The 70996-nt window shown below is 42.0% G+C and overlaps 4 protein-coding genes across 12 annotated transcripts; 1 reads left to right on the top strand and 3 right to left on the bottom strand.

The window, feature by feature from the left end:
* Positions 1-21561: 21561 nt before the first annotated feature.
* On the bottom strand, positions 21562-24681 carry LOC146386547 (potassium channel subfamily K member 9-like). The gene is given in 3 exon segments (XM_084927211.1): positions 21562-21896; positions 22216-22497; positions 24408-24681. Coding segments are annotated over 3 exon segments (891 nt in total).
* A 4840-nt stretch (positions 24682-29521) lies between these two features.
* LOC146386546 (uncharacterized) lies at positions 29522-33759 on the top strand. Its single transcript, XM_084927686.1, has 9 exons — positions 29522-29911; positions 30093-30311; positions 30864-30926; positions 31015-31053; positions 31144-31198; positions 31519-31597; positions 31671-31737; positions 31820-31968; positions 32065-33759. The coding sequence occupies exons 1-9, from the start codon at positions 29555-29557 to the stop codon at positions 32513-32515; spliced, it is 1479 nt and encodes a 492-aa protein (XP_084783812.1). The 5' UTR covers positions 29522-29554; the 3' UTR covers positions 32516-33759.
* Positions 33760-34109: 350 nt separating this feature from the next.
* Positions 34110-53737, bottom strand: dido1 (death inducer-obliterator 1). 5 transcript variants are annotated; one of them, XM_084927675.1, is made up of 17 exons: positions 53608-53737; positions 52069-52162; positions 51106-51220; positions 49784-50858; positions 49208-49625; positions 47955-48323; positions 45333-45549; positions 42022-42583; positions 41741-41900; positions 41488-41604; positions 41176-41337; positions 40754-40916; positions 40127-40640; positions 39734-39881; positions 39328-39417; positions 39042-39237; positions 34110-38126 (listed from the first exon to the last, which is right to left on the bottom strand). In XM_084927675.1, the coding sequence occupies exons 3-17, from the start codon at positions 51185-51187 to the stop codon at positions 34687-34689; spliced, it is 7713 nt and encodes a 2570-aa protein (XP_084783801.1). In that variant the 5' UTR covers positions 51188-51220; positions 52069-52162; positions 53608-53737; the 3' UTR covers positions 34110-34686. The 5 variants fall into 5 exon arrangements, with proteins under 5 accessions (XP_084783801.1, XP_084783804.1, XP_084783803.1 ...); XM_084927678.1 differs by having other exon boundaries at positions 41224-41337; XM_084927677.1 differs by lacking the exon at positions 53608-53737 and adding an exon at positions 52424-52740.
* A 555-nt stretch (positions 53738-54292) lies between these two features.
* Positions 54293-69635, bottom strand: zmynd8 (zinc finger, MYND-type containing 8). Of its 5 annotated transcripts, none has more exons than XM_084927680.1 (21): positions 69530-69635; positions 65365-65441; positions 64919-65070; positions 61009-61230; positions 60706-60819; positions 60248-60313; positions 59912-60004; positions 59730-59817; positions 59430-59485; positions 59251-59328; positions 59024-59139; positions 58429-58928; positions 58020-58154; positions 57707-57862; positions 57004-57525; positions 56362-56859; positions 55957-56153; positions 55664-55744; positions 55493-55571; positions 55149-55388; positions 54293-54999 (listed from the first exon to the last, which is right to left on the bottom strand). In XM_084927680.1, the coding sequence occupies exons 1-21, from the start codon at positions 69541-69543 to the stop codon at positions 54821-54823; spliced, it is 3663 nt and encodes a 1220-aa protein (XP_084783806.1). In that variant the 5' UTR covers positions 69544-69635; the 3' UTR covers positions 54293-54820. The 5 variants fall into 5 exon arrangements, with proteins under 5 accessions (XP_084783806.1, XP_084783811.1, XP_084783809.1 ...); XM_084927685.1 differs by having other exon boundaries at positions 61009-61152; XM_084927683.1 differs by lacking the exon at positions 69530-69635 and adding an exon at positions 68607-68727.
* Positions 69636-70996: the final 1361 nt, after the last annotated feature.

The raw sequence follows: 70996 nt of genomic DNA, 5'->3' as shown, positions 1-70996 counted from the left end.
TGCTATGTACCTGGCTGTGACTGTCTGTGTCTATATTCTTGTGTGGCTATTCGCATGTCTCCAGTGGATATCTGACTGTCACATGTGAGCTTGATTATCTTGTCACCAGCCCGTATGATCTTGTTGTGGTAGAAACTTTCATATTTCCTTCTAGTTTCAGGTTTTGTCGTGATTTCCTGTGTTACAACCGAGTTCCTTTCGCCACTTTTCCTCAAATGCAGTTCTTCCTGGATTCCTCTTGACAATTAGTCCACATTTCAGCTGGTGTGAGTACAGATAATCATGAGCTGAAATTGGCTTTGTTTCTGTAAAAAAGACAGTCACAGTGGTAGAATCAGTGTGCAGCATATGAAACGATTGCTGAACTGCATTCAAAAGTCTCTCCAATGCTTATGCCAGTTTTACCTGGTAAAAATTCATGGAACTGGCTCTAGATTGGAAACCATCTCTGGCACTGGCGTCCATGGAAAAGGGGTATTAGTGCTTCAGAATCCTCATTTGTCAAGACACTTACCTGCCTGCCCTGGTCCCCAGTTCCCCCCATATCCCCCACAATCCTCCTTGATCATTGCTCATCATTTCACGTTTCCTTCTGTTCTTATAAATAAATCTTTTGAACTCTGTTCCTTTGTCCATCATTCAGCTTTTATATATGCCAGGTCATGCATGAACAGAGTAAAGTAAAAGAAAGAAAAGTATCATGCCATGACATGAGATACTCTTTAATATTCAATAGATAATACAATAAGTATTTTTACATACAAGACCAAATGTTGTGTGGAAAATGAAAATTTTCTAATTACCTCAAATAGTGCACTGATGGTTGTCATAGCTTAGATAATTATGCGCATTAATAATTGTCCTGCTTTTGTCCTGCTTTTGCTAAACCTATAAGAAAAAATCCAATGACAGTTTTTCTAAAGGCTTCAGCTCGGGGCTCAGCTGGCACTGGTGCACAGGAAACATTTGATCAGAAGCCATAAGTGGATTTTAGCATCTCTTTCCATTAAAAGGGCTCCTTTTATCCAGATGTCCAGAAAAAAAACACAGATATATATCCCTAATGAAAAACAGCCAGAATGGAGAAGAGCCATTAAACCCCCTTTAAAAAAACTTTTTATGCAAGTTATCTGTCTAATTGGTTCCTTTAAGTTTTATTTAACCCAAAATATAAAAAGTATGCAATACATTGTTATAAATGTGCTGGTAAAGCTGGAGTCTTGCGGATTGGGACGGTATTCCAGCTCAAGGTCTCAAAGGTCATTTTTTGGGCATTCAGTAGCCTATCATTTGGTACCATGTTTACATATCCATAATTTACTTGAAATTAACGTTTTTTTCTTCCGCAATCCGGAGATCCAATTCCTTATTGAATTTTCACATTAACTTCATAACTTGCATTTATTAATTTATTAAAGCTTTCCAGTGGTCTACTTATATTTGAGGTTTTCTTTGGATTTCTGTGTCTTTGATTGATTTCTGTGTGAGTCAGTACATCATTTTGCCCATTCTATAGTAGCTGTTGTTATTCCTTTGTGTTCTTAGGTGTTGTTTATCTTCAGTTTTGTATGGATTATTTATGGTTTATTTTCTGAGTCTTTTGTTCACAGTAGTCTAAGGAGCTTGGGAAAAAAGCATCTAGACTTCTTCGAGTTTCTTCTTTAAGTTTCTTGAAGCTGTTTCACCGTGTTTCACGTTTCATCTTCATTAAGTCATAGTGGCATATTTGAAGAAGCTTCTCATGAAAGCTTCTGCTCATCTTTATTTCTGAGAAACTCTAACATGATCTTAATATACCCAATGAAGTAACTGACATGATGCTGCCAGTTAACCTAATTAGTTGCAAAATGTTCAATTCAATTCAATTCAATTCAATTTTATTTATATAGCGCCAAATCACAACAAAAGTCGCCTCAAGGCGCTTCATAGATACAGAGAAAAACCCAACAATCATATGACCCCCTATGAGCAAGCACTTTGGCGACAGTGGGAAGGAAAAACTCCCTTTTAACAGGAAGAAACCTCCGGCAGAACCAGGCTCAGGGAGGGGCGGCCATCTGCTGCGACCGGTTGGGGTGAGAGAAGGAAGACAGGATAAAAGACATGCTGTGGAAGAGAGACAGAGGTTAATAACAGATATGATTCAATGCAGAGAGGTCTATTAATACATAGTGAGTGAGAAAGGTGACTGGAAAGGAAAAACTCAATGCATCTTGGGAATCCCCCGGCAGCCTACGTCTATTGTAGCATAACTAAGGGAGGATTCAGGGTCACCTGGTCCAGCCCTAACTATATGCTTTAGCAAAAAGGAATGTTTTAAGCCTAATCTTAAAAGTAGAGATAGTTTCTGTCTCCCGAATCCAAACTGGAAGCTGGTTCCACAGAAGAGGGGCCTGAAAACTGAAGGCTCTGCCTCCCATTCTACTTTTAAATACTCTAATGTTCCTCCAGCTATTAGTCTTAGTTTTACTTACTCGCTTTTCCAGCCTTTGGTTGACCCTGTCCCAACTTTTTTGAGGCGTGTTGCTGCCATCAAATTCAAAATGAGTTAATATTTTCTTTTCTTGGACTCTTCTTTCTTTAAACATTTGATACATTGTGGTGGACCACTAGAGGGCTCCACTCACACCCAGTGTATAGGAAGTGTGTTCCTGTGTTTTGTGGCGCGAGATGCACAGTTGATGTTGGAGACGAATAAAGAAGGAGTGAGAACTGAGAGCTCTGTGTCGTTGATGCTTACCTCCACATTGGTGACCCCTGACTCGAGCATGCAACGGGCTGCAGATAACGCAGACTCCGCTATGGATGCATCAGCGGCCGCCGGACCTCCGCCTCCTGTTGCAGCTATGTTCGCTGTGGCGCTGAAACTGCCGGACTTTTGGCTTCATGACCCCCCGTCATGGTTTGTACACGTGGAGGCTCAGTTCGCCCTTCGCGGCATCTCGGCTGACGACACGAAGTATCACCATGTGGTGGCCTCACTCGACCCGCTGGCCACCCGTTGCGCGATGACGCTCCTCCGGGACCCACCCGCCCAAGGGAAATACGCTGCCCTCAAGGAGCTGCTTCTTCGGCGCTATGCCCTCTCCGACGCTGAACGAGCCGAAAAGCTCCTCAACCTGTCAGGCTTGGGTGGCGGTACCGCGCTCGAGCTCATGGAGAACATGCTATCGTTGCTCGGGCCGGATGACGGTGGTTTCCTCTTCGCCCACCTCTTCCTCCGCCAACTACCGGCCGCCGTGAGAGCTGTCCTCGCAAACTCCCCGCTTCTGCCTGCGAAGGATTATCGCTCCCTGGCTGAAGAAGCGGATCGCATTCTCCTGGCTAGCCGCACTTTCGACGTTCACGCCCTGGCTACGGACTCGCCGGCGGCACCTTCCACGCCTCCACCTGCCTCCCCCGGAGCATCCGCCCCCTTGCTGACGGCAGGGATTGCTACACGCCGGCACCGCGGAAAGAGCATCTGATTCTACCATCAGCGTTTTGGCGACAGAGCGCGTCGCTGCCTGCCGCCTTGCGCTTTCACGGCCCAGGGAAACGGACCCGCCAGCGCGCCGTAGCAGCCGCGACCGCTGGCAATACAGAAAGGCTGCTCTTCATAGAGGACTCGCGCTCCGGGAGACGTTTTCTCGTGGACTCCGGCTCCCAGAAGAGCCTCCTTCCCCCTACCGCTGCCGACGGACTAGCAGCGAACTGTGGGCCGCAGCTCATTGCAGCTAATGGCTCTCCCATCAAAACGTTTGGGGAATGGTTGGTGACTGTTTGTTTTCATGGCCGGGATTTCCAGTGGAACTTTGTTGTTGCCGCTAGCTCTGTACCTATTTTAGGTGCTGATTTCCTGTGTGCTCATGGACTTCTTGTCGATGTTGCTAACAGACGTTTAATCGATGCTCTCTCGTTTTCTTCGCTACCCTGTTTTACTCGGGCCGCCGAGCCCCTGATTCGGGCTAATGTAGTGACCTCCGGGGATGCTTTTCAGCGTTTGCTTTTAGAGTTTCCATCGCTGTCTGTCCCTAATTTCTCTAGCACGGTAACGAAGCATGGGGTTGAGCATTATATTCCAACGGTCGGGCCCCCGGTGTTCGCACGCGTGCGCCGCCTCGACCCCACGAAACTGTCCGTCGCTCGGGAAGAGTTTGCAGCCATGGAGCACCTTGGCATTGTACAGCGTTCGAACAGTGCATGGGCCTCTCCGCTTCACATGGTGCCCAAATCGGACGGTCGGTGGCGGCCATGCGGAGATTTCCGCCGTTTAAATAATGCCACGGAGAATGACCGTTACCCCATCCCCCACATTCAGGATTTTTCTGCCAATCTCACCGGAACGTCGATTTTTTCTAAAATTGACTTGGTGCAGGGGTATCACCAAGTTCCCGTGCGCGCCGAAGACGTTCCTAAAACCGCTGTCATTACCCCCTTCGGCTTGTTCGAGTTTTTGCGCATGCCGTTTGGCCTGAAAGGTGCCGCCCAGACCTTTCAGCGGCTGATGGACTCCGTTTTGCGTGGGCTGCCGTTCGTTTTTGTTTATCTGGACGATATATTGGTGGCCAGCTGCTCAGCGAGCCAGCACGAGTCCCATCTGCGCCAGGTTTTCCAGCGTTTGGCAGCGCACGGCCTGATCATCAACCCTTCCAAGTGCCAGTTTGGGTTGCCTGTTCTGGATTTCCTCGGGCACCGCATTTCCGCTGAAGGTGTGGTTCCGTTGCCCGACAGAGTCCAGGCCGTTTCGGCTTTTCCGCGTCCCACATCGGTTAAAGCGTTGCAGGAGTTCTTGGGGATGATAAATTTTTACAACCGCTTTCTCCCCAGAGCTGCCCACCTGCTACATCCACTCTATGCTGCCTTAAAAGGTAAAACGGCCAAAGATCCGGTTGACTGGCTGCCGGAACACGTCCATGCGTTTTCCGCAGCCAAGTCTGCGCTGGTTGACGCCGCCCTGCTGGCCCACCCGCTTCCGTTGGCAGAGATCGCGTTGACCACCGACGCGTCCGACGTGGCAGTGGGTGGGGTGTTGGAACAGCGGGTTTCAGGTCTCTGGCAACCGCTCGCCTTTTTCAGTCGTACGCTCCGGGATGCTGAACGCAAGTACAGTGTTTTTGACAGGGAGTTGCTGGCCCTGCACCTCGCGACACGACATTTTCGTTTTTTCCTCGAGGGTCGCAACTTTACTGCATACGTTGACCACAAACCTTTGACGTTTGCGATGTCCAAGGTCTCTGACCCATGGAGCGCACGCCAGCAGCGCCAGTTGGCAGCCGTTTCAGAGTTTACCACAGACATTCAGCATGTGGCTGGTAAGTCCAATCACGTCGCTGACTGTCTCTCACGTGTGTTGGTTTCTCCGGTGTATGTCGGCGTCGACTACGCTGCCATGGCCGCCGAGCAACGTGCTGACCCAGACGTCCTTGCCCTTCGGTCAACAAAAACGGGCCTCGTGCTGGGTGACACCCCGGTGTGGGACGGCGGTCCGCACCTTCTTTGTGACGTTTCCACCGGCCGCCCCCGCCCGGTGGTTCCCCTTTCGTGGCGTCGTCGTGTTTTTGACTTGGTGCATGCCCTCTCTCATCCCGGCGTCCGGGCCTCGGTCAAGCTGGTCAGCGCCAGGTTTGTTTGGCCGGGCATTCGCAAGGCGGTGAAAGAATGGGCGGCGGTTTGTATCCCATGCCAACGCTCGAAAATCCACCGGCACACACAGGCACCCCTCGAACCTTTCCGTGTCCCGGGTAGGCGTTTCGATCACGTTCATGTGGACCTGGTTGGTCCCTTGCCGCAGTCACAGGGTTTCACGCACCTTTTGACTGTGGTGGACCGCACGACCAGGTGGCCGGAGGCGGTACCCCTGGCGTCCACGACAGCGGTGACGGTGGCCAGGGCATTTTTGTCAACGTGGGTTTCACGTTTCGGTCCCCCTGCTGACATTACCTCGGACAGGGGCCCCCAGTTTGTTTCTGAGCTTTGGTCTGCTATGGCTGACGGCCTGGGGGTCAAGGTCCACCGCACCACAGCATACCACCCGCAAGCTAATGGGATGTGCGAACGGTTTCACCGGTCACTTAAGGCCGCGCTCCGGGCTTCCTTAACAAGTGGCGACTGGGTCGACCGTCTTCTGTGGGTTTTGCTGGGATTGCGTAGCGCGGTTAAAGAAGACCTCGGGGTTTCCCCGGCTGAACTGGTCCTCGGCCAGCCTCTCCGGGTCCCCGGGGAATTCTTACCTGAGAGCCCTCCCCCATGTTTCGATACCTCTTTGTTGCCTTTTCGCCCCCCAAGAGACTCATTTCCTGTTCCTGGTCCTGTGCACCACTGCCTGCCTGACACTTTTGTTCCGAGTTTGTTGGACTCTGCTCGTTTCGTTTTCGTCAGGCACGATGCCCATAGGACTCCGCTGCGTCCACCATATGACGGGCCATACAGGGTTCTTAAACCAGGCGACAAACATTTCATTTTGGACTTTGGCGGTTGGCAGGAGGTTGTCTCTGTTGACAGACTTAAGCCTGCACATGATATGCAGGAGGATCAGGTGGTCCCGGCCCAGGCCCCTCGCCGCGGCCGCCCACCTGCCACCGGGCTGATGGATTCTGTTTTTTCCCCCAGGAGCAACCCAAAATCAACGGAGTCCGAGTCGTCTGCAGCTTTTTCTGACCGCCAGTGCCAGCCTCGCTCCCGGGCTGGGTTGCCCTCTGTCAGTTCCCCACCCCCCCGGTTCAGCCGTTCCGGCCGTTTGCTTAAGCCCCGGGTCCTGGACTAGTTCTGCTGGGTGTTCGGGGGGGGCATGTGTGGTGGACCACTAGAGGGCTCCACTCACACCCAGTGTATAGGAAGTGTGTTCCTGTGTTTTGTGGCGCGAGATGCACAGTTGATGTTGGAGACGAATAAAGAAGGAGTGAGAACTGAGAGCTCTGTGTCGTTGATGCTTACCTCCACAACATTTTCTATGTTCAGCTGTAAATAAAACATGGGTTTATGAGATTTGCAAATCTTTATATTCTGTCTTATTTACATTTCCCACATCGTACAAACTTTTTGGGAATGTTTTTTGTAACATTGTGCATTTTTGTTACTATGAGCATTGGCTTTTTTTATTTGTAAGTCCTGTTCGAAGGCATCCAATGGCCCAAATGCATGCGAAAAATCAACCAATTTACAGCTAGGTGAAATGGTACGATAGTCTAAGCCAGGGGTCGGCAACCTGCAGCTCTTTTGTCCTTATACTGCGGCTCCGGGTGGTTTGGGAAAATAAATTAGAAGTATTTAGCTGAAGGGTATTTTATTTGTGTTTAGTTCTTCTTTTAACTTGTAGTTCTAAATTGGAAGATTATTGTGATTTTGAAATATAAAAATAAAATTATATCTTATTATTTTTTCATCGCTCAAAATAAGCATCACACTCGCGGAAGTTGTTATACCCGCCAAAACGCCGTGCATTTATCGAGACTTTCGACCCCAGGTAGGCCAGTTATGGATCTTCGGATCCACATTATGTCGGCAGCTGTTCTCCACCGTGAACTATGTTAAAAACAAACACCGCTCACGCCTCACAGATGACAGCTTACAGTCCTGCGTAAAGATGAAAGTGACTTAGTACAGCCCCGATTTTCAGACGCTGTGCGCAGAGGTTCGGGACCATAAGTCTTATTATAAACATATCACGGCAGACTCGACGATGTTTCCATCAACATGCTTTTCAGCATCTCTTTATTGACCACTTTTCACACACGGTTGCTGTACGCATACAGCCGGCTGTAGCTTTTCAGCTCACAGCCCGACAACACAACAGCATAGATAGCACAGACTTTAAGGCGGCGAGGCGTAATTGCGGGTCCCGCTCAGGTGCATCCGACTCCCCTGCAGCGGCGCTGCAGACCACGCCCCGCCACACACATTAACCAGGTAAAATACATATTTAGGCAGAATTTTGCAAATATCTATTTTTTTTAGCAGCATAGTGCTTCTTTTTCCAGTTGTTTTTTAAAAGTCAGGTCAAGGCTTCAAAAGCCCAAAGGTGACATAAAGGTGGCGGCTCACAACAGTTTTTGTTTGCTACATGGATCATTTTAGTTCAGCTGGGTGTCTTTCCTTTTGTTATATTTCTTTAAGAGTTCAAAATGTGTTAATTACATAAATAAAATGTAATTTTCTCTGTAGCACTTCATGGATTTCATAAGCAACAAACCTTAGTTGCTCTGTAGATTCTTTTAAAAAGCAGTTAAAAACTTTTCTGTTCAAACAAGCCTTTTGTTGATCTACGTATTTTATATTCTTTACATTATTTACATTTGATCTTTTACATTGTGTATAATGTCTATTGATTGTATTATTTATTTTAATATTTGTGTACAGCGCTTTGTGACTACCTGTCTGTGAAAAGCGCTTAATAAATAAACTTAACTTACTTACTTTAGTTGTTCACACAAAGCATAAAGGTAAAAAAAACAATATATACAGTGTTATCTTCATTTTAGATTTCAAAAAGTATTTGCGGCTCCCAGTGTTTTCTTTTGCGTGGAAACCGGGTCCAAATGGCTCTTTGGGTGTTAAAGGTTGCTGACCCCTGCTCTAAGCAGAATGGAATATAAGTACGAGCGGCCCGCTTCTGAGATGGAGCCGATTATATTTGTGCTGCTGCTAATGAACATGGTATTTTAGCACACAAAGTGAGCCTGCATGTAGGACGTGTGGCTGATATTAATCACAACAGTGACATACGTATTCTGGTGGATTCTAACAGAGGGAGACCTCTGGCTCTCAGCTCTTTGTTTAATCACCTCTCCAAGGGATACACAGCTCTGAGTCAGGTTGGCTACTGGCATCACACACATGCACACACACTCACACAAACAAAGCAACTGCAGAAACAAACTCAGTTTACCTTTGATTTGTACGTTGTCTTTTACAGATTTGGTGTACCTGTGCTATGTTCCAAGTGCCTTTCTGTAATAGTGGAATTGATTACTACAAATTAAAGTGAAAGTCTTATAAGACTACTGCATGATAAACCAAACGTACTGGCAATGCAAAATGTTGTTTAACCCAGTGCTAGAGTTTTAAACAGTTATGTGTTTATTGGCTGAACAAAAACCATCACAATATAATTTGATCCCAAGTTGAGGCGGTAACATAGGAGACCGATTACTCACTGTAAATATGATTTATCTCTGTCCATTTACGTTTACTGTAAAATGTGTGCCAAGCCTCTACTGATGTCACATTACTATGGGAGGCTAATAAAAGTCACATAGCCAATACTTGTAATGCTCCCTATTAACACACGGCTGTGATTCCACAGGAGCTTTGGTACACTAGCAGCTATACACGGCTGATGTCATCTCGATGTGTAGAAGGAAACATGTTAAAGAAATGACACAGTGGTCAACAATAAGATTGACTGTACTGTTACACTCCCAAAATTAACTTTTTGTAGTTGTTGTTTCCAAGTGTAGAAATCAATATACAACCAACCATCAGAACTGATAAAAAAAAGTGACTTTGAACATGGCATAGTTGTTGGTCCCAGATGGACTGGTCTGAGGATTTCAGAAAATGCTGATCAGCTGGGATTTTCTCACACAAGCATCTCCGTGGTTTACAGTGACAACAAAAACAACAAAAATAGTCTGGCAAGACTATTTTTCAGAAATGCCTTTGTGATGCCAGAGGTCAGAAAAGAATGAGCAGACTTCTTTAAACTGATGGGAATTAACACAAATAATCACTCATTACCACCAAGGAATCACTGAAAGCACAACACGCCAAACACTGAGGAGCAGAAGACCACACTGGATGCCACTCCTGTCAGCCTGTCCTGTCAAGAACAGGAAACTGTGCCTACAATTCACACGGGCTCACCAATATTGGACAATGGAATAATGGAAAAATGATATCTGGCCTGATGATATACAGATGGTAGGTTAGAATTTGGAGAAAAAACATTGCATGATACATTCAGTTCCAAAGGCAAAAGGAGGCCCACTCGATACTAGCAAGGCATACCTAATAAAGTGGACGTATAAGGCTGAAAAGATTTGCATGGCTCATAGGTATGTTTTCTCATGAGTCCACAGTCTTATAAGAAACTATGCGTACAACATGGGATATCACTAATAAGCTGCTCCTGGTGAACAATTAAAACAGTTATTATGTCAAAGGAGGAATTTTATAATTGGGATTTTCCCATCCCTGTCAAGGTTTGTTTACTGTGTTCCCCTGACATGTGCGCTCTCACCACTGTGCTCAAGATCAAGTTTTTATTCTAACTCTGACCTTCTACAGTAGACTGCATGATTAACTATTAAATTCTAGTCACATAACCACAAATCTTTAAAAAAAAAACCACCAAGTCAGCACTCCTCTGCTGCAATTGCCAGAACTCCTGTCTTGCGCTTCCTGTGTGTTCGTCCATATTTTTGTCAGGTAGAGTGAACGAGTTAGAGTGTCTCTGCAGGTGGCAAAGCTGTTTAAGGATGATGAGAGATGGTGTGTCTTAAGCCCATCTTTAATTCAGATGCCTCATCCTTCTCCGATCGAGAGAAAACAAGAGACTTCAGATTTGAGATTGATGCTCGAGTGGGAGGCGTGCACAGCCAGCGTGAGTCACACGCCTCAGACGTGATGCAAGAAAACAAGCAGTAGATTTGCAGTTCATATGTCATGACATATCTATTGATTGGACTGCCTGATTTTACACATTAATCATAGCCATTGCTGTCATTTTATGCACTGAATTATTGCTGAGATATTTACAGATATTGTGTCTGAAATCAATATTTAAAAATAGTTTGAAGGATGTATTCAATATTGATTCAAACATAGCAGGAAAGTTCCACTTTGGGACCAAGGGTGATAATGAACTGTGGGCCCTGGCTAACACTCTTCTTCAGTGCACTCTATCACCTTTAAAGAGTTGGCCGAAAAAACTAGAGTTAACACATCATATTAGAGCTTCTGATGAGACAGCCAGTACTTCTTTGGTGGAAATGCATTTTTTTCCTGTCAGCTTGAGAAAATGTAACAAAAAGTGTCTTTTTTAAGTACAGCGCTCATATCCTGATAAAAGCCCACCTTGATTTTACACTACAACACTCTACTTAGTTGAAAATGTGCAAATAAAATCAATCAGCCAAAGCACAGCATCATACCTGTATAAAAATAGCATCCATGGTTAAAGAGGTGTGTAATGAAGGGTAGAAGTTAGTGGTATTAATATGAAGGAATTTTTAGGCACCTGACACTAAGCTCTTACCCTCCTCTTAACACCTCCATAAAACAAAGCAAGCATGTGTCTCAGGAGAGCTTTTAGGGTAAAATAACAACTTAGTGAGTAATGCACGTATTATTAACTTGCTGCTGCCCTCGGTACAATATAAAGGTCAGGGAAACACATGTTTGTCCTTGTACTGCAGGGACAAACATGAATGATATTGAATTATTGGTGCTTGAGAAAAAAATGGGTTATTTAACCCACAAAAAATCATCTCCCGAGTACTTTGAACATCTATTAGAAATATCCTAGCTGCTAACAGAGCATTATTCCCATTACTGAATGTGTGCAGGCCTTTAAGAAAAACCTTTATATTTACATTGTAATCATTTAAATGCTGTTAGGATAAAGCAGTACAGGGCTGCAACCATAAGCTTTGTTTTCTTGCATTTTTTCATGCCATGAGCGGCACCTCTGTAGCTCATAGAAATTCAATGTCTTGCTCAAGGACAGTTTTTGAGAAGTTACAAACAAGTAAGGCTGTCATGTGGTATTCCCCCCTTATATAAACAGCGAGAACGACTGCATCCCGGAGAGGATAGAGGGAAGAGTAAGCAGCGGTATGAAGAGAATGAGACTACAGGTGTTTGAATTAACTGAACGCGCAGCAGTAGCCATGCTACCCCAGAGAGAGCTCACCTCTGAAAATCAAAGGCAAAGGAAGCGCATTTGCAACACATGTCAGTACTAAATCAGTGTCATTTAGTACTGATGTGCTCGCCTGTTGCATTTCTGGTTTCATCAGATTACAAATCATATCTATTCCACCATTGGCAATCACCTGCAAGCAATTTGCAAGCAAATCAATAGTAAAATATTTTGGAAATGGATTTTAGGACTTTAGAAACACCAGCCTACCTGCTTTAATTGCTGTTTGCGGCTGATTGGTATTTTCTTGCACCCTACTTTCCCCACAGACAGCTTGGTTATCACTGATATTGCAAAAGGCTTTTGATTAAATTAAATTTTCTTTTTTTAGTGCTCTTTTCTTTGTGCAGTCTCCATATCAACCCTTCTCTATTCTTGTATTTGTATTCTGTGGAAAAACCTTACATTTCTTATACACCTTATACACCGCTCTCTGACTTTCATATGATACGCACAGTAACTACACACAACTATAAACAGATGGACATAGCTATCGTGGCATAACCCACTGGTGTCTGAAGTCTCATTTTGAAGCCTAGTGAGAGTTTCAGCTGTCACCATCATGGTTGCAAAACAAAACAAGAAAGAAAAAAAAACAGATGTGACAATAAAGGGAAGGGCTGTTAGCCAATTAAAAAACACTTTCATTAGACAACAACTTATCAGTCACAAGCCATTGCCCAATGAGTGTGTGGTTTCATAACACAGACCATGCTCCATTTAAAACATGGTATGACGGAGGTTTTAAAAATAAACCCTACATTTTTTCAACATGACCCTAAATGAGTGACATGAACTCATCATGAAAGTGATTACAGGGGTGAAGACAGAAAGTCATTTTCCCATAAGCTTTTTCACAACCGGAAGTCTTTATGCAACCTCAGCTATCGCCATCTGGTGGCCTTCGTATAGACGGCAGGTTTAACGCACTTCCACCCCGGCTCTGTTTGTCTGCCTCAGAAGCTAGATTTTATTCTATGAAAACAACATGTCCATATGTGAAGACAACTGCAGTAAAAAGCCGTTTAGTGTCAAGTGTTAAGCTGTTATAGCAGGATGCTGTAAAGTCATATAATCCGTCTTAAGTACGGATGTAAGTAAGTGGGGATGTTTATTGAAGACATTACAGGGAGTGCAGAATTATTAGGCAAATGAGTATTTTGTCCACATCATCCTCTTCATGCATGTTGTCTTACTCCAAGCTGTATAGGCTCGAAAGCCTACTACCAATTAAGCATATTAGGTGATGTGCATCTCTGTAATGAGAAGGGGTGTGGTCTAATGACATCAACACCCTATATCAGGTGTGCATAATTATTAGGCAACTTCCTTTCCTTTGGCAAAATGGGTCAAAAGAAGGACTTGACAGGCTCAGAAAAGTCAAAAATAGTGAGATATCTTGCAGAGGGATGCAGCAATCTCAAAATTGCAAAGCTTCTGAAGCGTGATCATCGAACAATCAAGCATTTCATTCAAAATAGTCAACAGGGTCGCAAGAAGCGTGTGGAAAAACCAAGGCGCAAAATAACTGCCCATGAACTGAGAAAAGTCAAGCGTGCAGCTGCCAAGATGCCACTTGCCACCAGTTTGGCCATATTTCAGAGCTGCAACATCACTGGAGTGCCCAAAAGCACAAGGTGTGCAATACTCAGAGACATGGCCAAGGTAAGAAAGGCTGAAAGACGACCACCACTGAACAAGACACACAAGCTGAAACGTCAAGACTGGGCCAAGAAATATCTCAAGACTGATTTTTCTAAGGTTTTATGGACTGATGACATGAGAGTGAGTCTTGATGAGCCAGATGGATGGGCCCGTGGCTGGATTGGTAAAGGGCAGAGAGCTCCAGTCCAACTCAGACGCCAGCAAGGTGGAGGTGGAGTACTGGTTTGGGCTGGTATCATCAAAGATGAGCTTGTGGGGCCTTTTCGGGTTGAGGATGGAGTCAAGCTCAACTCCCAGTCCTACTGCCAGTTTCTGGAAGACACCTTCTTCAAGCAGTGGTACAGGAAGAAGTCTGCATCCTTCAAGAAAAACATGATTTTCATGCAGGACAATGCTCCATCACACGCGTCCAAGTACTCCACAGCGTGGCTGGCAAGAAAGGGTATAAAAGAAGAAAAACTAATGACATGGCCTCCTTGTTCACCTGATCTGAACCCCATTGAGAACCTGTGGTCCATCATCAAATGTGAGATTTACAAGGAGGGAAAACAGTACACCTCTCTGAACAGTGTCTGGGAGGCTGTGGTTGCTGCTGCACGCAATGTTGATGGTGAACAGATCAAAACACTGACAGAATCCATGGATGGCAGGCTTTTGAGTGTCCTTGCAAAGAAAGGTGGCTATATTGGTCGCTGATTTGTTTTTGTTTTGTTTTTGAATGTCAGAAATGTATATTTGTGAATGTGGAGATGTTATATTGGTTTCACTGGTAAAAATAAATAATTGAAATGGGTATATATTTGTTTTTTGTTAAGTTGCCTAATAATTATGCACAGTAATAGTCACCTGCACACACAGATATCCCCCTAAAATAGCTAAAACTAAAAACAAACTACAAACTACTTCCAAAAACATTCAGCTTTGATATTAATGAGTTTTTTGGGTTCATTGAGAACATGGTTGTTGTTCAATAATAAAATTATTCCTCAAAAATAAAACTTGCCTAATAATTCTGCACTCCCTGTATGTTATTTCCTCGATAGCTGGTGAAGAAGTGGATTGTCATAAGCAGTGAAATCCCCCTGTGTTTGTCTTTATGTGCGTTTGCCTGCCTTATTTTGTTAAGCTAAACTGCTCTGTCCTGAGTGCACGCCCTTATCACATTCCATATGTTTGGATCAGCTGTGACGGACAACAATTGCTGCCCCATATTCGGCTCGTGCCGTCGCAATACAACTTCTGCTGCCAAACTAATTTACTCCTGCCGCCAGCACTTTTCATAGTTGCCTTGGAAACAAAACTTGTCGTAGCCTTTCTGTTTAGTGAAAGTGAAGTAATTGATGCATTATATGCTAATCAGAAATAACAGTGTGGGTAGGATGATGTGGATGTTCACCCGGTTGGCATACCAAGCAGATGCAGATGAGTATAGAGCTGTCTTTTTCCTGGGCAGACCTTTGATGATGAATGCCAGGCGCAGCTCTGCTGATGGAAACGTCTGCTTCCTGCTCAGCAGACCAGCAAAGACACAGTCAATGGAATATTAAAATCATTATATCTGGGAATGGAAAAAAAATGTGAGCATTGGAAGCAGGAAATAGTGTTGCGATAAACAGCAGCCATAGTTCAAAAGAAACCATTTCACCTGACGGCTGCTGCTGTCGTCATCATTCACATTCCCAGAGCAGGTAAACTGTCTGTATGATGGACAATGAAATGGCCCGCAGAGTTAGATGATGACTTTAATTGGCTAAGAGGCTTAAAAAGGTCTTAAAAGAAGAATGAATGTGTGCTATACTGCACTGGTAGCTATTACTGCTAAATGCATTACTTTTAATGCACCATTTAGACAATGGCCTAAATGGCAAAACAAAACTTCCTTTTTCTTATTGTTTCTATTTGTTTTGCTGTTTTGTTTTGTTTTCTTCATCCCCCCAAACTGCCACTTTTTTAATGAGCATTCCTCTATATGATGGAAAATACAGAAGTGTCTCCTGATACAGTAACAGTGATATGGGCTTCTCACAGCTGACAGTAGGAAAAGAAGAGGAAAATGGAATAAAGCTGAAGTGCAGTGTTGTAAATTATTTAGTGCAGGGGCCGTAGCAAAGATCTGACAACTTGCTCATTTAGGAAGATTAACAGATGTGGCAAATCACTCTGTTGTCAATCTGCTGAACTAAAGAACTATGAATAAATTGGCTTTCATATCTCCACTGGGAACTATTCTTTATGAGGGACCTCTTTTCCTTTCTCTCCCTTCACAGTGTGACTAAAAATAAAAAAATAAAAAAGGATACATTTGTTATCTAACGGCACTGAGGGCCATTGTGTTGCATTTTCCTCTGTTGCCTTATCTCATTCATTCAAATTCTGCTCCGACTGCAACTTCTGAATCAGTCTTAGTTACAGGAGGGAGCACATTTGTGCAAGTTTTATGTAGAGCTGCACGTAATGAGAATAACACAGCCCTGCTGGACAGGAGATAAGTGTGACCCGCACAATACAGAGAGACCACCAGCCATAGATTTTCGTAGAACAGACAAACGTCCTTGTATCAGAGCAGCTATGCTGTTATAAACTGCTGAGAATCTCTCGCTCCCTTTATGAGATGCTTTTGAATTCACGTCTGACGTATTCACTTCTATAAGCCGTCCTCCAGCAGAATAGCACTCAAACATAGTGAAGATGCTTATATGTAGGCATTAATCTGCCAGTGGCCAGAGCCTTGTTTCATGGCTGCAGACGTATTGTCCAAGAAGAATAAGAGCTCCTCTTTACCATTTATTACTTTCTCTATCTCCCATCTCTCTCCAAGCCACTGTTTAGGCAGGAAGCCTCGTGCTTAGAGAAGATGTTGTCTTGTTAAATGGTACGAGTGAGCAGGAAATGGATAACGGCCAACCTTGATAATTTTACATGCTGTTCTTCAAACAAAAGAGTGAATCACTGGAAATTTCTTTTACTGGCAACACAAAATGAGCAAGTCTCATTTTATGTTGCCAGGCCTCTTATGCAATAACCATTACACAAGTTATGTTAGAAACAAAACTCAGAGTCTACAGATGTGCTCTAAAGCCCTGATGGTGCTTTGAGCTAAATGCTAGGTATTTGCTGATGAAGGCCGATGATGGTCATGGCACAGGACTTAAAGTTGGATAATCAAAGTCTTGGAACCTTAACTCTTTACCACTTGAAAGTAACCTTCGAATCTCTTTTCTGAAGCTGTCGTGTTTCAGGCCTGCTCATATACCACAATGACTGGGTTAGCATCAGAGGTTAGCGAGAGTGGTCACTGCTTTTGACTCACCAAGGTTTGACACACGTATCTGTGACAATGTTATGGGTTCTCTTGCAGCGGCACACAAGGACGGGGCCCACTTTACGTCAAAGCAGGAAGAAGAGCTTGACAGCTTGTTGCCTCACAAGTGAAACACTCACAATGCAACAATGTGGCTACTTATAATGGCCGTTTAGCCTTTGCACAGCAAACACAGACTGATGCTCTTCAATTCAACTTCCTTCCTATGAATTCATGAATTTAGATGCCATTATTGCAGATATGCATCCCTGATAATTAAGGGGTGACTCAAACTCTCCTTTAAGGCCTAAATTAAACTGCAATTAATCAAGCAGTGTGATCCCTTTGACACAAAATGTCAAAGAGACACAGTGTGTCAAACATAGCATCTGATTGGAGGAGACAACCACTGAGTAAAAACAGCCTTTTCACCCTGTTCGACACAAGCAGTAAATTGGCTGGAAATTAAAACTAATGAGCAATTACCCTACCAATGAACTTCTATTATGTCTGTTTTCTCAGTGCTCTCCAACTGAATCCCAATTTCTACTTATTTAATTAATCTGAATAAATATGACACTTGTCTTTACTTCCTTAATCTTTCATTGTGCTCACTGTGAGAATGCAGAGAGAATACATTTTCCATTCAGATGCACATCCGAGAAAATAACTCATAATCTCCCAGCTCCTCCTGAAAGACTGTGAATGTGGGGCGCAGCAGCCACTATTGGTTCAGTCTATTTGTATATTCATAAATACTTTATTTGCATATTGCTTCTATTATGAACCTACAGCCAATATTTCTGCCATATTAAAGCCATATTTACCCTTTCGAAAAGGTCGGCTTGCACTCTGCTTGAACCGACGGCTCGTTTCTGATTTAATCTTGTATCTCCTACCATGCAACTACACATGAAAGACCTTACAGCATGATACAGAAATGACTTAAATATCTAACAATCTAATGAATAATTCACCCACTCGATCAGGCCTGAGCCAAAACAGTACGACCGAGTACAGCTTTGATGGTAGAATTCAACACTGTAGTCAATCGATGGTGATGTTAACAGGAAGTTAATACCCTTTTGTGACAGAGGTTTTTTTTAATCAACTTTAGTATTACTGTGCAAACACTTCAGATGTAGGCAGAGCTCATAGGAGAATCGCTGTCATTACACAAAGCATAAAACCCAAATGACTGGACTTCCTACAGAACTCCATTATAAATGTAAACAGCATATGGGCAAGCATGCTTGAATGTACATTGAAACTGGACTCACAAAGAAAAGGGTCTTTTAAAAGGATCACTACCACCACCTTCAGCTCACTATTTGTAAAACCCATTATGTATACACAAGGAGCAAAATCATATTTCTTAGCAGTGCCATGTACAAACAGCTCAACTGAACCACAAAAGGAGACTAGGAAAAAAACTCTACCCACAACTCTATCGTGTTGTTATGCAGTCACGCACGAGGTAACATAAAAGGAAATCGTCATACAAACGCTGCTGTTTTTGAAAGAAGCTTCTTATTCTGTGTGTCTGAGTCATTGTGCGCCGTCATTTGCCTCTTTTTTTCTTTTTTCTCTTGTCTGCGTGGACACTTTTGAGCACTTTTAGGTTCTAATTGTTGGGACAGCCATAGATGCATCGTAAAAGGAATAAAGTGAAACACCATTTGTGGAGTAATTATGCAAATTAAATACCAGTTTTCATCACTCACGACATGGTGAGCTTTCTGCCACAAAGCCCATTGTTCAGGCTTCTCCTTTCTGCTGGTTCACAAATATCTTTCTAAATCAGAGGTGATACTGCTGGCTGCTGATACATGTCTGCCCGCTTGACCGAAAAGCCTGTGCTCACTTATCAAGAGCCCGAGCGTCTATTCCCACAACAGCAATCTGTGTCATAGTTCATGCTGGCAGATGAAAACAAATCTCTGCTGTCATGCTTTAATTCCCTATAAAATGGTGATAGCACGCAGAAGTAGTGTTTTGTTTCTGAGCTGTTTTACTCGCTGGAAGGTGTAACACAGACAACATGGTTTTAACAGCAAGCAGTGTCGTTGTTGGACTCACAATTTATAAAATAAAATGTTTATATGTAACCATCTGAGCAAACAGAACTATCAGTGTTGGAGAGCTGTGAGGACTCAGCCTTTGTTATACGTAGACCAATGCTGCTCTCTAGTGTAGGTAATGGCAACAAGGGAAAGAAATATGCCGTGTGTGGATTAAATGCAAGTTACTGCTGGTGGGCCCTTGTGAATGGGCTCTTGTCAGGCAGCCTAAAAGTCTGTAAGGAGTTGACAAGGTTTCCCTGTGCCTTAGTGGGTGCCACAGGCCAAACACGGGCACTTTAGACTGATTTATTCGTTCTAAATTACATGCTTAAAATGTGCCTTGTAGTCTGAAGCAATATGAGTGGTCAGTAAGACTACAAAGGTGTGATATAAATGCTAGTCTATTTCAATTTCCTGAAATTATGCAGTGCCAGACTTGAGTGATCCACATGGAGGTCAGAGCACAGGCCAGTTACAGATTAGTGATTTAAAATGACACCGTACTGATTCAAAAATCAGCTACAAGGCAGCATGTGGGCCTCAGTGTCTTTTTTCAGGCTTATTTAACAAGACAGATGTTTGCCATCGTTGGTATGGATCCCACACATTCACCAGCCACTCAGTTAGGTACACCTTACCATGGGTTCAACAAGGCGTTGGAAACACTCCTCAGAGATTTTTCATATCCAAATATGCTCTACTGGATTGAGATCATGTGACTGTTGAGGCCATTTTAGTACAATGAGCTCACTGTCGTGTTCAGGAAACGCCCAGCTCTCCAATCAGAGCTTCTGTTTTGCAGATTGTGGTTACGGGTATGTGGAAAATGGATTTAACATGTTTCTACTAACTGTTCGAACACATTTACTGACTGTCTTTCTGTTGTAGTCTGAATTGGTTTTTTCCCTTGGTGAATGCGTCTGGCTGCCCTGACAGTGGTGAGTTGGATCACAGCATGAAGTCTCTAGACTGGACTACAGTAGTATGAACACTGGATGATAAACATTTTTCTCTCTTTATAAATTTCTCCTGCTGCTGTTTTATTTATGCCTTTTCATTGTATTTCAGCTTGATTGTCTAATCTAATGTATTAACCATATGTTTTTTTTATTTTAATAAAAACTCTTTAGAGTTATTAATAAGTTTTTGTTTTATTTTGGCTTTTGTTGCAATGAGACACACTTAGTGAGTAGTTGGAGGTGCTCTTTAGCGTAGATTGCCTCTCCAAGTGGCCAAAGTTAGTTGCAATGATTTGTAAGTTTAGTGGCAAATAGATAATAATAAACTAATTTATCTAATTCTATGGACTTTATGTTGGTTAACAGTTCTTCTATTTGTTACATAAACTACTGAAATTAATCTCCGACACCTCTGACTTTCCAGTAACAAGGCTCTGTTCCTTTACAACCAATTTGTAATACAATTAAGGTTTATTACGCTAATATTTCCTTGGGTACAATGCCCCTCAGCTGGTGTTGGGTTTGTTTGTGACTACCCCCTTCCACATTCACATAAATGGAAATTATTCTAGTAAAAAATAGATAGATAGGTAGATAGATAGATAGATAGATAGATAGATAGATAGATAGATAGATAGATAGATAGATAGATAGATAGATAGATAATCTTTATTTGTGCAGTATTTCATTAAATGTACCTGTGTATTCTACCCCTACCTATAATCCAACTAATAGCACTGTGTTGCTTAACCCCTTCTTTAAGGTACATGCCCACCTTTGTCCACCTCCATCACAGCCTGACATCAGTGAGTTTTTCTCAGGGTGGAAAGCTCATTCAGATCCACTGAAGATATTACATAACGTTTTTAATGACCTCACTCTAAATAATCAGTGGAGTTAATAATCTTAATAAACACCTTAACTTTTTCCATTAAATCTTTTTTTTCCCAGATAAATAAGATGAGATTGAAGGTTTCAGTGGTTTGTATTAAAAATCTAATCTGCAATGTGTCATTCAACCACACATCTGAGACAACAGCTTGTACTTGGAGGCCACTTCTGTGCCACGGCTCATTTTCTGTTCTTTGACAGAGATGATATGGTTGGTTTTTACCTGGCTACTGCCGTCATTCAGTCATCTTTTACCATGTGTCCGTCTCCAGGTCCCCCAAAACTGAGCAATAAAGATGAACATTTTTACCTGGGGAACTAGCCAGAGCAATGAAGTGAACACTACTGACAGGAAACAGCAAAGTTTACTGACTGGAAATAACTGTCAGATAAAAGGTCACATGAGACAGTGCTGCAGCGAGAAGACAATTTATTCATACTCAAGTTGTGTGGGTGTTTGGTTTTTGTTTGTTTCTTTTGTTTTTTAATTTGTTGGTTTGTTTTTTGCAGGTGATATAGTGAAGGAAAACCATAAAGTTGCATAAACTATACTTTATTGATATACTTCAAATGTTAGATCATTGGTAATGTTCAGTGTAAATACAATATAAACTGCATATTTAGTTTTAATATGTTACATTTTATCAGACAAGCTTCATAACAAAGAAAGCACGAGGCAGTTTATTCCACCAAAAAGAAAATCAGATGGTTTTATGGGCTCTGTGTGTACAAAGATCCAAAACAAAGGCTATTTCAACTTCAAGTCTTCAAAGATCTCAGTCAGAGTGATTTCCGCCTGCTGTGAGAATTGTTCTTGCCCAGACAGAGTGCCACGCTGCTGGGGGAGGTTTGTGATGACACGGTGTAGAAGCTGCAAGGGGCCTGGTCCACTCTGTAGGAGATGGTACTGTAAAAGACAGGGTTGCTATGGCCGCTTGTCTGGTCACAGTGGGACTGAGAGGCGCTATTGTAAACGTCCATGCAACAGCACATGCAAAGGAACAAAGCCTGGAGTCTGCTGGGTTCAGGCAGGCTTGCATTCTTGGGTATAATAGGTCTGTGCTCCTCTGGAGGAGAAGAGAGGAGGCTGACAAAGCTGTTGCAGCCCTCCATGGGAAAGGTAAGCCTGCTAAGTTCATCTTCATCATCCTTACATAGGTCCTCAGCAGTTCCTTCTCCAGTGTCCACGATCTCCCTGTACTCCTGCTCTTCTTCCCCTGCTGTGGAGGCTCCCATCAAGCTCACCTGAGCTTACAGTGAGAAACCTCAACACCACCAGGTTAAGAAATGCTCCGATGACCGTCAGCCCAACTAGAATGTACATGAAGCTAAATGCCACATAGGTAGGTTGCTTCTAGAGGGCATCTTTTGTCTGCAAGGCTACAAAATCTCCAAACCCAATGGTAGTAAGTGTGACAAAGCAGTAATAAGAGGCATTAAAAAAGCTCCAGCCCTCAAAACAGGAAAAGGCTGCAGCTCCTACAAACAAAGTGCTTACCCAAGACAGTAAACCCACCAGGACCATGTTTCCCATTGACACCTCTGTCTTCTGTAAGCCCAGGCCCTGCTTGACTCTGCTCAGGAGGTATCTCACAAAAGTGTTGATCCTCTCACCCAGGCACTGGAACATGACCAGCGTCAGAGGGATGCCCAAGAGCGCATAAAACATGCAGAAGGCCTTTCCAGCATTGGTGCACGGAACAGCATGGCCATAACCTGCAAAGTCAAAGAATAATACAGGTCAAAGGTTGAGTACTACTGTTTCATAGTCATAAAGCTCCATAGACATCAAACTAGTATATTGCTGCTTTAAACACTGCAAGGCAGGGATACTCACACATAACTCAGTGCAGGTTAAAGTCAAGTCTTCAAACTAATGTGAGCAAACTTGGTTAAACCACAGATAAGTCTCACTAAAACTGCTTGCTGATGCTGTGCCAGGAAACATTTGGCTATCTCTCTATAACTGCAGCTTAACTGGTTTGGTCCAATCATGCTGTCCTCGTTAACCTCATTTCCAGAAGCAGCTGCTAGCGGTGTACATGTGTAAAAGCTCTGTTAATACCAGTATCGTCACCTCCACAGCACTTAATAGCAAACTGAGAAACTTGGGAGGTGCAACTAAAGAGAAGGTTGGTGACAGAGCAGGCTGAACACACAGTGATAAGTGAACACTGTTTATTTGGGAATGCTTAACACTAGAGGCGGGCGGATTGATCTAAATATCGATACCAATGCTGGTATTGGTATCAGATCAGTACTAGCGCCTCAGTATTGATACTTTGTTTCTATCCTCTATGTTCAGTATGTGGTCCATGGAATTGTGTTAAATAAATAAGTATAATAGAAATGAAAAAATACAAGTCAAACACGGGCTATGAAAAATATCGGAACTTTTTTTATGTTGACTGTCACATAATTTTATTTATAGCCTCTAGCACATTGAAACAACAGAAGCTGACTGAAAGTCCTTTAGTGATAAGCACATTTACATTCCAGGTCTCCAAAAAAAACCCCACAAAAAGCTGGAAAATGTGTTCATGTGCAAACTGATGATTAATCTCATTCATCTCACTGCCCTCTCTGACATAAGCCATCTTTATCGTTAAAAGTATCTGTATCAGTATTGGTATCACCAATACTGGCCCTGTATTTACATGGTATTGGCTTGATACCAATATTTTTCAATCCTGCACACCACAACTTAACATAAAAAGTGTTTACTGGACATTAACAGCAGGTTCTCTAACTTTAAGCCTGATCAGCTTTTTAACCTGTTTATATTTCTGCAATTAGTTCAGCTTTTTGGGAAATGGTAAGGACATAGGTGATTAACAAAAGGCAACTGTTTCTACATAATATATGAAGCTACCAAGCTGTAAGAAAACATAGTGACACTTTAGCTTCTTAACATTACAGGGCGTGCACTCTTACAAGGGTGGTTTCACTCAGACCTTTGTTCCTCAGTCTGAGGTTGGGCAGGAAGGCTGGAGCTTATATCAGACCAATAAGACAGCACGTGAGAAATTGTAACTGAAAAGTGTTATTGTTTCATTGCTTTAGGTCTGTTCAGGCCAACCTTGGACTGCTAACCTATCCAGTGTGTACTCACCTCTTGCCTACTGCCAACTGGGATAGGCCCCAAGGTGGCTATAAGAGATTAAGGCTTCTGATCTGTACTTTTTTGTCACATAGAAGTAGTTTAAGTATTTTAAGAAAGGGTTGGGGGTTTTTTTACCATTAAAAAATAAAAAATAAAAACTTTCAAAAACTTTGCACACTTCTTTACTACATATGCAGCTGCCTACATAATCACTTTACCGATATTTTGCTGAAAATGCCAAACTACATCTATCTTAATCCAAGAATTTGGACCTAGAACAACAACAGCAGGTGTTTCTGGACAGCTTTGCTTTCTGTAAATAGGCTAATTTAAAACAAAACAAAACTTTAGCTACATCCCAGCATTACAAGGAGTAATAATTCACAATCAAAAAATCATTTAGGTAGGCCTAGTTTATGTGTCTATTTTCAATGAGTTGCTGTTCAGGGTCCAAACTGTCAAAAAAAATTACTGCAAAAATCACACAATACCGTGAAGTCAAGCCACAACATTATATACTTGCCAATTGTAGTGATAACGGTGATGGCAAAGTAAAAAGAGCCGACGAACTTCCACTGCCTCTCAGCGCGATGCGGCTCTGTCTGATGGACCACTCACTAGATCTCGTTGAAATCGTCCTCGTACTTTTCTTCAGCTCGCTCAGCTTCTGCCCCAGCGCCTTTTTTTCTTGAACTCTCGCTTTCTGACTCTAGTGCGTCAAAAACTGCGGCTCCTACAAGCAGGTAGAAAATACTTGAGAGGATGAGAGAGAGGGTCCTGATGTTCTGCGTCCTCATCCTCAAATCCAGAGTGCCCGGAGGAGGCGGGGAGGGTGCTGCTGCTCCTGCTGCTGCTGCTCAGAGGCACAGATGCACAGGATCAGAGCCATCCTGCACATGGGTTTCACTGGTCTTCACGGTGTAAAGAGGCCATGGGCCTGTTAGGAGTACAGCATAGGTCTAAATGGCTTGAAAGTGTATCCTATAGTATTAGCGTGTGGTCAGGTGAAGCGGCCCCAAACTTGTCTGCACAGGTTTAGTCGTCCATCCTAGCATGCTCACATAACCTCGTTTACTGAACTTTAAGAGGACTATGAGGACTTTTAACAAGTGCTAATGTGCTCAGTTCGGTTTCTTGAAACAGTTACAGTTATATTCGCTTTGATGTTGCAAGATTTCGGCATAGGCTGTTTAGTTTGTTTCACGTTTTGTGCTAGAGTATACATTTCATTTCTTACTTTAAATTTAGTTTCAGGACAGACTGGAAGTTAGAAACTCACGCATGATACAATATGTCTAAATTAGAGCAGGACTATATTAAACCTTTTCTATGGGAAAAGCACAATAAAAAATCATTAAATGTTCTACTAATGTAATACATGTGCATCACTGTATAGAAAATATGGCTGTAGTCGCTAACACCTTTTCTCTAGCGAATTTGAGCATATTGGCTATCTTTCGTCTTTTTTTCCTTAAACCGGTGGTCATCAGGAGGGATGGTTCTGAATATTCCTGCAGAAGCTCCATGTCAGTGATGTCTTAAAGCACATCCTGCTTTAACCTCCATTTTACTTAAACTGCATTTGACTGATTTATGAAAATGGTTATCACACTGTATCAAAGAAGACCTAAAATTAAACAATAGACACCTCGAGGTCCTTTATATTTTAAGGTAAAGACCCTACAATAATACAGAGTAAACCCCAACAATCACATGACTCCCTATGAACAAGCACTTGGCAACAGTTGGAAGGAAAAAGTCCATTTTGACAGGAAGGAAACATCTGGTAGACCCAAGCTCAGGGAGTGGAAGTTATCTGCAGCGACTGGTTGCGGGAGAGGGCAGAGACAGGATGAAGGATGTACTGTGGAAGAGAGCGAGAGATTAATAACAAGTAACAAGTAGAAAATGCATTTTCAAATCGCTGAATGTTTTGAGCTGAAATGAAATAATTGCTAAAGTTAAGCTAAAAATGTTAAATGAGCTGAAAAATACAGAATTTTTCATCTGAAAAAAAGTGCAGAACTGTTGAAAGCTGAAGTTCACACAGAAGAAGAGGTTGAAAAGTAGCTGAGCATGTTTAAAATGTGCATTTGAAAAAGCTGAGTAATGACAAAAGAAAATTTAAAGTCAGGAAACTTCTGAATGAATATTAAAAGTTTGTATCTGTTTGTTTTGAGAGATGCCTCAAAACAAACAGGTTTTCGCTTCTCTCCTGGATCAGCTGGAGCTTTCTTTTGGCACCTGACAAAAGTCCCAGCTGGACTTTTGTCAAAGCTGGGAAACCTGTAGTGATCCCGTATGTGTCAGGAGTATGGGAACAGTTGAGACAGATTTTTTCTAAACACCATGTCTCTTGTGGCTTTTAAACCCCAAAACACGCTGAGCCAAAAATTGGTCCACCCCAAGGATCGCGTCACCAGACACAAACAGAGTAACATCGTGTACGCTGTTAAGTGCCAGGAGGATTGCCAGGACTTATACATGGGGGAAACCAATTACGTAGCTCCACCTGTACGTTCAAGTAGTATTTGTTACAAACAAATACAGAAGCTTAATCAGCATCCACACTAATTAAATGTAAAGTTGTGTATTCTGTAACTCACATACGTGGCAGCCTTTTAAAGAAACACAGCATCACCAGCTACCCTTTCTGGACTCTCATCCCTGTATTATTTTGCCCTATGAAGTACTCCTGTCTGGAGTAATCACACTACCTGCAGCTATAGTATTACTCTCAGCAGTGAGGCATTAGCTGGTGGCAGCGTTGACCTTTATCAAGCGTACATAGCTGCTGAGCCAACTACCACCCTAGCTGTCGTCATTAACTACATTCTGCGCGCTTGCCGAGTGAGGCCGACTGTAGAGGTGGTTTGTGTGTACGTATCAGTGCAACTGTGCAGGGCCCTCGTCTGAGGGGCCTTCACTGAGATTTCCTGTGGCATCTGTTGGATTTTCGCACGTGCTAATCGGGTTCACGGCAGCGCGATCAGAAAACAGGCCAACTGCCTTAGCTCCATGCTGCAACTTATTTCACTTTCACAAAGTTCCCATCTATTTTAGGAGGGCAATCCAATTTGTGGAAACTATTCTTGCACTGAAGCGGGCCATAAAGAGCCTAAGATCTGTCATTAAAATCCACAGTTACTACCTCCATTCCCCGCAGAACATATGACTATCACTATGCTGTGTTTTCATCTTCTACAGCCAATACAGGACCTTAGCCTGCTCTGGTAAGCACGAATGAATCGGCTGCCATGCAGAGGTTAGTGATGTAGCATTCTGACAAGTCTTTATTTCCTCTAATGGTAGAAAGAACAGTCCTGTTGAAATGAGTATGAGAGATAACAGCCTCATTATGGAGCACTAAATGAATTCACACAGTGCTTAAACAAGTACGGATCAATTCCTTTTGCGAACTTCACGTCATAGGAAACAAATATTACCAAAGCAGTGTTATATTGTCATAAATATATAGCTCATTGTAGCGTGCCATAAACCCAAAAAGCAACTGAGTTTATAATAAGGGCGTCTGTGCTGGTTTAAAAATTCCATTCATGAAATAATGGCACTGCATTATCTGATGTACTCATCCCATATCTCTCTGTTCAGCAGGACAATTCATACAACCTGTTATCTCTCACGGGAAGACATTAAGAGCAGGCTGTCCACCGACTCAGGTCCAGACACTCATCTATCCAAGTGCCATTCCTGTAGAAAATGAGCCATGGAAATATACTGCAAACATGATGCTATCTTTGCATTGATAACAGCCACAGTGGGAATAAGGGCAGTGGATACGATAATAATATAGTATAAAGATCCGGAGCATTTTTATCATGAATATAAAAATTCTAACTCTTTTTAAAAAAATAAGTAGAGGCTTCACACATATTTGCAGACAAACATGTCTTTAGTGACAAGGCTACAGTGTCACAGAGGGAAACAGGCTTGAACTTTGCAGCTAATCTCAACAGTCCTTTGAGCCTTTTAGCCAAAAGGGCATGGACATGGTCTGTAAGTCATGTACGTCAGAAAGGGCTCCTAATCAAGACACCTGCAGTGAAGATGACTCTGACTAGAGAAAGTACTCTTCTAATTTAACTTGAATTTATTCTAATTTATCAAATGCAGAAAAAATCTAATTTTTAGACACCTGCAAATTGTAATATTTACTATTAATCATATTGAAATGATGAATTTAATGTGACTCAAGTGCAAAGGGAAGTTGGAAAACTTCTGTGATTTCATATATAAAAAGGCAGGTTTACTCGAGCTTTGGCTGCCCTGGGAGGGAATAATATTTACTGAGTGTACCTCACTATTGGGGTGAAGGTGTGACTAAATTATGGGTTATCTGTGCAAAGTGTGGAGTTTGAAGGGTGGACCCAGGTGCAGACATTCTAAAACTCAAACTTAACTGATGATGAGCTGTTTATTAAGGCAAACAGAACAGTACAAAATAAAAGGGCAAAAACAATGCAAACTAAGCAATAACCTAAACTGGGTAAACTAGAAAGGAAGCACAAACTATGAAAAACCCTGGCAAACAGAAAAACAAACAAAACTCTAAACATGGCAATGATGATGAGCGCATATATATATATATCTATATATAGATATATATATATATATATATATATATATAGATATATCTATATATATATATAGATATATATATATATATATATATATATAGATATAGATATATATACGAAAACCTGAACGCAGGACTTGGCATGGGAACAACACAGACGATCCGACAAAGACTGAATGAGAACGCACAGACTAAATACACACAGGAGGCTAATGAGAGAAGTGGGAACACATGGGGGACAGCTGACACACATGAACATAACGACGTCACAGTGGAAGAGTAAAACTAAACACAATGAACACAGGAACACCAGACCTCTTCAAAATAAAACAGGAAACATAAGACGCAGACATGACAACCTGAACTAGACAACGTAAGACACAGACATGAAACACATGAAGGGCAAGGGAGACTTAACATGGGTGGAAGACACAAGGGGAATCTAATAACAAAGAACTAAAACAACCTAGGCATGATAAAAAATGAACTTAGAAACGGCTTAAACATAAACTAAAACTCAAAAGACCCAGGATCGTGACAGAAAGGGGATTCCTGACTGTTTATGCAATTACAGGTAAACTTTGTACCTTTTTAAGCGCCATAAATTTTTATTTTTAAATGCAAAAATAGGGTTTCAATCCAAGTCTTGGAAATCTAAGGTGTTGAGCCCCTTCACTGGTGCAATGTTTAGGTTTAATTTAAGGGATATGTCCCATACACTTAAACCGTGATCATTAATAAGACGAATAAATATAGAAATATATAAAAATTGGTTTATTAATTAGATATACAGCCAAGTCACATTACAATATCATAACAGTGAAATAACACAAGCCCAAGTGAAGGTATTTGGATTTCTGACATAGTTTACTTTTAAAAGAAAATTAACTTTTACACGTCAACCAAGTTTTCCCAAACTAAAGTCTAGTCTACTTTTGATTTGCAGCAGCGTGTAAATAGTCGGTAATATGATGCCGGCGGTCGGTAACATGTTTGTCGCCGCAAAGTTTAGTTTCAGTTTTCTGTGAAGTGCGTAAGGGAAAGCGAAACTGACTGACCGATTATCTTCACGCATGAGGGTTATGTCGGTGCTGTGTCGCTGCTGTAAAGTAATAATGCTTTGGTTTGGATACAATGGGTTTCGCTCGCTTTGGGACTGGATAGTGCGCAACAGGAATCCTTTACTGTTCTTGCTTTTTCCACTGGTTCCACTGTTTAGATTTTTAACTTATTCAAAGAAAGACGGAAATGAGCGTAAAACAAGCAACGACAACGCACGTCTACTCAGGAATTCACTTGACGATGAAGAGGCTATTAGTGCCGGACAGAAGAGGTCCTCAGACGAAGATGGGGTGCCCGTGAGCAAGCGAGCAAAGTCTAACCAAGAGGACTTTCAAAATGATCGACTTGAGACCGTTGATGATGAAAATGTGAGTAAAGAAATGAACATTTACAGTAACGGGTGATCATGCAGGTTTCTCACCAATCGTTTTAAGTTCGTATTCTGTGAATGTAAAACGTAAACAAGAATTGATCAACTGTATAACAGGCAACTTGGAGATACAAACATGGCACAATACCGTGATTTGCTCTTTACTTTATTCGTTTTAGGTTTCTATGGTAAACCCAAATGAGTCTGAAATACGCACAGAAAATGCAGTTGACGAAGGGAAGAAGCTGACATGGCCGGAAGAAGAAGAGGAAGAGTTTGACAGCACAGAGTATCGAGTTCACACTACGGATGAATTCTACTGCGACTATGATTCAACCTGGGAGACCGACCCGAATGAGGAGAGCCCACCCAGCAGGATCAGACAGACATCAAACTATGTAAGTAAGCCAGTGCCGGTCACAAGTGCTTTGATTTTCCACGTCTGCTCACAAATCATTTACTGCAGGCATAAAAGGAGCCACCTGTCACAGGCCCACAGGCCCAAGGTGTTAAGTGGCTCCTACAGAGAACTTTATTGAGGTGATAGCTCTGTTCACATTTCTTGATTTTTCCTGCAAGAAAAAATCACAAAGATGGCTCAAAAAAACAACAAAGAGCCAAAGGAAGACATTTAAAATTTCCCAAAAGAGATTAAAATCAGTGGGAAAAATAAAATGGACATAAATAACAATGGTGAACAAAGAAGTAGATAACCAGAAACATTTTTAGAGTGGTGACTACATTTTGTGTTGTGAAATATATCTCTGAAATAATCAATATGAGATCAACAAATGAAAACAAAGAGCCACAGAATGACATATGCACAAAGACAGAAACCAATTTATTGTAAATAAAGATGGAGGATCTCCAAGGATGATCTTTGGGTTACTGAATGTCTCCTTTAGCTGTGCAGTGTTACCCCTGAACTCCATTTATCCTCTGTGTTCCAGTACAAGTTCAGCAGATTTGAACGTGCTGCGAGAGACATGCAGAACTACAGACATGACTACCCTGTAAGTCTCACACACACACACTGTAAACACACACTCTCATGTTTAAGCACAAGCCAAACACATGTTGTTCTTTTATGCGTCCCTGCAGAGCCAAATCAAGACACAGCACACGAAGAAGAATACAAATGTATGTACATACACATTTATTGTTACACTTGCTTTATTTTTAATTTTTTTTAAAGTGAACTGTCAGGTCAAATTCTTTTCTCTTGAGTAGGATGACAAGCCTAACCTGAATTTCTACCTTGGAAAGAAACGATCCGTGCCAGACGGTAGGCCTTTTACCAGCACCCATATGTCCATAAACTGAACATAACATAAATGTGTTTTCATTCAAGAAAAAGAGTTTAGTAGATCTGTTTTGTTATTCATCTCATCTTTTCCAAGTATTCAAAATATCTTCATGACATTGGAATAACTTCAGAGGCCTGAAGAAGAATACCATTTCACACAAGAACATGGAGTCAGAAAAAGATATTTTATAGTACAGAAATATCAGTTTGAGCCACCTCAGTGATCACTGGATAAATCTTAATCTGTGCAGCTTCATTTACAAACAGATTTATTTGCTGTGACTTGTATTTGTTACCAGGTGTCAGCATAACTGAGTTCCATGAACAATGGTATGGAGACTATGAAAGCCTTGAGCACGTGCACACATATATTCAGTGGTAAGTTACTCTATAGTCACAAATATGATGTAAAAAGTTCAGTTCCAGTTTGTCATGACATTTTCTCTCAAAGGTTGTTCCCACTGCAAGAACCAGGAGTGAACTATGAGGCCAGTACACTGACAAAGGAAGAAATTACGGTAAACCTGTGAAAGTTACCAAGTTATGATTTAAAATTAAAACATGTCTTATACACTGATAGAGGTTCAATGTTTCCTTCAGGATTTTCTTAATCACAGCATTGCAAAGCAAAACCTGCTGAAGTCGTACGAGCTCATGTTGGACTTTTATGGTATCGTGTTGTGTGATGAAAAAACTGGAGAAGTCAAGAAAGCAAAGCATTGGGAAGAAAGATTTGACAACCTTAACAGGTAAAACTACCTCTGAGTTTAAAAAAAATCTGTGTGCAGTAAAAGTGACAAAAAGCTGTAAATGATCTAATTTTGGGACTGATCACTGTCTGACAGTCACACACACAACAGCCTGCGCATCACTCGCATCCTGAAGTGTCTGGGAAACCTGGGTTACCATCACTACCAAGCCCCTCTGGTCCGCTTCTTCCTGGAGGAGACTCTGGTCAACGGACAACTTCCAAACATCAGGGACAGCGTCCTCAGCTACTTTATGTTTGCTGTACTTGATAAGACAAATCGCAGACGTCTCATCAAGTATGCATATTCGAACTATGAGCCTAAAGATGAGTTTGTGTGGTGCCCAAAGAAAATCCAAAAATTGTGGTCAATGCAGCCCAAGGCAGCAAAGGAAGAGGCCGCTGACTCTCTGGAGTCGCAGAAGGACACTGTGATTTCTGACAGTGAAGCACAAGAAGAGGAAAACCTGTCTGCAGATGAGTCGTGTAACAATGCAGAGTATGAGTCTCATGAGGGTGAAGAAACTTTCAGCCATAATGAAGATTGATTGATGACAATGAAAAGCTTATTCATCTTATGCTGAATAATACTGATAAATTACACTGTGTATGGAGTGTGATCCAGTGATTTAGTTCAACAGTGTAGTTAGTCAAAAGGCTTGATTCTTTATGGAAATGTTTGTTTACTTCAGTATTCATCAGCTTTGCATATTTGAACTATAAACCTAACGATGGGTTTGTGTGGTCCCAAAGGAAAATCCAAAACGTTGAGGTCAGGGATGCCCAAGCACAGAAGGAGACTCTGAATTTTAACAGTGATTTTTATGCTGCTCTCCTTCCTGACACAACCTCAGAAGGATATGCGTCTCCTTCTGGTATTGAAGATTGATGTTAAATGTTAGGTGAATGTCTAAACCACTATACCATGCGGACAAAATTTATGAAATACTACTTAAATCTCATAACTACAAAATTGTTCACGCCCCCCTGGAAATAAACTTTTAAACTAGAAAAGCCACAATCCTTCCTTTTCCTGAGACAACTGACATCAACCCATCTGTGGTTAGATTCAAGCACCTCTGTCTGTAATAAAAAAGGATGAAATGTGATGTTTTTACTGAAATGCCAGGCAACATTACTGGTTGTTTTTTTCTGTCAGCTAAATTTCTGTCTTCAGTTATGTGTTTTTTAAGGAAACTGACGGTTTCATTAATATATATCCCGTTACGTGGTTATTGTATCATATAAATTCATTCTGTCTTACAGGTGATAAACCCCACACCTTCTTTGGTTGCATAAAGGTTGGATAATGTTATATTGTTTATGCAGGTTACAATTTGAAATGGCCTTGAAGAGACTTGCTGATACACTAAGCCTGTTTTTCCTCCTTATGGTTTTAAAACCATTCAGGTACTTGAGGTTTTTATCCTTCATCACCTCATATCGTTATTTTTTCATTGCTTTTTATTTTCCTTGCAGATGTAAAAAAAAAAAAGAAGAAGGAAAAAAAAAAAAAGAGAACAACCCAAAACAATTTGAAGGAATTTTTTTTTCTTGTAATCTTTCGGGTTATTTTTCAGTTTCATTTTAAACTGTTTTAAATTGCTTGACGCTGGGTTCAATAACACTCAACCACCCCCACAGGTGGATCTATCTGGCTTATGGTGGTGTAAAAGTTTTCTATTGGACGGCCTAGTCGGCGCCTCATCAGGAGATGTGGATGTATGGTTTTTTGTTTGCTTTGTTTTTCTACTGCAGCATGGGTCAAACATTAAAGCGGTTCTGTATTGTATTCAGTGTTGCTGAAGCTTGAATTTTTTCACAATTATATATATATTCATATTAGTACAGGCCATGGCCAAAATAATATATGGTGGTTCTATACTGACTGAAAAAATGAGCTCCTAAATTGAAAGTTAATTAGCGAGATTAATACGTGGATTATTACTGAAAAAGAAAAGCTTTAGTGATTTCTGATCTTTAACAACCCAAACTGCTCATTTTATCATCTGACTCAATAAGCTAATAATCAGTATGTGTAGCTAAAACAACAGTGTGAAGACAAAAAAACCCACACCACTTTTAAGATGAATAATCGTTTCATTTATATTTGAAAGAAAAACTGTTTACATCCAAAACAAATGCCATCAAACAGGTTTATTAGTAGAGCTGAAACAAAATAAAGTGACAGTTCATAAACAACCATTTTTGTGGTGTATGCTGTAAGGCTGATGTCATTTTATTTCAAATCTGTTGAACATATAAACACATTTATGTCTCAGTGTATCTTTAGCCTTCACATTATCCATCTCAGATATATGGCTTTTATTTTCTCTACTTAGAAAAGTATGATTAAAAACATCCTTATATACACAAATACATTCATATTTACATATTGCAAATGGTGTGAATCAGTTACATTATTGTTTTCTAAAAAGAAAAATGCTTTGACAAAAAAAAGGTACATGTAATAGGACTGTGCAGCCTACATTAATACGTCTTGTACCACAAGCAGTTAAGCTTGCATTCAGTTTTTTGCTTTTCAAATGTAATAAAACAAACTTAGAAACCTTTAGGTGACAAAGAGAATACAAACATATTTAAATGTTTTTGTCTGGTAGGAACACACCCGTGGAAATCTGACGAAATACTGCTCTTCTGTTTTTACAGTGATTAAAGATGTAAAAGTCTTGGAACCATAATGTCCATAAAACAGAGACTAGGAAACGTTCTTGCTATTTTCTGTGGTTTTATCACTGTCCTTGGACGTATCGTGTTTACTGTCCTTTTTCTCTTCTTTCTTATCTCGGCTTCTGCTTCTTTCCCGACGATCTCTGCCTCTGTCACGGTCCCTCTCCTTTTCTCTCTCTCTCTCCCTCTCTCTGTCCCTATCTCGATCTCTGTCTCTGTCCCTGTCTCTACCCCGATCTTTCCCACGATCCCTGTCACGGTCTCTCTCTCTGCTTCTCGATCGGTCACGCTTCCTGTCTCTCTCACGCTCTCGTTCTCGCTCTCTGTCACGGTTTCTTCCCCTATCTCGGTCCAAGTCTTTCCTGTCAGATTCCCTAACTCTGTCTCTGTCTCTTTCCCTGTCCCTATCTCGGTCTCGCCTCTTGTCTGAATCTTGATCCCTGTGTCGTTCTCCCTCTGCATCCCTGTGCCTCTCACCCTCCCTCCCTCTGCTGCGGTCTCTTTCTCGGCTACGCTCGTGATCCCGGTCCCTTTCTCTGCCTCTGTCCCACTCTCTTTCTCGGCTCCACCGCTTTCCCTGTCCCTTGTCCCATGAGGGCCTGCCAGCATGAGGGACATCTCTCTCTTTCTCTCTCCGGCGGTCCTCAGACAGATCCCTCGGCCTCTCATCAGGGGCCTGTGAGGAACCATGAATGAGTTCTCTATGTCCTTCAAAGCGGCTGAAGCGATCTCCACTGCGAGGCTCTGAGTCCTCACGGGTGGTGCTGCTCCTCCTCCTCATTTCAGGAGAATGGCGGCGCCAGTGATCGTCCCGGTGTAGGTCTGGCGGACCTAGTGGAGCCTCCGGAGGAGTTGGCAGCAGTGGCCCGCTGTGGCGAACAGGTCTAGCCTCATCAGAGTACCTGTCAAAGCGGTACCGGTCAGAGCCTGCAAAAGGCGGAGGTCTGGTCTCCTGAGATGGAGGACCTCTGTGCTCATCAAAAAATCCTCGGTGTGGTGGTGAAGATGGAGGTCTGGAGCCCCCATACTGGATTTGTGGATTGAAGTGCTCCCCACTGGGAGGCTGACCTCGTCTGTCCTCATACTGGTTATGTGGAGGTCCCCGGTAGCTTGGACCTGGTGGAGGGCCCTGATTGGGATTATTAACAGCATCTTTGTTATACTGTTCTGCAGATCCTCGAGCCTGGTCTACTATTGTTGGTTGAGCCCCATGGTCACCATACTGAGGTGGTGGGGGACCCCTATGCCCTGGAAAGAGATTTGGAGGAGGAAGCCTGTTATCAAAGTGACCAGGTGGCAGAGCGGTGAAAGGCAGAGGAGGACCTCTGTTTCCAGGGAAATTAAAAGGTGGTGGGGGAGGACTAGTGAATCTGGGCGGAGCTAAGCTGTTCTGTCCATCGAAGGTGGGGGGAAGGGGAAGTCCTGGAGGGGGACCTGGTTGTCCAATGTGCTGAGGGGGAATGGAGGGATCAAATATCTGAGGAGGTGGGCCCCTCTGGGCTACTGGAGGGAATGGTGGTGGTGGTGGGCCTCTGGGTGGCATGATATTCTGAGGTGGTGGGCCAGGTGGTGGCTGTTGAGGTGGTGGCTGCGTGCTTGACCACTGGTTTTGATAGGGAGCATATGAAGATGGTGGTGGGCCATACTGCTGACTGCTGTCACCTTGCATTGGGGGAAGACTGTGCACAGGGGGAGGAACGTGGATTGGAGGAGGGGGTCCCTGAATAGGAGGGGGGGCTGACATTGGAGGACCTTGCATGGCCTGCATGGGTGGTAGCACAGGCACTGGAGGCGGCCTCATTATTAGATTTTGGCCCTGCATGGAACGGGGAAGGGAGAAGTTGGATTGTGGAGGAATGTCAGCTGGAGGTTTGTACTCACTGTCGAAGTCTGACCCTGTCATGTGATGCAGCATGTGATGTGACTGAGTGTCAGCTGCTGCTGTGCTCTGAGTGAGTACTGGGATTGTCGAAGTTATTTTGGATGTTTTTGCAGGCTCACTGTAATAGCTTGCTGTAGATGTCTCTTGGCTATTCTCCTCATACTCTGAATCCTCAGCTTTTAAAATACTGGCTGCATTTGGCCACATACTGAACTTGTCCATCTTTGTTTCAGACTTAACTGGCTCGCTTTCCTCTTTTTTCTCTTCTTTCTCATCTGTGTAGCTGACTTCCATATCAGGGTCCACCTTTTCGCCTAATAAAGGAATTGAAACCTCTGCCTTGTCCGATTCCATGAAAACTAGCGCCTCACTTTTCACTTCCTCTTGATGCAGTGAGGGGTCTGAATCTTGTGACGAGTCTGCAGGTTCGCCTGTTTTAGGCGACTGCAGCTCTTGCACCTCAGGCTGTGAGGCTGGAGGAACAGGATCGGTCACTGGAGCAGGTGTCTCCTCTTTGTCCTCGGGTTCATCAGACAGTTTTCTGCTGCCTGTAGACTGGCGAGGATCCCTGCTTTGTCTGGGATCTCTCCTCTGATTGATTAAAGGAGCAACGGATGAAGATTTCACAAGCTCCTCAACCTTTTTGCCAAGCTGTAGCAACTGACAATTGGCCAAAAGAGATTTTGCAGGTTGAGTTAAGAGTGTGCTTGCAAGTGTCACTGAGGCAATAGGAGTGCTTGTAGAGGACATTTGCTGTTCTCCTTGTTTCTGCAATGCTTGATCACCAATGTGTTTAAGGCTCTCAAGAATCTTTTGGGGATCAGCTGCAGACTCAGTTGCAGGCTTAGCTTGACCTGGAACTAAAGTTTTAACCTCTTCGAAAATAGAGTCATCCTCTGGGTCATATGCAACATCATCAGCTTCACTTGTTTCCACCTTAGGTTGCTTAGTGACTTCAGGTTTGCTTACCACCTCCATAGGCTTCTTCGGCACATTGTAGGATCTACTGGGGTCATATTCTTCTTCTGGGTCATAAGGTCGGTCATCTTCATCCTCCTCTACTGTTTTTTCTTTAGAAATCTGTGCAAACTTCTGAACTATAGGATCTAACATTGTACCTGTTGGGGCAGCAAATTCCCCACCCTGATCAGACGGTGAGTTGGAAGCTTCAGAGTCATGTTTTTTCTTGCCAAAAAGAGTCTTGAGAATGGTCTCAAGAGGAGTGGCAGCTGCTGCGGATGAAGAAACAGAGTTGGATGAAGAAACGGAGTCCTTGTCAGTGGTAGCGGATGTGGATGGAGCCTTGATGGAAGATAACAGGGACAGAACAGAGGTGGTGGAAGCCTCGGAGGAGCTAGATGGAGGTGATCCTGGAGGAGTTGTGCTGAAGGGGATTTCAAGACTTTGCCGTGTGTTCTTTTCTGCTTTGACTGCAGGAGGTGGCTTTGGAAGGCCGGTTTCCTCTGCATCTTTGGTTTGAGTCTTGGACCGTTTCTCTTCACTTTCTAACGGAGCACCAGGACGTTTTCTATCCTTCTGGCAGATCAGCAGGCCAAGGAGCAGGTTGGGACGAGCTGGTTCAAGACCTGTGAAATAAAAAGACCAAAAAAATAAGCTGAACGTGCAAAGCTAAAGAAATGTTTTCATGGTTCAAACTGAAACAAAATGTACTGTACATGGCTTTATAAGACATAAAACCAAAATTCATAGAAGACTAATTGTTACATTTGCTGATATCTGTCAGTTGTGGTATGTGCTGATGATGAATTTCCAGATAATCTACTGACAGTGGCAAAAAAAAAAAAAAAAAAAAAAACAACACCACCCAATAAAACTGTGAATATAATAACTTTGATGTTTTGTTATCATCAGTACCCTACAGTCAGGGCCAATGATTTCCATACTGACATTTCAGTTCACTCCTTTAATATAAAAAGAATCATCAACAGCTAATAGTTGCAAAATATGCAGAAAAAATAGCCCTGAGATTCCCAAATGGACAGCCGACTTTATGTTGCCGTAACTTCTCAGCTGTTGTTTAAGAAAACAGTGACTTTATTTCAGTGGTGCAGCATGTGAAAGAATGAGCAAAACCTATTTGTAATGTGACTGAAAACATAGCTCATAGAAGTGTACTGGTAACATCTATCCGATATTGTTTTCACTGATCCAGCTCAGAAGAAACAACAAGCTGAGACTAACATGACAACCTGCGATGCAAACTTTCTTTATTAAGTCAAATACACAGAAGAGACACAGTAACCGTTACATGCAGAGATATTTACAGGGTATCAACAAGGAGCGTGAGCACCCTCTACAGTACAAACCCATCAATTAAACCAACTCTCTTTTCCAACCTCAGGAAAAAATGGATTTAACATACTCCAAACTCCAAACATACAAGGAATAGAAAGAAAGTTTTACCATAAAAACAATAATATTTACAAATTTACACACAAATACCCACAAAGATGTATACATCTATCTCTTTACATGCTTACCTGGCCCGTCAAATGGCAACAGTTTGGAGGGTAATGGGTCCTTTGAGCCCAGGGGGATGAGATAGAGGTCTTTGATGCGGCGGTTGTTGTTAGCTACCACACCAAATCGTTTTCTGCTGCTAAAGTAAGAGAAAAGAGAGACGTATGCCACCTCTTCCTCCTCTGTGGCTGGATGGAAACGGATCAGGCACAGCTCCTGTGATTTGAAAAAGAAAACAGTACAGTTTCATGCAAGGTTTTAAAGTTAAAACAGCCTTTTAAAAAGTTAGTTTTTGTACTAACAAACCTTGGAGAGGGAGGTTTTTAGTTTCCCAACATAGTCCCAAACTGTGGTTGGAGAAATCCGACCTCCAACATGAATGGTGTCTGGCAAATCCTGCACAACAACAACAAAACAACAACAGTTATTTTTTTGGCCTGTATGTATGTCAAACAGTTTGAAATTCAAAGATGACAGGGTCTGATATTAAAGTGGATCTATTATACTCCTTTACAACCAGATATTTTTTATTCTTGGACTATCCTTTTTCATTTTAGGGCCTTTTTGCATCCTACTTTCTTCTAACTGAAGACTACAATGTTTAAATAAATAAGAAAAAGCATAAGGCATTTACAAAGAAAACTAATACCATAAATGTCATTTCTATGAATCATTAATGATAACGAAAATATTCTTGCTTTAGAAAATGTACCTCTTTCAGGTGTTCAAATGATCCCGAGACCAGGTAAGCCTTGGTTACAAACTTTGCTACTGACTGCATGTTGATAAATCCTTTCCAAATCTTCTCTTGACCATGGAGAAATATTGCAGTTTCCCCCTCAGGAGGCGGCTCAGATCCACTGTAAAAACAAAAGCATCTTCCTTTTAGACAGGCTACATGCAATCTCTTACTATAACATACTACACAAAACAGTATCTCAAAGCATCTCATCAACAACAAAGTCCCTCAGTATCACCAGCACTACAGCTGCTGCTATACTCTGGTATACTTTTAGCTAAAACGTAAAATATCTGTGCAAAATACTAAAGCTTATTAAAAAGAGAGCTCTCTGGTATTTTTAAGAACTTTGATGAGATGTAGCACCTTGTTTTTGACGGTTTGGGCGCAGCGACTGAAGGTGGCGGCGCAGGGGGCATTGGTAGTGGTGCCTTAGGTAAAACCTCCAATGGAGCAGTAACAGGAGCTGGGAGTGAGTCTGCTGCATTGCTGGCAGGCTTTTCTGGGGCCATGTAAGTGACGCTCACCCCGGTGCTGTGCCTGGCCATGCGAGGGTCCCTGCGGGTGATACTGACAGAGGAGACAGTGGGGGTGACGGGTACAGGGGCCTGTGCTGCAGGTGCCATCATGGTGACATCCTCCTGATAGAGCTGTGGCTGTGATTCTGGAACTGCTGGCTCTACGGTGGACTGGTAGGATGAAGAGGCCGGGTGTTGGTACAATGAAGGATCTTGGTAGGTGGCCATGCCGGCCTGTGGCTGGCTGACAGGTGAGACATCCCCTGATCTGGATGAGAATGACTCTTGTCTAGGTGGCTTTGTTTCAGGCTTCTTGGTGAGTCTGGCTTTTTTAGCAGCAGGCTCATCTTCTGTCTTTTGGCCTACAAGGCAAGATTATTTAAAAAAAAAAAAAAAAAAAAAAAGAAAGAAATCATCCATATAATAATCAATTCTGCTGAAAAATGATACCACTTCTTCTTAGCCTCTTATTTACCTGTACATATTTTGCAGTTGAGGTCAAACAGATGGGCCCTGTGTTCAGAAGTAGTGTCTTTGAGCATGCTACTAAAAATGTCTGGCATGCTGCTGCCACTGTTCCCCTCAGCAGCAGATGCCTGAGCTGAAGCTGAAGGGGTGGAACCAGACTCCTCCTGATCCTGAGGATATACCAAAGAAGATCAGTCAAACATCAGATGAACTGGAATCGCAGGCACTCATGTAACAACTACAATTCTCAGTTACTGACGTGTGCACCCATGCATTTTGTGAGAGGCAGATAAAGCTTAGGAAAGAAACTGACAGGACAGGAAGCACTAACTTGTAAGCTGGTGAACATTCTTTGATAGTTTGCACTTTGTGCCAAGAACCTCATGCATGAAAAAAAGAGGGTGAGAGCAGCAGCTTGCCACCACTTACTGTAGAAGAAGCCATGCGAGAAGATGAAGTGGTGGCAGAGATACATACATCTGCATCAGATGTTGGTGGAGCATCCTCCACATCGGCGCTATGGGAGCCACCATCATGCCTGTTGCCTGGTTTGGACTGCCCTGAATGGGCTTTTGCACTAGGAGACTGAGGCTAAAGAAAAGAAAAAGGGAAAAAAAAAACTTTACAATGGTGTAAATTTATGCAGACAGGTTTTTCAAAACTGCAAATCCTAACAGGGAAATTTATGAGTCTTAAGCTGCCCTACGCCTGATGTTTGAATTAAAAGGCAGTGCCATTTACCTCAGGAGCCTCAGGCTTCCTCCACTCAGATATCTCCTTTGAAAGCAGCTCTTCGGCACTTAGTCTGACCAGTCTAAAGGGACTGACCTCACCTCCCACCACTCGGTAGAACAAGCCCTGAGACAAACATGCCATACAGCGCAAACATGAGAATACGTTTTTCAAGCTATAATTGGTGTCCTTCCATTCACAGCTGCATAAACACAAGATATGTACTTTACTGAAAACAGCATGCACGTTAATGTTGACTCACTTTGTTTTTAGGGTCCTTCAGATTGAACATGAGGGACCTGTATTTGTTTTTGTATTTGCTGTCGGTGCTAAGACAGAGGTTAAACATCTCCTTTTCAATAGCAAATGCCAGTCGCCCCACCTCGCTCTCTGTCATTTTCAGATCATCACTGTCGCACACCCTGGTGGAAATGAACAAAAGAATGTATATTAAAAACTGCAGACCTCGGGTAATGTTTTTGGAACCAAAAGAAGAAAGAATTTGGAAAAAAAAAATCAAACTGGGACTTGCAGGTCACTCACCTTTTATAAAGGATGTCTGTCAAAGACCGCCGGATGTTCTGTCTCATCTGGTTGTTAGGTGGAGGCGGCATAGGGGAAACAGGTGGTGCTGAAACAGCTGAATGTGGAGGTCTGGAGGATGAAGAGTGGCTGGAGGGAGAGGAGGAAACTGGAGATGATGGGACTCTAGGGGATGAGGACGACTGTCTGTGGGGACTAGTGTCCTTCTGCTGAGGTTGCTTCTTGGGAATGGTGAAGTTAGACTTGGTGACTCTCAGTGCTCCTGTGACGTGGATCGGGCCTGAAGGAAAGGGAGATGGGGAGTGGACAGGTGGCTGGCCGGCCTTTTTGGACTTTGTTGCAGTTTTAGCTGGGGGTGTTACAGGCTTCTTGGATCCCTTTGAACTGGCAGCTTGAACTGGAGGTTTCTTTCCCTTTGGGGAAACCTTGGTTGGTTTTGTTGCTGTGGACTTCTTGTTTCCTTTTCCAGCTGCCGCAGATGCTGAAGAGGATTTCTCAGGAGCTGGGGCTGGTTCCTTTTCCTTATGGTCCTTCTCACTGTGCTTCTCTTCTTTAGTTGGGGCTGGAAAACAAGAACAAGATCCAATATTTTAAAATATGTGATAATGTTCAGTTGTAATGTGCAATGTGGCAACATATTTTGCTAAATTACAGGCAGTCAATTGCACAAATCAGACTATATTGCTAAGTCGAAGTTAAGCAGTTTTAAAATGCATTTCAAATAAACTGAATCCCCCAAAAAACTAGTAAAAATGTAAATCATATTAGGACATTTAACATAAAGTCATGAGGCAGAGGCAGAGGGAGGGAGGGAGAGAGAGAGAGAGAGAGAGAGAGAGAACACTGTCAAATAAAAACCAAGTTGACAACAGAGCAGATGAAGTCCCTTTTTATTTTGTAGTAGTGACAGCAGATACATCGAGCTGTTGGGGCAGGTCCTTCAGGGGTGGCAGGGGTTTGGGGGCGATACCTTCTTCCCAACTATTATAGAAATATGGAAGTGATGATCCTCAAGGACAAAATTAGTATTATTCGCCAATCATTTTGATATATTCACATAGAAGATGAGCAGGTTCAAGTACTATAAATCATGTTCCAGCCAAGCAGAATGAACTAAATAGCATTAAGTCTAAAAAGAACTACAACTACCAGCTCCAAGCAACCACAACCAGGTATCCACTGGTTATAACCATGTGCCACAGGTGTCACACACCGCTTGTAAAATGTGCTGAATAAATATCAAAATGTCATTTAGTCCAATCATAACACTGTAAATATAATTTGTTAATATGACAAGATCACTTATATGCACCATCAAGTTGATAGTTGAACTCTGACCCCAGAAACACCAAAGCCAAATTCTTCTCCTCTTTCAAATTGTGGAGACAGTAGTAATCCATTTGATCAAAAGCTTCAGTCGCAATAAATATCACATAGAATATTCCCTAATTTGATATGGGGGGGAGGGGGGGGGACCAACCAGTAAGCCAATAGATCTGCTACCTGTAAACACTTTCAAACTGTCATGTGCAGATGTTTGTCCTTCCATCATCTCAAACGTGCGGCAGAACTGCATTAGCTTTGAGCTAACTTGACATACTATACAGCCAGCAAATGTTTACACTATGACTTTGTGCAATGATACAATATATACAACCAGAGCAACTAAAATCAGCTCTTTTCTATAGATCATAAGTTGTCAAACAAGCCAAAATCATCATTCAGCAAAAGGGATATGGATGATCAAATCACTGAGCTCTAACTTCCCCCTGTTGAAGAACCATCAGTGGCTATATGGACTTCTTGAACATTAGGAATGCATTTATACCCAATTACTCTTTGCTATCCCATCAGGTAAAATCCTCACTATTTCTCCAGGCTTTTTATAGAGGCAGCCAGACAGAAAATGAAACTGTCCACATTTCATATTGTTCCCTCATTACATTTAAAATCAGGTGCAAAAAATATGTTTAAAAAAATCAAGATGGCACTTCTTTTAGCCCTTTGTGCTCAGCCCAGGTCTTCTGATTTCATCTTCAGGTGTAGCATTCCTGAACTTCACTGCATCTCCACAGGTGCTCCAGTCTTTGTGAGAGGTTCTGTCATATCCAGCTGTTCACCATCTGAGAGGCTCTCAAGCTTCAAAGTCTTCATAGTGTGTGTAGACTTTAACAGTTGCACATGTCTAATTAAGCTTAACTGGTCAGGATATCCTACGGCAAGCCAACAACGCTCACATAATCAATCGAGGCATCCAAAAATCAGTTTAACACCTTTTATTTTAAAACCAGTTTCCCACGAGCAGTGATGAATCATATTCAACATGCATGAAAAACTTTGAAAAAAATAGCCCGTTACTCATAAAATGAAGGGCAAAAAACACAAGGTTGGATTTTTAATCAGCTCAATATGACCCAACTTCATAGGCTGACATTATCACAGGGGACAGCTCAGACACCTACCTGCTGGAGGATGGGAGGGAAGGGCCTTATTTGAGACCAACAGCTGAGGAGATGAACCCAGGAAGTGAAGAGACATGTACGGTCAAACCAATCAGGTAATTTGAAAACACACACACCATTCATCATATCAATCAATCACTAAATTTAAGATATTGCCCTCCTTTTTGTTTCTACCACACTGGCCTTTATAATCTCTTAGGTTGCAGGCACATGTGGGAAACCTATAAAAGGGGTACTCCAACAAACCAGTGCTGCATTTCCAAAAAACCAGGGACTCCCGGGAGGCATTCCTGAAACTAAGGGATTAAAATCAATGCAGCAGAGGCATTGCTCTGAAAAAAAACTTCTTTTCCCATAACACATCGGCCTCAATGTAAATGTCTGCAACTTCCAAAATGATGATTTTGATTTACAGCACAGGCTTTCTGTAAGAAATTAAAAGGCTCCAATTCAAAGCCAAGATAAGAGCGATGCAAGTTGTTTCATGCTTCAGAAAGCTCCTCTAGAGCCAAGGAACACATTGTCCAACTCAATTAAGTAATCTTAAAAGAGTGCAACCAATGGAGTGAAGGACCCCTTTCCAAATAAATATCTGCTGGATCAGAAATACTTACCAAAAATCACACGGGACACTTACCTGTTCACAGCTGCCAAGTTTTCATTAGACAACAAAATCCTTACATTAAACATCACAAAACCTTGTAAATGATAAAGTAGTCTGCTATACAGATGAGTTCATGTTCTTTCCCAAACGTTTGGACCAGTTTTAAAGGATGTTAGCATGACAGGAGCACATTTATAATGGAAGAGCAACAGTATGGTTTCAACAACAGGTCAAGAGATACATACACTTTTTGTTTAACACTGTTGGTGATATGGGTGTAGTCTTTTCTGGTGTTACTGCAATGTAATTATGGTCGCTGGACCAGGATGCAGTGGCTGGCGGAGGTGGGTGTTCCTCAGCATGCTCATCTTCGTCGTCATCATCTGGATCAGGACTGTGGTCTTCGCTATCCGACTCCTCCTGGGTCTTCTTCTGCACCTTCTTCCCACCGGCACCGGTGCCCTGAATAGACGAGAAGAAACACATTCAGACGTTTTAGCCACTCAGATTGATTTAAAGTGACAGTTCAGCCCAAAACCAAATTCAAATCTTTTTATCCAGGCCTGCAGTGCATTTTTATTCATAATGCCTATACTCATGAATCATATGACTATGCAAAGAAAACATCCACCTACCCACTGTGATCTGTGCAGCTTTTAAACACCTATGGCAGCCCTCCTTGGCTGAGCTGTAGGGACTGCTAGCTACAAGTTTCTTTTTATTTGTTTATAGAGTAGAAAGAAAATAGTTCCTAATGAACCTGCACAGATCAAGGTTTGTGGATTTATTTATTTTTGCAGTGTTAAAGAGACTCAAGCTGAGTTTTAAAAAATAAATTTATAGGCAAGTACCATCTCGCTCCACTCTAACAAAGAGCATTTCCCCGGCCAAAATCTCTAACTGGTCAACTCATACCATAAAAATCAAGATAGAAAAACAGCACAACAGGCCAGGAAACACACATCACTTTTATTTAGGAGGTGGTGAACTGTTCCTTTAACAACAAATGAAGATGTTTAAAACGTGTTTAACTGTGTTGTTTTAAGAACAGATTTTTTCTCTCCAAAAAAAAAACCAAAACTGGTAAACAAAATCAATAGCCTTTTCAGTCTACTCTCCTCTTTAAGCATACAAATGGTTTGCAGTTAATAATTTAAAACACATTAATGACATTTCTGTATACTCCAATGCTGGAGCTGGAGGTCTCTTACACTGCTTTGCATGTATCCAAGTCTAAACCTGGACACATTTCTATGATTATTGTACTGTGTACTGAACTTCTTTTTTTGAAATTGAAAATTATCTAAATCCAGAACATTAACATTAGTCTTTGGGCCTAGCATACCAAAACTGTCAGGTTGCCCTCCTGCATATGCTCTCCAGTTTAAATTATGACCATGGATTTAAACATCACAAAACCAAGTAAATGATTACATTATCTGCTATACAGGTGAGTTCATGGTCTTTCCTAAACGTCTGGGCCAGTTTTAAAAGACGTTAGCATGACAAGACCTACATTTATAAAGACACCCAATGTCTGAAGGAGTTGTTAAACTCAGGGATTGAGTTAAGCCACTTTAGTGTGCATCACTGCTCACTTCCTCTCCAAGCTGCTGAAGCTTTAATACGAAAGTCCTTTTGAGTTCCTGGAGAAGGCCTTTCTCCCCCAGTTTTTTCCCCCCACAAGACAAAGTTTGTAAACAATCACTTCAAAAGCAACATATGTGAGACTACTGACTGCTTTTCTTGTCAATGAGAAAAAAGTACATTAATACTGAGCTAAAGCACACGTAGCAAATGTAACCACAAATTTTAATCTATACACAAAAAAGAGCACAAACAAGAATACAGACCATTTATAAGACAGACGAGTCTGCACTCTTGAAGTTTTTAGATTTTGCCCAATATATTAAAAATGTAACCTGTGATAGTGTATACAAACTACAGCCATGACTGTCAGTGCTTCATCATTGTTCCTGCATAAAGTCACCCCATATTCACCAGGGCGAGGGAACATCAGTAGTCTTTATGAACTGAAAATTATAATGGATCATTTATATTGGCTTGTAAAGTTAATACATGCTGGTTGTCTTAAAAACCCTAATCTGTATGCAGCACATTTCTTTGTGTCATGACACAGTAGAATGCTGAGGAATTATGCTCTTTGAGAACTCAAAGAGTGTTCAAAGATCAGATAGCATCACCTATCTGACAATGGATTAACTGTCTGTGTTGATCCATTTTCTGCAAATTACACTATTACAAATACATCCATTTTATGCCCCGATTGGCCAGTAGTATGCATGTTTCTGCCACTTCACATGAAATAAATGCATGTTTCATACTGGAAAAAGCCTTTTAAGACTAGGTTTGTGTGCTGACCCAATACATTTGCTTATTTAGGCCAGCACTTAAACAACAAAATATGCTGAAATCAGAGTTTAGCAGTTCCCATTTGTTTAAATGTTAGAATTAAGAGTAGACCACTCATTTATATTTATGCCTTGTGTACTGACACTGACATGCACAGAGTGGAATCAAAAACAAGGAAACTTGATATTGCCAAGACAAATGATGAAACTAAATTGGTGTATTTTTCTTCCCAAACAAGACAGTAATGACATCTGACTATATTAACTTCAGCAAACAAAGCTGATATAATATCTCAAATGTGTCAAGACATGATGAAAACTCAATGAATGACTATGAAATATAAGGAGTGATTCAGTTTAGATAGTTCAGTCTATCTGTGAAACAACAGACTCAAGTGTTGGTGACTACCTAATAACTTTTTAATTGTGTAAAGGGAATTAACATTCCTGCTTTAAAACCAGGCAAACGTCATCATTTTAGGCCATCCAAGTTACCTTTAGTGTGGACTTTTTCTGAGCCTTGGCCTTATCCTTTTGCTTGGGCTCTTTGACATCAGTGATGGACTTCATCGCAGCAGCAGCATGTCTCAGGATACAGTCGTTTCCACAGTACACAGAATCGGGTTGGGCATCATTTTCACAGCCAGGTCCAATACATCTCGAGAGGGAAGACTCCTCATCAGCCTTTTGCTCAGCCTTGTCCTCGGGAACCGCCACTGTTGGGGTTGTTTTCACCTCCACGTGTGATGCGACTTTCTGTTCTGTGTCTGGTGGGGCTTTGACCTCTGGTGTGCCTTCTGTTGCCTTCTTCTCAACAGGTGGTGTGGCCTTCTCTGCCTTTGGTTCAGCTGGTTGCTGTACTGCCTGCTCCAAGCAAGTACAAAATAAAATTAACAGCTACTGATATTCTGCATTTCGCTGTACTATTGTCAGTTCAAACAATTTAAGAATCATCTTATTAATTGTGATCGTAATAGCATTTAAAGAATTTTGAGCTTCAAGCTGCTATAGGTAGGCTTCTTTTTGCCATGCTTTCAATTTTTATCTGTAAACTTACATGTGAAAAACACCTACATCTCTCAGCAGAAAACTGGGCAGAGAGCCCTACCTGCCACCAATTATTACAACCTAACTGACATTCTTGAAAATAATGATTACTGTGCTCATTTTCAGCTACATAATTCAGCTATATATATTTGATTCCTGAGCTCTATTAGGATTTAGTGCAGCTTTGTGTGATTTATATATTAACATTTAACATTTATCCTAAATTGACCCTTGGTGCAGCCCTCCCCCTTCTAGCTGGCTGGAATTTGTAAATGGAAGGTCTGAAAAGGGCGGGCCTGCAACTAAACCACAACGGACCCTGAGAATATGCCCTCTTTATGACATCAGACAGATCCAACAGTAGAAAAAACACACACAGAGCATTTACAGCAGTCTGAAGCTTGAACTTTTAGCACACAGATATTACATCTACATATACTGGCCTTATTATTTTAAAAATCACAGCATGCACCATGGTAGTAGGACATATGACAAAAAAATAAAAAGCACATAATTTTTCCTTTAAAAAATAACCAACATTTATGCACTCAAAAAGCAGTAGTAGTTAATGTAACTGGTATATGGCATCAAATGAGAAATTAAGTCTTAAAACCCACTGTTAAGTATTTAATAATAAGATGTGCAAAAAATATTTGGAGGCTAAAACATTTTTTACGTTCATATCAGCTGCAAAGACCTACCGGCTGAAAGATTTTTATCTTCTTTTTTCCCGTTGGATTAGTAGCCTTCTCTATCCTTCCTTTGATACCCAGGTCCTCTGTTCCTTTCTCATCAGTACCAGTAGTTTGTGCTGCTCGAACAGCTGACGGACTGGAATCCCCTCCGGCATTATTACCTTTAACAGCACTTGTAGACGAGGTAACAACAGGAGGAGTGGAAGCATTGGTCGGCGAAGCAAAATCAGTTTTGGGCTTCCCAATTTCCATATTTGTAGAAAGAATAGAAGTTGCAGGCCTGACCACCTGGTTTTTCTTAGCGGTGCAGTTTGGGCAGATGTAGTCTTCCCCATTTCTCTCCATCAGCCGTCCACGGGCCTCAGTGATTCCCACACAGTCCCCATGAAACCACTCTTCACAGCGGTCACAGCAGATCATAAACCTGGTGAGCAGTGAATATCAAGACATTCTCAAATAATAGTAATTAAAACATTTTTTTCACTTGTGTATGAAATGATTCCTACAGAGGCAACTAAGAGACAGTAGAGAGAAACAAAAACAAGTTTATGCACTACAGGATAAAGAGAGGCCAAAACAAACCTTTTGTTATGTTTTTGACGACAGATGCAGTAAAGTGCATTGGGGTCATAGCCTCCATCATCAGACTCCACTGAAGATGACGATGTGGATAAGTCATTCTCATCCTCATCTTCATCATCATCTTCTTCTTCCTCCTCCCCCTCTTCCTCCTCCTCCTGTGTCTGGGGTTTCCGTGTTTTTACACCACTCTGGGTAGCTTTAGGCTTTGCTTCCTTCTTTACAAGAGCATTGTTCTTGTTGTCAGCAGCTTTAACAGGTGTAATGTTCTTATTAGCTGCCTTCTTTTTATTGACATATGTCCGTATTGGTCCACGTTTTCCCTGCACTGCTGCAGCCTTGTCCGCCTCATCCTCGTCAGTCTTCTGAAGTTCATCATTTTTATCGTCATTCTTCTCCTCAGCAAACTCCTTCTTCTCAGAGTCCTCCTCTGGCTGAGTCTGTGCTGCACTGACACTCCCTACAGCTTCAGAAGTGGGATCACTCTTTTCTTCTTTTTTCTCCTCACTGTCATCCTGTGTATTCTTGACAGCATCTTTACCGTCTTCTTCATTCTCAGAGCTTCCCTCATCTTTCACCGTTGCTCCACCACCTCGGGTCTGTCTGCCACTACCTTGACCTTTCTTTTGAGTCTGCTTCCTTGCACCACTCCTTGTCCTTCTCTCGGGAGTCTCTGCTTTTTCCTCAACGGCCTTGGAATCAGCATTACCATCAAAGCTGGCCTCTGAGGCCGTCTCTGCATCAGTTGGGGTTTGTGAAGGAGGATCTCCACTTTCCACACTGGGAGGTGCGCTCTTTCTTGACGCTCTTTTGGCATTCAATAGGAATTCCTCTAGTTTGTCAGTACGTTTAGGCTGTCGGCCACTACGGCGTACAGGACAGCGGGTTTCAGGGCTGTCGGTTACCGCTTCCACTGGCATCTCTCTCTTTGCAATGGTGGACCGACGGAAACCCCAAGTCTTCCTTAGCTCGCTCTTGGTCTTTGAAGATTTATCTTGCTCCCCTACCAACTGTTTTGGCACATTCTCACTTTCAAGGTGAAACTGTTCCTCCTTTTCACTACGTCCTTCTCCAACGCCTGTGAACAACCATTATTGATATCAAATCAGCATAACATTGGAAGAAAAGGGGAATGTTTTGCAAGCATGCATATGTAAGGAAAAACAAACCAAAACACAAAAATTACTGCTCAATTCTTATATCGCCCATACTTACCGTATGTCTAACCACATTTAAAATCAAAGACCCTGACACCATAATTGTACCCACTTTTACTTTTTAAGACAAGGCATTGTGAAGGGGAAAAAAAAGCTCATTCAAGATACCTTGAGAGCAGCTATCCATGCGGTCCCGGCTCTGCTCTGGCTCAGGGGCTAGAGAGAGCTCAGGGCTCACATTCCCATCCATAGATGATGGAGTCACTATTTTCAAAATTAATGTCTACAGTTCAGAGAAAAGAACAAGAGACCGACTATGAGTCACTCTTTTCACTTTACAAAATGAAAATTACTGAGGGGTGCCAGCTTTAAGGTAGCACTAAGAATGCTTAATACCGTCATCATTCTTAGACATACTTGTTATATTCTTTTGTATTTAACACTCGCAAATATTAATACTAAAAAAATATTTTTTTAAGTGCAGCTCTTCAGAGGGTATGTTATGACACTAATGCTATCATGCATAGGGCACCCTGTGGGTGTAGAGCACCATGTACAGCACCCATGGAAATGGGTGCGATAGCACAAACATCTTAATATCATTTAGGCAAACAGGATAAAGAGAATCATTCTACAGAGTCTGTGCTTTGCGATCTTTCCAGTACTGTTATGCCATATTTAATACAGACAAAAATCACAAGCCCTCTTTTAAAGGGCAAAACCACAAAATATTACAAAAAATAAATAAAAATCAGTAACCATCCCGCTGTTTAAAGGCAGTGATGCACGTCCTCTAAAACTCTAATGTTGCCAAGGTTGAAATAACCATTTTTTAAAATCGTAACCACATACTTTACTTTTAAATACACTTTAACTAAAGGTTAATAAATTATGACTTTAAGAATATGAGAACACTTTATAATCTTAGACTTAACACTCATAATTAACTATAGCTATTCACAAGCCTAGACAAAGTTCCTGGTGGTCCGATAAAATTCCAGTTTTGTTTTCTGTTCTTCTTGGTAGTTTGAGTTACAAGAATTAAGATGATGTTTCCTTTATATTCTCTAAAGCTAGAACTGCTGTTCTAATTTAAGGAGAAATAATGACAGGGAAAACCAATATCCATACCTGCAGTTCAGCAGATGTCTAACAAAGCAGTTCTTCAAACAAAAAAGCTTCCCATAAATCCCAAATCATCAGAATTGGTATGAGGTTAGAGAACCTGAAAGACACAAGGAAGCACAAGTTAGGATACATTTATTTCAGGCTTCACAGAAAACAGACATGCAGCACAATGGTATGATGACAAAAATAACAAATTATGATTTTTAAATTATATTTTCATATTTTTAAAAAGTGACTGCTGCATTTTAAGAGCATGGGCAAATGGATGAAATAATCTAATCTGAAAGCATAAGTAGGCCAACCCATCACTTTACAAATACGCAAGTTCAAGTTTGCCATTTTCAGACAAGTTAGAAACCTTTGGCAGTTGTGTAAAGCCTTCTAGCATCAATATTCTTACGCAATGGACGCCTGAGTTTCCTGAAATTAGCGTTTTTATAAAGCCTTGCATACTGCACCGCCATCGATGGATTGGAGGGGGTATCCACCCAAAGACTGCGAGTGTGATTGAACGGGATTTTGTCCAATGGTATGTCTGTGGTCACGACAACTCGCCACGTGAATGGGAGGACCGCTATAACCGAGGAAGGTGGGAGGGGCCATGACGAAAATAAAATTTCATATTATATAATATTGTGTATATACTTATACAGAAAAAAAAACACCTTACACATTTGCTAAAGGTTTACATCAAGATGCTGCCTGACGGCAGTCATCGAAAGAGACATACTCGTGTCCAGTACTTGCTGCGCGACATTTCAAAGGTAGACTGACTGCACACGGCCTTAGGACGCATGATATAATCTAATTTCTTCATTGCAATACGGCATACCACACTGTCACATGATACTATTTAAAAACAGAACAAAAAAACCCCAATGTGCAGACAATCAAGCTAGCAAACGATATTGGAAAATCAGCATAGTATAAGAGCAGACCCGTTCTTCACTCCTACATCTCCAGTGACGGCCGCAAAACATTCAACATTCCGCCAACCGCTTAGCTATTTACCATTAGCTCATGTAAACTACAAACGGGATGCCACAAGCGGCGAGGAAATATTCAGTGGGAAACGGTACGCAACCCTTTCTATAACACTGAAACTACATTTATATTATTAGGTTATTCTAGTCGTTTTTGTTTTGTTTCACAATGCTAAACTGCGTGTTGCAAAACGTGCACTTGTAGCCAGTAAGCTTAGCTAGCGCTGTTGGCCACAGCGAGTGGGTAAGCTAGCAGCAAATTCAACTTAAAATCATTAGCATTTAGGTAGCCGTTAAAAAGCCAACATATAGTACAAACAAACTACGTGGGACAAGTATTTTGTCGCAAACTCAAATTTTAACCAATGTAAACAACTGAAGTCTAATTTAAAAGCGTAACTGTACTCAAGCTATCGTCAAGCGAATCGTGTTCAACGTCCTCGCCTCCGATACCTTCACCCTAGACATGTTTGGCAGCAACAAAACACAAAAGCACGAACACACGCCAAAAATAAATATAACGCAACTAAAATAAATTAAGTTGCTGTATTTTACCCACCCATGCGTTATAAATACGGCAAATGTCCCATTGCTCTTTCATGGGTCAGTCCTCCATTTTCCATTCCCTTTGGAGCTAACTGACTGCAGCAGATGGCTGACGGTTTACACAAAACGCTTTGTGTCTACAGCGCCCCCACTGGCCAGGAGGGAAACTAAGCAGAAGCAAAGGTCGACGTTCCGTCAATACGTAATCACTTTCAAACGGCGGGAAAAGGTGTAATTGTTTTGGGGTTTTTTTGTTTTTTTTTATTTTAACAAAATGTGATTTGTCCTAAACTTAGTGGATTTAAATAAGTCTAATTCAGCTATTTACTTGATATTTGTCCCAACATGTGAATGTTTGCCAAATGAGCTCTTATTATTATGAGCTGATATTTAAAATTTACTTCAGTCACAACTCTTTTCTATGTTACTTTTTTACTTTACTGTTTTTATCACAATTTACACAGAAATGTACAATTCCGACCTCTCAAAAATCTGTTTTTGATAGGCCCATAAACGTCTACTTGGGGGCATTTGATGCAGATTATGGAAATGTTCAAATATTAAAATGTGCCACAGCTGTTTCATTGTTATTACAGTCTTATAACATTTACATTCAACCAAACCCTAAGGTTCCCCTCAACTTTAGAGACAACTAAAAGATCAAATGTAAGACTGTTTTTGTAATCATATAAAACAGCTTGTTTAAAATGTGTGTATTTGTTACTTTTTTTGCAGTATACAACAGGCAACAATAGAATAACAAATAAATTAACACAAAATACAAAATAAGTCATTTACAGACACTTCTGTCAGCAGTCCTCTAATCTACAACTGAGGTGGTTCATTAACACGGGTTACATTTCTGTAGTCATAAACGGTTTAACTGTTGTCCAATATACCACTGATATGTTTTATGACACTCAAGCATGCTCTTAAGCTCTTTATACTGGCAGCTGCCTATAAAGACCAGCAAGAGAGTGCAAGAACATACACTGTAAGCTATTTTTTAAACTGCCGCACTCTGCTGCCAGTCGTGTTTTACACCACTCTGCAGTGGGGGAACCATGTGACGCCCGAAAGGCAAACAAATAATATAAATAAAAAATAACTTGATATTTTTTTTCACTTTCAATTTGGAAAAGGCTGTTGAACAGAATTACATGGACATATTATTGTAGTGGGAGGAAAAAAATTTACATTTACATTTTCAAGTATGGTAAGCGTGGTTATGACAAAGTGACGGCAACACTGTCAGTGCTCTTTTCCATGTCACAGTCTTTGTCCGATGATGACGCAGAGGCTGGTGTGTCTCTGAGAGGGTTTGGGCCACCGCTAGTCTGCCCTAAACCTTTATTTGGGAGGTCTGCTGTAGGCTCGGCCTCAGGTTCCTGCTGTGGAGCCGTGGCTACAAATAAAACAAAAAAAACCCAAACTAATTACAACTAAGAAATGAATGGTGGTTATACAGGCATGCAAATGGAGAGCATAAGAAAATACAGTCTTTGTTTTTGTCAATATGATCCTCAGCATGTTAGTGACGACATGCGCTGTTACCTGACTGAGTGCAAGACTTCATGTGTTCTGGCCAGTGGGCTTGCTGACAGGGGTAATCACAGTAGCTGGTATTCCAGCAGCAGTAGAAGATGGCCTCTTTCCTGCAGTTAGCACACCACTGTTTCTTCTTTGTCTCATCCACTGCCTGCTGCTTCTCCAGCTCCATCTGTTTCTTCACCTCGCTCACCAACCTCTCCCTCTCCTGCTCCAGACTTTGCCGCATCTCTGCCATCGTAAGCTCTAGATTGAAGAACACAAGCGTGACCAAACACGGGTAGAACTAATTGTACAGTGTGAGGGGAAAGAAGACTGCATGGTTAGTAGCTGACTGATAAAGTTCACACCAAGGTTGTGCTTCATTTCAGACAACTCTTGCTGATGCAACCACTGTAATTTCTCTATTTCAATCCTCAGTCTTCTTATCTGTAAAAAAAAGAAAAAGATAAAGGCATACGAGGATAAGGAAATGAGCTGAATCGCTTTCAGTCTATATGCAACCGAGAGCAACCACCTACCTCTGCTACTGTATTCCCTGAAGGATTTTTTGAAAGGTCGTTGTAGATTTCACTCATTGTACCTTTAATTGCATCCATTATCTGAAAGAAAGAAGACAATTTTATGAGGATGTGTCATTAAAAATTATATACTTTGCCTCTCACCCAGACTAATAACACAAAGGTTGTTCTGTCGCTAACATGTAGTTTTAAAGTTGCCCAGGGCTAATGTATCTCGTGCATTTTTACTACACCAGCAGTGTTTCCAGTGAAAACATAAAACAAATTGCTTGTCTAAGAAAATATGCACTAACTTTATTTGTGTACTTGGCAATGTCTGCCGCCACATCTGCCGAGGCAGTTGGGATATATAGGTCTGTTGCCACTGGTGAAGGTGCAGCAGCCGTGCCTAAACTCGACGCTGCCATCATGGCAACGGAAGCTGGGCTACTGGAAACCAGCGTGACAGCTGAAGTGGACGTGCTGAGTAGGGTGTCTTTTTGTTGAACAGCTGGAATAAGAAACACTATTATTCACATGGTGAAACATGCAAGTAGAACATTTTCACTGTAGCCATCAAATTGAAATATTCTAATTCATTTTGCTCTTTAGGTCTGTGCGTTGTCTAACCACTCTTACATGAAGGAATCTTGACTTGTATTGAGTCACACAGTTTTAGGTCATACTTAGTTTAGCATACCGTGAAGCTTGTTTTTTACCTTTCACCGCCTGTCTGGTCTGATAGCGTGTGCTTTGTGAAGAGGAGGAGACTGCTGTAGAGCCGTTTGCAGCTGCCTGGGTCTGGGTTAGCACTTGCGTCTGGCCTTGCCTGGGAGATGACGCCTGCATTTGTGTGGTTGCCACAGGTTGCTGGTTTTGCTGCTGACGTTGCACCTTCTGCATGTGCCATTTCTGAGAGGAGGTCTGAAATTTAGCTGTGGGATTCCACACTACAGCCCTCTGTACCACTGGCACTGTCTCTCTAGGCAGCAGAGGGCGCTGTTTCTTCAAAGCCGGTGTGGTCGAGGTGGACGTGGAAGGGGGGGGTGTTGCAGTGGCACTGGATGCAGACGCGAGGCTAATGGTTGCAGGAGAAGGAGCAGTGAAGGAGACCACAGTGACAGGAATGGCCACAGGGGACTGCATGGAAACACTAGAGGGTGTGGAAGGTGCCGTGCTGTTTTGAGATGGGGGCGTTGACGTTATAGAAGCTTTACCTACAGGAAAAATCATATCTTATTTGCCAATTTTGCCCATACAAAGTTGATAAGGTTTAAACAAAATAAGGACTATAACATGAAGTGTTAGACAATTTCTAGTCAGACACACAGAGAAAGTATAACTGTCATCTTCAACTTTACCAGTAGTTGAATCTTTAACAGTAGCGCTGTCTTTTCTTCTCCTTTTCCTTTCCTTGCCACCTTGCTCCTCTCCAAGATCAATAACCAGTTCCCTCTCTGAGTCAGAGTCCTCCACTGGCACAGTCTGCTTTGTCTCTTGTTTCACCTGAGACTTTTCTCTGGGAACAGGTGATTCCCGAGGTGCTTTGCTTTTCTCTGGGCTCTCTTTTTCTACTTCACTGCTCGTTTTCTCTTTAGTTTGAGCGTCAGACACCGTCACACTGGCTTCACCAGCTGCTGATTCAGTTGCTACAAGTAAATCAGCTCTACCCTCCTCTTCATTGCTGGGGGAAGGTTGGTCTTTGACATTAGTTTTGGTGGCTTCCTTCTGGGGCTCCTCACTGGGTGCTGTGTCTTGTTCATTCTTGGTCTTCTGCTCCTCATCGCTGCCATACTCACTGTCACTGGAGTCAGATTTATCAGTCTCTTCTGAGTCACTGTGTTCAACACCTTTGTACACATCCACAGAGATCTCACCAATACCTACAAAGCAATGAAAGAGGCTGTCACACCACAATAAACTGTGTCCTGGGACATATCTATGAAGAAGGTCCCAAAATGACAAAAACAAACAAAACCCAATTAATATTTCAATTATGACACTGGTAACAAATTATCAACACAAAGGAATTACAAAACTGGCCTCAGTAGTATCTCTACTAACCCAACTGGGCCTTGCAACTCTCAATGGTTTTGTCTAAGTTCAGCTGGAAACGGCTCTTGATTTGTCTTTTTGGAGATGTGAGGACAGGTGTGGCTCCTTGTTTCTGCTGAACTGTTTCACTCAGCTCCTTTAGGTCCATATCTGCTTTACTTCGATCTAGAGAATGTGCATATGTACATGAGCAATAAGGAAAGATCTTATTACTTGACAGTCATAGTGTGTGCGGTAGAAGTGGTTTTTAAAATAGAGGGAGACATTTTTAAACACATTATTGTGTGTTGTAGTTTGTGTTACAAAGGCATAAAGGATTCACCTAGATTAAGGTTCAGAATACTTCCTGTCTGTGGTGTCTTCTCCTGCTTGGGGATGCCAGGAGCTTGAGAGGGTAATGATTTGGGGCTGTCCAAGGAACCACCTGCACCACCAGGTCGAGGATGAGCTGGTGAGACTGTCGATAGATATTTGTTTTGAAACAAGGTCTACTGTCTACACAATGCAGATATAAGCAGACAGATATATGCAATGCTTATTACATATATATATATATATATATATGTTTTTAAATTATGTTATCACAGTTGCTTTATATCAGCAGATATACAGATTTAATTTTAAAGGTGACTACAGGTTTAGTAGTTGATAAATATATGAATAACCACATCTGCTAGCAACATACTGCTCATAGTTGATACAGGGGAGGACTTGGAGTGGCACTCACACACCTGTGCAGTCCATGGACTCCTCTCCTGTACTGAACTGGCTGTTTGATGCTTTTGTCTGGGACTTGTCAGTTGTTTCTTGTTCCCCATCTGAACCTGTATGAGCAGAGGAGTTGGTGCTCATGGGTGAGCGAGGCATGTCAGTGAGAGGGAGCCGGCGTCCTGCTGCGCTTCCTCCCACCCCAGCCCCAGGTAACAAGGTCCTGGTCAATGCAATTTTAGGCGATGCGGTCATATCAAAACTCAGCTTGATCTTCTCTTGCTTCTCAGGTTTGATGGGACCTGACGAGGGGTTAGAGGGATCCAGGAGCATCTGAAAATTATTGTCCGGCGTGTACGGCGTCCTGAAGGGGGCGTAATTAAACACTCCAAACTTCTTTCTCATATTCTCCACATAAACCTCCATCTCTTGCATGGCACTGTTGAAAATGCTTTTGGTCTTCTTTACAGAAAAAGGAATTTCCTTGGACATGAGGTAACAATTGTTTAAAGGAACCCAGGCCCTGAAAGAAGAAGATCAATAATATGTCTCTTGTTTTAACACAAAGACTGTAATATGCCACCAAGCCCAAGTAACTGAAGAGCAAAGGACTGATACCTGTCGTGCTGCCCAAAGAAACGAGCATCCACCTGCCCATCTTTGTCCCGCAGAGCTTTAGCAGGCCAGAATGGAAACCCTTTCAGTTTGGCCCACACTAGAGGGTGCGGGTTACTCTGCAGACATACAGTAAAACACTGGAACTACAGAGTTGTACTCTAAAGATTTGTACATTTGAGTAGGTTCTGATAGCATGATCAGCAGAAACTTCAGGTAACTCAGCTTACACAAGGCTCACAGAACCAGTTGTCTCTCTTTTGGCACGCAGATAAATAACACTCAGGGCAAACTTCAATCTCATTCATCTGAAAACAAAACGAAACAAATAAATGCACAATTAAAGATGGCTAAATTAAGTTTCAGATGTCATAGTGTTACCCATAATGAAAAGTAAAGTAATATTTACCTCATGTTCACAGATTTTTACTATCACCTTAGCTGTAGTTGTAAGTTTGTGGTTGCCTGAAATAAGGACAATTACGTAAAAGCTTTTAAATCTTTTAGTTATACTGTTATTTTATATAAGTCAGAATTACTGTTAATTGTCCTAATCTGGAAATGCACTCTAATAACACATTAATATCAGCTAATCTGAGGAAAGTGTAATTATCTGCTATTAACACAGTCATGCATCGTGTGCATTACTATACTTATTATACCATAACTATAGATAAGTGTAATACAGCTCACACATCGAGGAGCATACCTCCGTTGTATATAATACAATTGTGCAAGATCCATTTTGCATCCGCCAAAAAGGCCTCTGTGCAGCCATACATTTTCTTTTTGACATTCTGTGGTGACAAAAAGAAATGATGTTTAAATGTCAAATGATTCAACTTTTCCACATTTACACTATCCAATCGTCGCGACTGCTCAACGTATTACCTTCTCAAGTGTGCAGAGATCCATAGGATGAAAAATATACTCTGCATAATCAGGATGCTGTTCAAGAGACACGGGTTTCTGGAATGGTTCAGTCTAGGATTATGTAAACAGAGAAGAGAGTGAAGCTAAATAAACTAAACTAAACCTTAGCTTTTTTTCAATATTTATTACACCTTAGCCTAAAGCTTATTTTTCAACACCTGTCCCCTCTGCCACAAACCAACATGCTACCACCATGCTACTACTAAAAGTTCTAAAAGCCGCTTCAAACAGAAGGAGGAATACTAGTGGAGGAAGAAATCATGACGGGGTCTTGTTAGTGGTGTAATTGATTACCCAATTATAAGTCTTTCTCTGCGTGGAAGCTGCATGGGGGGAGCGAGATGACAAGCGGGGATGATCCTGAAAGAGAGTGAGAGGGGCAGCTGTATCCTCACCACCAGCTAGGATATTTACTTTCATGGTTTCCAGCCATGTCAGGCCCATCATTATCAAATGATTGTTAGTTGTGTTATTAGAAATTATTAGCACATGCAAATCAATATTATACCATGCTGGACTGTTTGTGAGGAGGTTGCACCTCAGGATGTGCAGATTATCTGATATGACAGATGGTAGTACAGTTATCGTTTGGCTGCAAAAGGTGTCTAAAAATCACCACTGGTCAGCAAAGAGGAGATGCCAAAATCCCAGTGATATACTGCATGTGAACATACACATGAAAAAGAAATTTGTGCCTTCAAACTTTTTAGCAGCACGAATTTCTGGAAACACAGGGGTAACAGAATACTTACACCTGGTTGTTTCATCTTCTGCAGGGCAAACTTTAGCAGGTAAGACAGCTGATCTATAGTAAGCATCATCATGGCTTTGCTCTGAGTCTCTATACACTCGGCAACTGTTATTTTCTAAAAGACACCAGGAGAAAACAAACACTTTTGTTATATCTGCACTGAGCATACGAAAGCCTGACAACCTATCTTTGTCATCTACAATCCATACTTACTGGTTGGTCTTATTTTATTAAGCCAATATAAGTACAGGATTAACCTACGCTTTACAACACTAATATATTTTTCACATTCCTGAGTGAGTACCTCACACTCCGGACAGAACCAGTCGCCCTCGGGCTCGGCTGGTAGTTTGAGACACTTGGCGTGGTACACCCTGGGGCAGAGCTCACAGCAGAGCACCTGGCCCTCGCGGTGGCACAACCAGCAGTAGAAGTCATTCCTGCCGTCCTGCGGTACAACATCAACAGGGTCTGTGGTGAGTGCTGGCTGCTTCACATAGTAAAAGGGACCATGTCTTAGTTCTGACTGGAATGCAGGCAAAAGAAACACAAAGTTGGGGGAGATCAAAATCAGGCCAGAGATTAGAGAAGCCAAGCAGACATGCAAAGCATTGACAAAAAGCACACAGAAGTTACCATCCAAAACACAGACTGACTCTGTTACACACTGACTGCTGTTTTATGAGTCTACCATAAAAGAATTACAAGTCCAGTTATTCTAGGTAATGTAGCTTCATTCCGTGATTTCAGTCTGTGTTTTATAACATAAAAGGGGAAAACAGTGTGGACAATCTTGATTAAATGGGAATCAAGGTTGTGGGGATAACTAATTATTTACAAAGGACAACATAATGGGCAAAGTGATTTACCACCAATCATTTATCTAATGCAATCATATTATCTCTGGGGACTCTGGGGACTTCAATCATGCCTCACTATCTGTCACTCTCCCTAACTTCTCCCAGTATGTTGACTGCCATACAAGGGACAGCAAAACCCTGGATCTATTGTTTGCCAACACAAAGCAGGCTTACAGTGCATCACCCCTCACCTTGCTTGGCCACTCAGACCACAACCTGGTCCTTCTCCACCCCACTTACACTCCTATGGTGAAGAGGAACTCCCCCACGAAGAAGGTGATAAGGGTGTGGTCTGAGGAACGCACTGAGGCCCTAAGAGACTGTTTTGAATGCACAGACTGGCAGGAACTCTGCAAGCCTCACGGTGAGGCAGTGGGTGAGGACATCGACGCCCTCACCCACTGCATCACGGACTACATTAATTTCTGTCTTGAGAACACTGTGCCTTACCAAGAAAATACAGTGTTTCTCAAACAATAAACCGTGGGTCACCCCAGAACTGAAGGCCCTGCTGAACAAGAAGAAGAGGGCTTTCTGGTCGGGAGACAAGGAGGAACTTAAGAAAGTCCAAAAGGATCTTAAATACAAGATCCGAGAAGGCAAGGAGTGCTTCAGGAGGAAGACGGAAAACCAACTCCAACAGAAAAACGTCAGAGAAGTCTGGAGGAACATGAAAAAATCTCTGGACACTTCCAGGACAATGGAGGAGCCACAGTGTCTGCTGGCCGGGGGTGGGCTAACAACTTGAATCTGTTTTTTAACAGATTTGACAATGGCCCACTTATCACCTCTCCCACCCCCAGGTTCCATTAACCCTCCTCCATCTTCAACCTAAGCCTGAGCCTGGAGAGGGTTCCTGAACTGTGGAAGACTTCCTGTGTGAGGCCTGTTGCCTTGACTTCTCATCTGATGAAGACCATGGAAAGGCTCATCCTGCACCACCTTCGGCCACTGGTGGGCTCAGTAATGGACCCCCTGCAGTTCGCCTACCGTTCTGGAATCGGGGTGGATGACGCTGTCATCTACCTGTTACACCGATCCCTCTCTCACCTAGAGCAGGCGGGGAGCACTGTGAGGATCATGTTTTTTGACTTCTCCAGTGCTTTCAACACCATCCAACCTGCACTACTGAGAGGGAAGCTGGAGGGAGCCGGAGTAGGCAAACAGCTGACTGCATGGACCATCGACTACCTTACCAACAGACCACAGTATGTGAGGCTCCATGACTGTGTCCGAGGTGGTAATCTGCAGCACGGGGGCACCACAGGGCACGGTTCTCTCACCTTTCCTGTTCAGCCTTTACACTTCAGACTTCTGTTATAATTCGGACGATTGCCATCTACAGAAGTTCTCAGATGATACAGCCATCATTGGATGCGTATCAGACGGGAATGATCAGGAATTCAGGGGGGTCATCAGTGACTTTGTTGGCTGGTGTGAGACCAACGTACTCCAAATCAACGCCGGCAAGACAAAGGAGATGATCATAGACTTCAGGAGGAAGTCACCCCCTACAACACCGGTGAACATCCAAGGGAAAGACATTGAGATAGTGGACTCTTATAAGTACCTGGGTGTTCACCTCAACAATAAACTGGACTGGACTACAAATACAGACATCCTGTATAAGAAGGGCCAGAGTCGACTCCACCTGCTGAGGAGACTGAGGTCCTTCGGAGTCTGCAGGACTCTGTTAAGGACATTCTATGACACTGTGGTAGCATCTGCCCTTTTCTATGCAGTGACCTGCTGGGGGAGTGGATGCATGGACAGGGACAGGAGCAGGATTGACAAACTGGTGCGGAGGTCTAGCTCCGTGCTGGGATGTCCCCTGGAGTCTGTGGAGGTGGTTGGCGAGAGGAGGATGTTAGTAAAGCTGACATCCATCATGAACAACCCACATCACCCACTGCATGAGTATGTGAGTGGGCTGAGCAGCTCCTTTAGTCAGAGACTGAAACACCCTCGCTGCAGGAAGGAGCGCTTTCGCAGATCATTCATCCCAACAGCAGTTAGACTCTATAACTCCTCAATCACGATGTCATAAGTCACTGGACACTGTGAACATCCACGGTCACCACTTCATGCATAATGGACCTTCCATGTGTACGGACATGTGCAGGTATATATGTATGTATATCTATACATATGTATATTTAGTGTGTACATGTGTGTGTGTACATGTCTATAAATAGGAATATAGTGGTACAATAGTTATGTCAAGCTATATAGTTTATGTCTTCCATATTTCCAACCATATCCATAATCACATACTGTGTATGCTGCCATTGTATATAGTGTATTATCTTATTTTTTTTCACTGATTGTACTTATTTCTATTTTTGTATTTCCTTCTGATATCTGTACCTGAGCTGAGGTGATGCAAAAACTTCCCCGTTGTGGGATCAATAAAGTCTTATCTTATCTTAATGTAAATTTGTGATTTGCTTTGAGCAGAAAGCAAGAAAAGCGTTCACATGGCAATGCAAGCTAAATCATAAGCCACAAGTAATCATGTAATTATTATAGTACAGATTGTAGAGAATTTTACTGAAATACTGGCAACTATAAAAGCATTTGTTAAAATTACAGCTGCACAGACTTCATTTTCACATAATACTCAGGCATTAACAGTATTAATCAGGTCAAAACTAACAGACAAACATCAAAAATATTGGACATGGCCTCTAAATCTTATATAAGCCCTATCAGAAACTTCCCAACGATACAATACATCACAAAAGAATTATCTTGTGCTATTAAAACTGTGTAACTTATTGAAGTCTGAGTTGACTTAAACTTAATGAATACTGTAGCCTGATTTGTCCATGCCTTTCACATTCAGAAGGGACAATGTCCACTGCTCTTTGCAGTAAATAAATCTGGCATCTTGAATACACCTTTTGGCAAAATCACCGGTGATTGGTAATGATACAATATCTATACAGGCTAGTGCAGGATATTTAATCCCATATACTGAAAAGCACAAATTCAAAAGAGTGAAGTGCTGATATTTTCTAGTAACATGTGATTCTCTCCTAAATATTTTGGATCATCTATTATTACACATTTGAACAAAACCCCCTAAAACCCTTTTACATTATCAGTGCCACTAGATAAGAAACAAAATATTTTTGTAATTATCTGTGAAAAATGAGCCTTTAATTAAGATAATACATAAGAGCAAAATATATTTTCTTTTAACTATATAAATGTATCTTTAAAAAGTTTGGACTGTTGATATTTTTATCAATTTTACTGTCACTATAAAATATGATCAACTAGTTGTTGCTGTGTTATTATTATAAATATAGTTTATTTATAAAAAATCCTCAGCTGTGAACTGACTGGTACCTGGTCTTTGCTGCTGCTAACAGCACCTGGTTTCTTCTTCTTTTTCACTGGGCACGGTGAGGTCTCAGCAGAGGAGTGACCGTTGGATGACTGAGAAGGACTGGGCATCTTTCTTTTTGGTGCCACCCTTTCTGTTGAACCAGCCTCTGAAACTGCAGACAATAATCAGAGATCAAACAGACATATTGATTCTAAAAGCAGGAAAAAGTATCAGAAATGACAACCATCTTTTCTTGAACTCACACAACTGAGTGGCGCCAATAAATTAGCTTCTTTCAAATGTAATCTTATTTGCAAGGGGTTGCCACAGGTGAACTGTGAGTTAGTGCATCTAATTCATAGTAATAAACCAAACCAAAATCACTTTACACATAAAAAGTATAGAAACGCTGCAGGTTGAGAAAGAGAGCTTTACCATCTGAATACCTTGCATACTTTATTTTTACCTTTGGACCGTGTTGAGATCTCCATTTCTTCTGTTACAGCCTGTTCTTCTGTTTTTCCCTCTTCTTCTTCTTCCAAACTGAAAAGAGCATCGCCACAGGTATTCAAATGTGTAGTGCAGTCAAATGTAACAGACAGTTGAAAATGTCATATTGTTATTTTTCTAAATGTTTCGGGGGGGGGGGGGGAAGACACCACATGGTGCATGTGCACATGAGGAGCGTTACTTTCTTAGTGTAATTATGATTGAACCAAATTGCAAGTAAGAAAAAGGACCAGAATTAATAAAGCTCACTGCTGAATACAAAATAACCTCTCTTATTAATGACTTCCAGTTGTGAGGTTCATTAGTAGGTATGCAAGTGGTCAGGTTTTCTTAACCGTATTATATAACTTTCTGGATCACCTCCTGTGTGATCCAGAAAAGTGAAGAAAAGTTCTTTTAGAGAAAAAATGACAACAGGTTTCTGGTGAGAGTTGGGTCACATAGTCGGGAAGAAGCGTCTCAGTATTTCAAGAAAGGAGCTGAGCTAAAGTACCACAGGTTTCAAAGACTTGATGTGAATGATATCCAGCAGTAAGTCTATGTCATGTCAAGAAATAATTCCTTTGATTTTCAAAGGTAAAAAAGGTAAGATTGACTTTAGAAGATAGAGTAAGCAAAACTTCAACAGTACAACACAACACTGCAAAACCTGAAAACAAATGCTCCACTGGTAATAGTCCGAACAATTTATGTGAATGTTTTGCAGCTAGAAGACTCAAAATGAGAGAGCAAACCAATATACCAGCAGCTCAGAACAAAGGCCACATCTTGATCTCAAGGAAAGTTAAAATTAACCAATACTGAGACAACATGAGTACAATGTGTGCTGCCATTCTCCATTTATTAGTATTAGACACTTTTCTCTACTGACCTAATAAATAGTAAATATGAAAACACAGGAAAGAAATGTCTGCGTTTCCTGACATCCAACAAGTTAACAGCATGTAAATAGTCTAAACAAAAAGTAATATTCATTAATCGAGCCAATACCAGCCAGAGCATCGTAGTGGAAAGCACAATCACATCCACAGTTCTGTTGGAGAAAAAGAACATTCAAATGCAATCCAAAATGTGCTCTCAAACCAACAGGTTTTTTCTCATCTGAGTCACCTTGGTTTACAGGTGCTCTGTTGTCGTTTCTTTTGTTATTACGGTTTCTCTGACGCCACAGCAGATGCAGTGGCCTCTGTGCTCAGATGAACCAGGTTTTTTCCATATTTATTTCCCTTACACTTGAGGAAAAACACCTTTTAAATGTATTGTTTTCATCCAGCTAGAATACTGCTTCCATTTTGATTATCTTGTTCCCCAACCCCCACACCCTTCAACCTCCTCAATCCCTACAGTAAGATGAAATGACATCCAGAAATACAGCACATCTATAGACAAAAATAAGAGTGCAGTGAAGCTGCTTTACTGGCCTCCTCATCCAGCCTTTCTGGACAGCCTTAGACAGCTTACCCCTGCACCACCATGTCCTGTCCAGGCCAGGAAATACAACAACACACAAAGGGAAAGAGAGACAGGAGGGAACTCACTGCTGTCTATCCTGACAAAATCCCTTTATAAATCAGAGACCACAGCACGTTCAGTTCAGCACATTGTAACTCTGTAACCTTCTGACACATCCCCTTCCACACCCACCACTGCCATAACAATCATGCCTCAATGTAGGAAATGAACGGCATACCTTTTTTCCTTACTCACATACAGATTCTTCAGCCTATTCTTTAATCTTTATCTTTATCAATTGAGGACGTTGGGGGATGAGGGAAAAGATGGGTCCAGGTTTCCCAGAAGGCCTTCTCTCCCTGCTGCTCTCTCCTGCAATTGACAATCTTTAACCTCGGCTGCGAGCTGCCGATTGGCTCAAGCACCACACGGAGGTGCCTGATTGGGTGCTCAGCTCGGTGTGCCACACAGGCTCTCTTCTCCCCGCTCTCCTCAACCACAATGCTGCAATGCAGAGAGGACTGATCCTCGCTGTCACAAAAACACTCGTGAAAACCAAGTCCCTCACTGCCTTAAAACTCCATCCAGTCATACTCTGGCTCTGTTCCTTTTATCAGACATGTAAGATGCAGCCCTATGGGCTTGACAAGGAGGGGATCAGATTCCTTCTCTCTGTGCTCTCAGCCAGGATATGTGTATGGCGTCCATTTTGAAGACACTCTCTCTCTCTCTCTCTCTTTCTCCCTCACGCTCTCTCTCTTTGGCCAATGTGCACACTGCACACATAGCACGTACACACGGCACCAGTCAGATCTGCTGCACAGGACCACATGCAGCTTATGATGTGCCCCGGCATGCTGATATATAGCAAGGGCCCTAAAGGTGGACACAAAGATGAGGCTGAAAAATGTCACAGGCCTTTTAGACACTATGGACTGCATAGCCTCCTTCCTCCATCTACTGCCTGCCTGAAAATCTGAGCACACAGTGTGACGTAAGCTGACCGTTAAAGCAGAGGTATTCATTTTTTTTAAGCCAAATATATTTATTTCCTTACATGAAGTACCTCAAAGACATGGATACAAATAGCATACACAATTCAAACACAGTTCTCATAAAACATAAATACAAACTACGAGATAAAACAGATACACGCTCAAGCGTTTGACACTAGGAAACCGTTCTTGGATACTCCTGGTAAAAAAGGAAAGCGTGATGAGCGAGGCACAGAAGTCACTAAGAATTACTAAGCAAATGACCAGTTTTCTGTGGGAAAACCATACCTTAAAATGTGTTATATCTATTTAATGCGAGGAAGGACTCTGTAAAGGCACAAACCAAACTAAAAAGGCTGTATGTGTAGGTATGAGTGTATCTGCACAAATCCTGAAAAAAAGCGTAGTGGAATTGGGGGGGGGGGGGGGGGGGGGGGGGATTTAACACATTACCAGACACCATTCACAGCAAACTGAGTGTTGACTTTGTTGTTTCAGTCCTTACAAATCATTCCTGAACCCTGGTCAAGCACATTTATAAACACCATATTATATCCAGGCCATAGCTCCACTGGTTACATTTGACTTGCTCTGTCCATTATAATCCTTATCAATAATATTACATGGTATATAAATAATGTTGCTAAACCGACAGAAAAATGACACAATCATTGACTGAATTTAAAATGTTTATCTGCTCCATGCACACAAAACACCAACACCATTATGCATAAACAGAATTCAATCTAACCTGGTCGACTTCAAAAAGGCTGCAAAAGCTTCTCTGGATGAGATGAGGTTTCTGTGCAGAGCCTTTTGAGAGGAAGTCCTTCCCTTCTTTCCTTCTGTCTTACATACAAATACTCAGTGTGCTTGGAGCAGAGGGACAGAAAGGGGAAGCTCTCTAAAATGGCTGACACTCAGCAGCAGAGAACAACACTGGGAGGCAGTGCACACCATTAAGCTCAGGCAGTTTTTCCAAGCTCGTGATAAATAAGCAGCTACAGCATATTTACTCAATAAATAATTTGTATTTTTATAATAATGATCATCAGCTCACAGGCTTTTTAACAGCATGTTTGTTTGTTTTTGGGGGGGGGTTGCATTCCCCATTCTGGGGTGAACTGGGTTCCGGATGAAAATACAGTTTTATCATTTACAGTCTGTTCTTCCCTGCCGTGTTAGTCTGGCAAACAATTAACAACAGTACCCTGCTGCCTTGCTCTCATCCTTGTTCGAGGTCTAAATTAAACTTGCTGTGCTGTCAGTTTACCATCTGTTAATTCCTCTGGGATCTCCTCTCTGAACTGCTCTCCCATCCTGCCTGGTTTCTCTCACTGGGCCTGTCAAAGGCCAGGGACAGTCACAGAACGTCACTTCTCTTTTGAACTTTACAAAAGGAAGCAGGTTTTCTTAGTCAGACCATACAATGACCTTGGATGTGACCTATGGCCCTCTACTATGCATATCCACTGAGCCAACCAGCTAGCAGAGGCTGTCTGTTATACTATACCATGCATTGCTCTCCTTCCAGGCTCCACTCCTGTGCTGTGAGTGACAAATATGCTTCCCCTCCCCCATTCTGTCAGACAAACCTATATTATTACTCAGGCACAGATCTGGTGCCTCATAGACAAAGTAGTATATGTGGAAAAAGATGAAAATAAGGCTTACCTCTGTGGATGCATGGCTAAATACTCTGTGTGATATGTCAATGCTTATTAAAACATGGAGGACAGCCCTGTCAGCCCTCACCCTGCTCAGAGCACAGCCACGGCTCTCCAAGCTGTCCGACTCAACTGTTCAGATAAAAGCTACGCTAGGACTGGCTCCATGTGCTGTCAGCATATAAGGCAGCTGCTGATTGGCTGGTGTATTTCCTGGCTGCTTGTCTTTTGTTTAGCACAGGCAAGCTGAAACGCAGTACTCAGAGCTAGCAGGAATCTCTAGGCCCAGATCAAAATAATCAGCCACTGACAACCCACACATAACAAGAAGCCTGCAGACAACTTGCTATAAAGGAGCTCTTCAGTACAGCTACGAACAGCAGTCAGCAGTCACATGCATAATAAACAGGCCCGTGTGGTGTTAGAAAGGAATTTGTCTCACAAGTTTCCACCCTCAAAGTAAGCTGACATCATGGGAAAGATAAAGAAACTGCAATGTAAATAAAAGCCAGTGGGTAGGCAGACACTACATGAAATGCACTCTGTGTGTTTGACCTGTAAAAGTTCAGTCTGAACACCAAATTACAGTCATGTGTTTCAGTCATACCTGGGCCTTTGAACTGGTGTTGTTTGTTGTTAACAATGTGGTTGCAGTGGTTCAGTTTCTGTTATCACTTTCAAGCATGCAGGATAATTAAATAAGAGTATAAGAATCTGTATGTTACTTTATATTTCATTGTAAAGGGTTCACACGTGTTTCTTTTTTACATTAAGCTTTATTTTCACTTCTAGCATTAAGTGAAACTTATAAAGCAAAAATTTAAAGTTGCCTAATTTTGACCAACCTTTAACTAAGATATAAGTATTTCAGGGTGTTTAAAGCATAAGCACTGTGCATCTGTGCACACGGTCATGTGGAAAAGAAAGTTTTCACAGGACTCTGCAATCCTGTGAAAAGTATAGTCCATAACGCAGAAGCAATAATCCTAAGTAATTGTTTTCTGTATAACCTTTTTTCAGTCTTTCCTGTCACTGAGGAGCGATTTTGAACCACTCTTCTTTATAATCCTGCATAAGTTCATTGAGGTTTGCGAGCATTTCTTTATGCACAGCTCTCTTAGGCCCTGGCACAGTGTTTCAGTCAGGCTGATGTCTGGCTGAACCACAAGAACACCTCAATTCTTTTCTTTTTCAGGCATTCTGTTGTGGATTTGTGTGTTTAGGATCATTGTTCAGCTGCATGATGCAGTTTCATGAAAGCTTTCACTATGGCAAAGCAAGCTCAAATAATTACCCCTCCATGACCATGCTTGACAGTTGGTATGGGGGTGTTTGTGCTGATATCCTGTGTTTGGTTTTGGTCAAACATCTCCACTTTGATCTCATCTGTTCAAAGGACATTGTTCCAGAGGTCTTGTAATTTACTCTGATGCTACTTTGCAAAGCTAAGCGACCCTGTGAATGTTCTTTTTGA

Source organism: Perissodus microlepis, chromosome 5, assembly GCF_051167445.1.
Source record: "Perissodus microlepis isolate ML-2025 ecotype Zambia chromosome 5, ASM5116744v1, whole genome shotgun sequence".
Taxonomy (NCBI): domain Eukaryota; kingdom Metazoa; phylum Chordata; class Actinopteri; order Cichliformes; family Cichlidae; genus Perissodus; species Perissodus microlepis.
This window is presented reverse-complemented; position numbering and strand designations above follow the sequence as displayed.

Excerpts from the sequence above, each read along its gene's own strand:
- LOC146386546 (XM_084927686.1), top strand. The coding sequence starts at position 29,555 with ATGAGGGTTATGTCGGTGCTGTGTCGCTGCTGTAAAGTAATAATGCTT. Across the intron at positions 29,912-30,092 it reads AGACCGTTGATGATGAAAAT|GTTTCTATGGTAAACCCAAA; the intron begins GTGAGTAAAGAA and ends TATTCGTTTTAG. Across the intron at positions 31,199-31,518 it reads GAAACGATCCGTGCCAGACG|GTGTCAGCATAACTGAGTTC; the intron begins GTAGGCCTTTTA and ends ATTTGTTACCAG.
- dido1 (XM_084927675.1), bottom strand. The coding sequence starts at position 51,187 with ATGGATGGGAATGTGAGCCCTGAGCTCTCTCTAGCCCCTGAGCCAGAG. Across the intron at positions 39,238-39,327 it reads TAAAAACCTCCCTCTCCAAG|GAGCTGTGCCTGATCCGTTT; the intron begins GTTTGTTAGTAC and ends TTCAAATCACAG. Across the intron at positions 38,127-39,041 it reads GTTGCCATTTGACGGGCCAG|GTCTTGAACCAGCTCGTCCC; the intron begins GTAAGCATGTAA and ends TTTATTTCACAG.
- zmynd8 (XM_084927680.1), bottom strand. Across the intron at positions 60,820-61,008 it reads GGTTCTGTCCGGAGTGTGAG|AAAATAACAGTTGCCGAGTG; the intron begins GTACTCACTCAG and ends GGTGTCTTTTAG. Across the intron at positions 55,745-55,956 it reads TTGCCAAGTACACAAATAAA|ATAATGGATGCAATTAAAGG; the intron begins GTTAGTGCATAT and ends TCTTTCTTTCAG.